Source organism: Quercus robur, chromosome 6 (assembly GCF_932294415.1).
Source record: "Quercus robur chromosome 6, dhQueRobu3.1, whole genome shotgun sequence".
In the NCBI taxonomy this organism is placed as follows: Eukaryota; Viridiplantae; Streptophyta; class Magnoliopsida; order Fagales; family Fagaceae; genus Quercus; species Quercus robur.
In genome coordinates this window covers 39,560,258-39,632,346 of record NC_065539.1, presented here as the reverse complement: position 1 = coordinate 39,632,346, position 72,089 = coordinate 39,560,258, and the positions used below count along the sequence as shown (strand labels likewise).

General features: G+C 36.1%; 1 protein-coding gene across 1 annotated transcript; it reads left to right on the top strand.

Moving 5' to 3' along the window:
• Nucleotides 1–20,321: 20,321 nt before the first annotated feature.
• On the top strand, nucleotides 20,322–48,011 carry LOC126688710 (cellulose synthase-like protein G2). Its single transcript, XM_050383494.1, has 8 exons — nucleotides 20,322–21,115; nucleotides 22,514–22,621; nucleotides 45,496–45,624; nucleotides 45,703–45,915; nucleotides 46,019–46,115; nucleotides 46,325–46,494; nucleotides 46,775–47,125; nucleotides 47,358–48,011. Exons 1-8 carry the CDS (start codon nucleotides 20,501–20,503, stop codon nucleotides 47,904–47,906), a joined length of 2,232 nt encoding a protein of 743 aa, XP_050239451.1. The 5' UTR covers nucleotides 20,322–20,500; the 3' UTR covers nucleotides 47,907–48,011.
• Nucleotides 48,012–72,089: the final 24,078 nt, after the last annotated feature.

The window sequence follows — 72,089 nt, the reverse complement described above, 5'->3', positions numbered from 1 at the left end:
AATATAGAAGGAAGTTGGAGTAGTGAACTATCAAAAAATGGTAAATGATATTTGTGCTTAGGTAGCGAATTAGATATTTTTGAAAACTTTTAGTAGTACTTGGAATTTGCCCAAACCTTATGGATAGTTTTAGTATTTTATCCCAAATATAAAATTAAAAAATTAAATTCACTTTTACTTTTAAAAAAGTATTTACTCATAACATTTTCACAACAAATTTTAGATAGTAAGTTATTATTAGTTCTAATTTAAACTTATCATTAAAATTGTTTTTTTACCTAATCAATAACAATCAATTATTTAGGATTTTTTTTTTTTTTTTTTGGATAACATTTAGGATTTGTTATAAAAGTAATGTGAAAATATATGACCATATCATTTCTCTTAAACATATTTGGGTTCTTTGCACATAATTACACTATGCACCCCAAGCTATCACAACATGAAATTAACATTCCAATTTTTAAATTGGACCCCAAAATTAATTTGTTGGATGGGACGGGATCCTACAAATTAAGTTGGCTGCTAAACCTAATAATTAGCCAATGGACCAGGATTTAGGCCCAACTTTTGGTGAACCCCACTTAACAGACCAGCCGTCATAATGAGCCGATGGGCCTTATTTATTTATATTTTAAGGCTGAGATGATCAGTGGACTTCAAAAAATTCTTTTGTTCACATATTTTCATGAAAATAACACATTTCTACCGTTCAATTGGCTCCTTGAACGAAATCTTGAAAGAATTTCTACCGGTCTCCGGCTACACAGTCTCGCTGGCAGTTATGGTGACTGAGAAAGTGATATTTAGAGGAAGAAATTTCGTGAGTTGAGGCAAATATCGGGTTGGTTTGGGATTTTCGGATAAGGGGTATTGCTGTAATTTTATCATGGGAAAAAGGGTAAATGTGAATTTTAATTTTTAAAGATCAAACGATTTGCACTTGTTCTTTTTTTGGGAAAAGACAGCTCTGCATATATTAAGAAAAACCGACTAAATTAATCTGAAATACGGAAATAAATTATGGTGAAACATTTTTCATCCACACAAGAAAATTTGGAACATTAATTGTCAATCTTACTAGACGATTTGCACATGACTGTTAAGTTTAATAATTTTCCATTTTTATTTATGAAAGGTTAAACAATCCATTTTCACTACATGGTGCAAGAGGTTCTCAAGGGTTTTATCTTTAATTCTTTACTTATAATTTTGTGGGAAATGTGGTGATTTATAGGAGGAAAAAGAGGTACTTATAATTTAAAAACTTTATTAAAATTTTGCTACATCATATTTTCTTAAAAATTGTGGTTGTATCTAGTGGCTATCTTCTTTTTATGACAAGTGGCTACACTTTTATTAATTACTAAATTAATTTTTATTTAACTATTTTATATTTATTTTATTTGCTTTTTTACACATTGATAGTTGGGGGCGGGGGATTTGAATCTTGGATCTCTTGAAAAGATTAAAAGATACAAACTAGTTTATCAATTACAAGGTTGTTGGCTATATTTAAGTGTTAGGATAGTTTAATTAAGCTAAAATTGCATTATCTAAGTTTCAAGAAAGAATTAAATAATAGATTTCAACTAAAATTTCATTTATTTTATTAATTGTTATAATAATAAAAGTTGGGTCATAAAAGTCATAATTGTGCCAAGTTGGCTATCAGGTTACACTCTCATTAATTATTAAATAAGTTTATCTTATTAACTATTGTGATAGTTTAATTTAACTAAAATACTCTTACCTACATTTTAAGAAATTAAATATTCTATTTCTATTGTCTTACAAATTGTTAGAATACTTTAATTTATGTAAAACTTTATTATACTAAGTTTTAAGAATTTAAAAATTCTACTCCAACTAATATTATCTTAAAAGATTTCAAAGAAAATTAAAATTTTTATATTTGTTTTAATAGTCTATATATATATTTTATATAAATATAATAAAACTTATATACTTCATAATGACTCAATAAACGTATGTACTATACTTTAGTTATTTTAGAGTTTCAATTGACTTATGAATTATTATGATAATTTTGATATTATTTATAAAAAAAAAAAAATTTCTTTTACACAAAATTCTATATCAATCCATGCATTGCATATACATAATACTAGGATACAATAGAATTTAAATTTGATCAAAAGAATTATATTACAATAATGACATGTAAATTTGTGAAATCTCAAAAATTTATGTAGTACAATATTATGAAATCAACAAAAAAATCAATTTTATTTTTTATTTTTTATACATATATCATGCATAGATAGGGTACAAGCTACAAATATTTTTATTTCATTAGTTTTGGGAAAATAAGTGTATGTAGTCAAAGATTTTTGATGATGCCGGAAATATGCCCACCAGTGAGTCACACGTTCCTCGTACGATCGCGAATGGCGCCTGCACAACAAAAAGGAATAACCTAGCGGGGGGTACCGGTGTGGTACCGGCCAAACACCCTCCGAAGGTCAAGTTAGAATTATTCTCACTGCTCTAGAGTGCTAGAGAGGGTAAATTATGCGTACCTTGGTTTGTGAGGGTGCTCGGGTTTTTATAGTAGAGAGGGTTGACCCTCTTTTCCTTGGAGTAGAAGTCTTTTCCTTATCGGAGTCTTCTTGGGCGTATTTTACGGGATTCTTTCCATATAGGAGTCCTTAGGTTTCATGAACCGTGGGGAGCAAGTTAATTGTACACGTAAACGTGCAGAATAGACATTTCATAGACTGACGCCGTCAATTTAGGATATCCCGTCAGTATACGCTCATCCCGTCAACTTCAGGATGTTCGGCCTCTTAGGTCACCGTCAGCCTCGAAGGAGTGCTGACGGCAAAACCATCTCGTCACCCTTGTTAAGCCTGCATCTTCGCCCTTGTCAGGTCTGTACCGTCGCCCTTGTCAGGTCTGTACCGTCACCCTTGCCATCATAATTTTATCCTCATCAATTTTCTATCATTTTTTTTATACAAGATAGAATTTCTACTCTAGCCTAATCTAAGTGTATATGTGCGTGAAGCTCCCTCTTGAAGATTTACCCTGACCTTTGCTCTCCCACATCCCACAAGCGTTTATACTTGTGGAGTGACCACTGCATCAAGGGTGCGTAATGATTGGATTTTCTATCATATTAAGATATATAGAATTAGTGTAAAAAAATGGATATTTTTGTTAACTTGTTTGTATGTGTAATTTCATTTGGCGCCTTCTCAAATTTTATTATCAGAAATTTTCTATAATCATATTCTATATAATAAAAATTGAGTCTTAAAAATTATTGTTATGCCAAGTGGATATCTATCTAATTACCACATGTGCTGCTTTTAATAATAGTTTTACTATTATTTTTTTTTGAACCATAATAAAATTTAAACGAGATAGTTAGAATGTTGTTGAACCAGCTGGAATCACTCTTGGTGAACCCAAAGCATCCATGATGCAAGAGACCTTCCAAAAAAGATAGGCTTCCAATGCATGTATACGAACCCATTCTTGGTGGAAATGTACGCACCTGATGGAAAAAAATTAATCTTTAAATCACTATTCTTTTGTAAAAGACTTCCTTTTGTAAAAGTGAGAAACTCACTACATTTTCTAACACTCTTTCTTTATGTTATAAAAATCTTTTTTGGTTGCAAAATTCTTATTTCTTTTACAAATTTCTCTCAGAAAGGCGACTTTCATTAATTTTTAGTTTTGTTCTCTATATATGCAATAACTATATGGATAGAGCATTCTAGTAACTAGTGCTACGAGTAGTCAAGCGCCATAGTGTACAGTGTTCATCATCCCCATAGGTTTACAGTACCTTGGTATCTGCGAAAGGAGTATCTCATGAGATTAATGTTCATAGTTTCCCTACTTTTTATTATTATTTTATTTTTAACTTCTTTTATCTTTATGTTTATTGCCTAAATGGTTTCCTTCTTTTGTTGCTGCCAGGCCCACATGAAGAAACCATGTTTGAATGAGACATCTATAACTTACGAGTTTTTCACTGCCAATCCTGTTTTGAATGTACCTATTATATCATCATTATCATATAAAATATGAGTGGGGTGGGGGGTTAAATTGTTCTGCTTCTTCTTTGCTCATTGCTTACTATAACTTTATAAGTTTATATATACGACATGCATGTTTAGAAAAATCCTCATCATTTGTTCTGTGTTTTAGGGCTAAGCATGATTTTTTTTTTTTTTTTTTTGTTTGTTTGAATTTTTATAAGTTACTCAGTGCAAGTTAATTTAATTTCTTTGTTTGACTCGATTTCATTTGTTAGAATTCAGATCCTCAGACCCACCTTATTAACCAATATTATTGACAAAGCTATATTATAATGAAAGTTGTTTGTTATGTTTTATAATGTTACAGCTCTAACAGATGAGTTCCTTTTGTTCCCCCTACTTGAAATTAAGACGCATTGGTTTTTTGATGTGGGAAGAATTTTGCAGGGACAAGTCATTCGAATTAAGCATATAATACAAAGTTAAATTTATTATCTACGTTTGAGTTTGTTTGTTTGTTTGTTTTTTTTATTTTTTTTAATGTTTGGTAGATTGTGCTGAAAAGCTTAAAATAGCCATATTAATGGTGTGGGAACCAAGAATGAGGCTGTTGGGTCTTAACTCTCTTGGGCTCACAATTTATTTGTAGTGGGCTTGAAGATTTCCTACTCTGGGTCGTTCTCGGCAGAGAGACTCAAAGCAATATTCAGTTTCTTCTTCTCACTTGACTGTTTTCTCTCTATTTTTCTGAACTCCCTCTTCCTTCCAAACTTCTGCTATTTATAGCCAAGGTTAGTGGTGAGATTACGATTTCAGCCTCTGTTAGTGCTATTGAAGGTCCAGTATTGTCTGATTTAAGTGGATTTTTAGGTGAGAGTGGGGTGCAACAATTATGGCCTTGGAACTTGGTTCCAGCTTAGTTAATAGTGCTCGGTAATGCAGTTTACCGAGCATATCATGATTTACCCGGACACGGTTAATACACTTGTTCGGGAAAGCTTATGCCGAGCACACATTAGAATTCAAGGCCCAAAATTGGTTTTTGCACTAAGGCAGATCCAAGAAGGGCTTAGGGCAATGGGGCTGTTCCCATTGGGCCTGGGCCCAAGGGCCTATATGGGTCTTAGGATCTCGGTGCCGTACATTAGCCACCCCTTGATTCATACCCGGTTGCCGGGAAGAATCAAGGAGTTGGCCGAGCCTTTTGACCTCGGAGGCTTTTATGGCCTGGGAATCGTGGTTATGGTTCCTAATTAATGCTCATCTCAAAAGACGCACCGTTTCGCGGCGCCAGATACAGTTGTCATTATTGCCTGACGCTTCGTGAACCGAAGCGGTGCGCGTACTGGTTACGTTTGGCATCTGCAGGGTCATTCGTAAATCGTGCTCATTTATTGCTTGATTAAACGCTTCTTTGCCCCCCCCCCCCTTTCTGACTCTATAAATAGTTCCCCATAGAACATTCTCTCATTTTTCCTCCACCTCTGATATTTCGCGCTTACTCTCTGCTGACCAACTCTCTGTGTGCTTACTCTCCTGCCCAGTGTTCTCTTCCTCCTTAGAACCCAAAGTAAGTTTTTCTTCCTTTTTATATTCCTTCAGCTTATTTCTTCAAGTTCCCTTTCATAGCATTAGGTGTTATAGATGGGTTACTCTTACCTTCTAGAGTCCCCGGATGCCTTGGCCACCTTTAGGAGCACATTTAGTATTCCCGATGACATGGATGTGGCTTACTACTACGAGAGTGATATTGCTCTCCACCGAGGATTTGGTACAGCCTTTTTTCCTCTGATGGAAATCTTAGAAGGCAGGGTTAGGTTTCCCGTGGATCCTCTTTTGACCGATACACTTAGGTACTATGGGCTGTGTCCCGACCAGCTGCCCCCCAACTTTTACCGGGTAGTTAGCTGCGTCAGTAGGTTGAACCATACCTTCAATTTACAGTTAAATTACCATGACATTAACCATATGTATAGACTCTGTGGGAACAAAGCTACCAACTATTACCTAAAGGCACGAGATAATCGGGTACGGCTAATATCATGCCTGTCTGATTCAAACAGGAACTCTGCCGGGGAGTTCGTTCGGGTACGCAACAATTGGTTTGCCGGGGACGTCCCTTGCCCCCTTTCACGGCGTGAAGTGGGTTTGTACCAATCCCTTGATCTAACTGTTTTCCTCAGCTTTTCCTTTTCTTTTAATGGAATAAATCTTTATAATCAGATACTGATATGACACATGTTCCTTTGCAGACGGCAAAGTGTTTGTTCCAGACATTAGAACCGTCCACGCCAAGGATTTGAACTTCATCCTTCGCTCCGAGATATACGTGCATTGGGATGGACAACTTCGAGCTTCGCACCTGATCCTCGGGATAGAGCCAGTTTACTCCACATGGCAAAATTTTAAGCAAGCACTTCTGGTTGACAATCCCTTGCTGTCATACATAGACATCCGGTACGCGAATTTCCTGCCACCGAATCTTACAACCGGGGAGGCGAGAGATTTTGGACGGTGCTTCACCTGCTCGGACGAGCTAGCCCCATTGCGAGACGAGTCCGCGGAACGGGTGTCTCGGCGCCTTAGGGAGTTAGCCCACGAAGCTGTCCAACAAGAGGGCCTTGTTCAAGAGTAGCCGCAGCCCGAGAATCCCCCGGCCGAGACTCAGCAACCAGTGGTTGAAGCAGCTGCCCTGTCGGTTGAAGCTATCCATCCCGGCGGAAGGGTGGTGTCAAGGAAGGTCATGACCATTGACCGTTTCGTGCCCGGTGCATGGCAACCCAACCAGCCCCCACCTTCTCAGGGCTAGGGCCAGGGGCCTTAGCCTCCACCCTCTTCTCAGGCTGGACGGGCCCGTAAGAAACATAAGGTAACTGATCAACCTTCCACGGGCCCCGGGGATACCGCTGTCCAGACTCCTCCCCAACCAACAGGGGGAGTCGTTATCCGTGAGTCGCCAACCCAGGCTGGTACGGGGGTTACGTCCTCCTCCCAAGTGGCTCTAGCGTGGAAGCCCAAGTTCTTATTGGACGACAAGCCGCTGCCTTCAACCACCTGTGTTCGGATGTGGGAGAAGGGCGAGGGTGGCCGTATTGCCCAAACATTGGCCGAAGGTCTTCTTCTTCCCGAGGACGTGCATGCCTTCGAGGAGGGATCTAAGGAGTCTGTGGGGCACCGGTTAGAGTGGCACGCCATTGCGATAATTACTTAGTTTATTCATTTTTTTCCCATACATTCACTTCTGCTTCTTTATTAACTTTTGTGTTTGCTAGGCAGCCCAACTGGCTCACATAGTAGCCAGCCGAACACGGGATCTCGTCGAGGAAGTCGAGCGCGAAAAGGGAGCGCGGGAGTCAGCGGCCAAAACGGCGAAGGAAAAGCTCAAGGTAGCTGAGTCCGTCGAGAAGAAGGCTGCTGCCGCGGAGAAGAACAGGGCATTGGCCGAAAAAAGGTGTGCGGAGCTCTTGGCCAAGCAGAATGAGACGAAGGTCAAGTTAGCTGAAGCCATCAGCCTTAATACTGCCAACGCCGAGGAGTTAGTTGACATTAGGGCAGCCCTGGCGGCCGCGGAGCAAAAATGGTATAACGAAGGCTTCGCTGATGCCGAGAAGTCTGCAGAGCCGGTAATGGCTCAGGCTCGGAACCTGGGTTTTGAGGCCGGGTGGTTCGCCGCTCTCCAAGCACTGGGTGTTCCCGAGGATTCGCACCTGAGAGACCGCGGCCAAATTCCCTTTCTGAGCCCTGTTGCTGCCGTCTAGGACACCCCGGCTGCTATTGACGAGGAGGAAACGGCAAGCATGAGGGAGCTGGTTGAACAAATTGACGCTCATGCCGAGCCAGAGGGGAGGGAAGCCACCAACATCCCGACTGTGCAGGAGCTTCTCGGTGAAGACTCGCGTTTCCCCCTGACCGACCAGTTAGAAGCGACGAACCCGGCCCGACCCTCCAACTGATTTTCTTTTTGCAGTCCCTTTAAGCTTTTCCTTATTTTTATCGCATTTTCAAACTATTGGTTTATTTGCCTATGTCACCGGGATGTGGTGAACGAACAATTCCCTTTATTTGTTTGATTAGTAAACTGTTTTAGCATGTTGAATGAATTTCTATCTATCTGTATGTTTTGCTTGGATCATGCCAGTGTTTTGGCCATTTAATGGAATGATACCCCCAAAACCTATTGCGCGGTGCTTTGGAGAATCCAAGAGCGCCAATGGTTTTAGCGTTTGTAAAGGGTTAGGGTTCCTGTATGTTCGATGATTGTGATTTTATCGAGGGTGATGTTCTGGTTTTTTTATCTTTTTATTCTTTGATGGTGATAAGGCTTTCACCCGCTCGGCGAATTGAGATTAACCGAGTGCCAGGTTTCTGTCCTTGGTGTTTTTAGTGATAAAGTTTCAACCTGCCCGGCGATTTTAGTCGAGTCGAGGGCCAGGTCCCTGTCCTTTGAGAGATTAGTTATAAGGTTTCCACCTGATCAGCGATTTTAATCGAGCCGAGGACCGAGTTTCTGTCCTTAGAGATATTAGTTATAAGGTTTCCACCTGATCGGCAATTTTGATCGAGCCGAGGACCGGGTTTCTGTCCTTAGAGATATTAGTTATAAGGTTTCCACCTGATCAGAGATTTTGATCGAGCCGAGGACCAGGTTTCTGTCCTTAGAGATATTAGTTATAAGGTTTCCACCTGATCGGCGATTTTGATCGAGCCGAGGACCAGGTTTCTGTCCTTAGAGATATTAGTTATAAGGTTTCCACCTGATCGGCGATTTTGATCGAGCCGAGGACCAGGTTTCTGTCCTTAGAGATATTAGTTATAAGGTTTCCACCTGATCGGCGATTTTGATCGAGCCGAGGACTAGGTTTCTGTCCTTTGAGATATTAGTTATAAGGTTTCCACCTGATCGGCGATTTTGATTGAGCCGAGAACCAGGTTTCTGCCCTTAAAGATATTAGTTATAAGGTTTCCACTTGATCGGCGATTTTGATCGAGCCGAGGACCAGGTTTCTGTCCTTTGAAATATTAGTTATAAGGTTTCCACCTACTCGGCGATTTTGATTGAGCCGAGGACCAGGTTTCTGTCCTTACAAATATTATTTGCAATTCTTTTGGTGTGCAGTCACGGAACCAAAAACAGCATATACAAATAAGTTCATCATAATCTTGATTTTGGCGAAATACAAGTTCTGGCTTACACGGATGATCATGCGTAGAATTTCTTTAAGTTGTTGGCGTTCCACGGCCGGGGAAGCGGCCTCTCATCGAGGTCTTCCAAGTAGTAGGCCCCTGCACCCGCGATGGCTGTAACTCTGTATGGTCCCTCCCAGGTTTGAGCAAGCTTCCCTACAACTATGTCTCGCATGTTTCCCATAACCTTTCTTAGCACTAGTTCTCCGGCACTGAATTCCCTCCCCTTTACATTTCGGTTGTATCTTTGGGCTAGTTTCTGCTGATATTCGGCGAGCTGTATGGTCGCGGCCTCCCTGCATTCTTCTAGCCAATCCAAACGCTCCATCATCAGGTCGGCGTTCTGGACGGGGTCAAACCCTGCGACCCGTACGCTGCATAAGCTCACCTTGGTTGGTATCACTGCCTCCACTCCGTACATCAAAGAAAATGGGGTCTCCCCCGTGGATCTTCTGGGGGTCGTGCGGTAAGCCCACAATACACTGGGTAGCTCTTCTGACCATCTTCCTTTCGCCCCATCCAACCTTCTCTTGAGCCCGTTCAAAATAGTCTTGTTCACTGCCTCAGCTTGGCCGTTGCTTTATGGGTAAGCCGGGGTTGAATACTTGTTCCTCATGCCGAGTTCGCTGCAGAAGGTCCGAAAAGCTTTGCTGTCGAACTGTAGCCCATTGTCTGTTACTAGCGAATTTGGCACCCCAAACCTTGTGACTATGTTTTTCCATACAAACTTTTTCACGTCAGTATCCCGGATATTGGCCAAGGCCTCAGCTTCCGCCCATTTTGTGAAGTAATCTACAGCCACCAACACAAAACGACAGTTCCCTGTTGCTCGGGGAATGGTCCGAGGATGTCAAGACCCCATTGTGCAAACGGCCATGGGCTGATCACGGGATTTAGACGACCTGCAGGCTAATGGATCAAAGGGGCGTGCTTTTGACACTGTTCACAGTTCCGAACATATTCAGCAGCATCCCTTTGCATCTACGGCCACCAAAGCCCCTGGGTTATTGCTCTGTGTGCTAAAGATCGTCCCCCGACATGGCCGCCACATACCCCCTCATGTAGCTCGGTCAGAAGCTCTCTGACTTTCTCGGGATGTAAGCATAAAAGGTAAGGGCCTGCAAAGGACCTTCGGTACAATTTGTGGTCTGAAGACAGCCAGTACCGGGGAGCTACCCGACGAATCTTATTGGCCTCGTCTTCATCCTCCGGCACTTTATCCTCGGCGAGGAAATCTATGATCGGGTTCATCCAACATGGATTAGCCACTACTACCTGCGCCACCTCTACTCTGGCCAGGTCGGGGATACTCTTCACACTGATACTTGGCTCCCTTATAAGTTCTATTGTGACTAGTCGTGGCGTGTCTTCGGTAGCCGATGAGGCTAATGTGGCAAGTAAGTCGGTGTGTTTGTTTTGTGATCGAGCTACCTGGGACACCTTTACCATTCCGAATTGACCAATAATCTGCTTGGCCGCACTCAGATAAGCTTTCATTCAAGAGTCCCGAGCCTCGAAGTCTCCCATGATTTGATAAACAACCAGCCGAGAGTCCGAGTAAATCTCAACATCTTTCGCACCCATATGCAATACGGCCCTCAAACCGGCCAGTAGGGCCTCATACTAGGCTTCATTGTTTGAGGCTTTGAATCCCAATCTGAAGGAATGTTCCAATCGTATGCCTTCAGGGGTGATTATGACAATACCAGCCCCGGCCCCCAGAGCATTTGAAGTGCCGTCCACAAATACCCTCCACGGGCGAATTTCTGCACTACAGATTACCTTGCCGTCGTTCTTAGGTGTGAATTCTGCGATGAAATCCGCAAGAACCTGTCCCTTCACCGAGCTTCTAGGTCGGTATCTTATGTCAAACGATCCCAACCGAGTCCCCCATTTGGCAATTCGGCCTGTGAAGTCTGATCTCTTTAACAGTGACTGTAATGGATACTCGGTGAGGACGAATACCGTATGTGCCTGGAAGTAATGTGGCAACTTTCTAGTGGCATGTACCAGGGCTAAAACTAACTTCTCCAAAGGCAGGTACCTTGTCTCGGCATCTACCAAGGTTTTGCTTATGTAATACACTGGCATTTGTACTCCTTGGTCCCTTAGTAGCACAGCACTTACGGCATGCTCGATGACTGAGAGGTACATAAACAAATCCTCCCCGGGCTCCGGGGCCGTTAACCTTGGCGCCTTTGCCAAGTATTCCTTCAGCTCTCGAAAAGCCTCATCACATCCCTCGTCCCAACGAAACCCTTTCCACTTCTTCAGAAGTTGATAAAACGGCCGGCAGCGATCGGCAAACTTGGAGATGAATCGGTTCAGGGCGGCTAACATTCCAGTGAGCACTTGCACCTCCTTAGGATTGCTTGGTGGTTTGAGGCGGTTCACGGCCTCTATTTGGTCGGGGTTAGCCTCTATTCCCCGAGTAGAGATCAGATAACCCAGGAACTTGCCAGCCCCCACTTCGAAAGTGCACTTCTCGGCATTCAGGCGCAATTTGTGCTGCCGTAGTATCTCGAATACTCCCCGGAGGTCTTCCGTATGCTGTGACTCTTTTCTACTTTTTACCACCATGTCGTCAATATAAACTTCAACCGTGCATCCAATTTTTTCTCGGAACATTCTCGTCATCATTCATTGGTACGTGGCTCCGGCGTTCTTCAATCCAAACAGCATGACCTCATAGTGATAATTTGCATTCGGGGATATAAATGCTATCTTTTCTCTGTCCTCGGGCACCAAGGCAATCTGGTGGTAGCCCTGGAAGGCATCTAGGAAGCTCATCCTCGGGTGCCCATACATGGCGTCTACTAGTTGATCAATCTTGGGCATTGGGAATGGGTCCATGGGACACGCCCTGTTCAAGTCTATGAAGTCCACACAAACTCTCCATTTGCCGTTCTTCTTCTTCACTACGACAGTGTTTGCTAGCCATCTCGGGAAGAATATTTCTTTTATGACTCCGGCCTCCTTCAGCCGCTGGACCTCCAGGTTTACTGCGTCAACGTGTTCTTTTGATGCTCTTCTCGGTTTCTGCTTCTTCGGGGGAAATGATGGGTCCACATTGAGTTTGTGGACAATGAACTCAGGATCTACGCCGGGCACTTCATATGGGTTCCATGCGAAAACATCTACGTTTTGCAAAAGGAACAATAACATCTCTACCCTTTCCCGGTTATTCATGCTTGTACCTATTTGGAAATACTTGCCAGTATCTGGAAGAATTCTAACCTTCAATACCTCCTCGGCCACGTCCGCCCCCGTTTCCCCTCGGGGCTTCTGTAATTGCTATGAAGTTTCTTTCTCGGCATGTTCAGCTTGCCCGAGCTGTTCATTTTTCCATCTGACCGCGGCAACAAGACACTGCTTTGCCACTTGTTGGTTCCCCCTCACCTCGACAACTCCATACTCAGTGGAAAATTTTACCTTCACATGGAGGGTGGACGGAACAGCCTTCATGGCGTGAATCCACGGCCTTCCTAGAATTGCGGTGTACGGTGAGAATGATCGGACTACTATGAAGGTAACTATAACTCCCTTGCCTTCCATGTCCACCGTGAGAGAGATTTGTCCCTCGGGAATTACGACTCTCCCGTCAAATGAGACTAGCAGCGTGTCATATTTCGCCAAATCCTGGGTCTTCAATCCAAGCCCTTCGAAGAAGTCCGGGTACATGACGTCAGCCCTGCTCCCTTGGTCAATCATTACCCTCTTCACCAGGAACCCGCCTATCTGGGCCGTTACCACCAAAGCATCGTCATGAGGTTGGACCGTTCCTTCCAAATCGTCCTCTCCGAACGAGATGGTCAGCCGTTCAACTTTCTGCTTCTTCTCGGCTGAATCTCCTCCCGTGCAAGCCATTGTTAATACCCTTTTTGCTGCTGTCGTTCCTCTTGGTGCAGCATGGATGACTTCGATTACCCCTAGTGGAGGCGGGAGGGGGTTCCTTTTCTGTTGGACGCCCTGTCCGGCTTCTCGGTCAGTGGAGTCTACTACAAACTCTTTTAGGTACCCTGCCTTTACTAGCTGCCCGAGATGATCTTTTAATACCCGACACTGCTTGGTGGTGTGTCCTTTGTCTCTGTGATACGTGCAGTATAGGTTTTGGTTCCTCCGAGACGGGTCGCCCCCCATTTTGTTTGGCCACCTGAAGAATGACTCGTTCTTAATCCGCTCCAAGATTTTGTGCACGGGTTCTTTAAACGCCACATTAACCCCTTCGACTTGCACCTCTGGTTCCTGCATTCTGAAGTCTTTTTTGGGTTTTGTCGGCACAATGACTTGCCGAGATCTCCCAATTAATGGAGCTTTCCCCCTGCTCTGTAGCCGGTCGTTCTCCAGGCGTTTGTACTCCTCTATGCATCTCATCAGTTGCCTCATATCCTCGGGAGGTCTCTTCGTCAACGACTCCCGTAATTCAGAGTCTTCGGGGAGCCCCATCCTGAAGGTGCTTGCCGCGATTTTTTCATTCCCTCTACCAATCTCGTTGTAGAGTTCCCAGTATCGGCTGGCATAACTCCGAAGGGTTTCTCCGACCCTCATCTTCATGGAAAGTAGCGCGTCAACCGGCTGTTGCACTCGGCTGTATGTCACGAATCTACTGCCGAACTCTTGAATCAGCTCGGCGAAGCTATGTATAGAGCCTTTCCGTAACCCATTGAACCATCTCAAGGCCGTTGAGCCGAGACTAGAGGGGAATACCTTACACATCAATGCATCATTGTGTGCATGCAAAGACATCATGTGGATGTAATGACTGACATGCTCCACGGGGTCTGTCTTCCCCTCGTAGGAATTGAATGGCGGTCGCATGAATCTGCTCGGCATAGAGGCCTGTTCAATTTCATCGGAGAACGGTGACCGGGCAGCCATCCGTAAGGCTCGGCTCATGGCGTCCATGGTGGCATTGTGGTGCTGCCGTTCCTCCGGCGATTCTGACCCTCGGTCACCGTATCCATGAAACCGTGAACGGTCCCACTGACGACGTGGCTCCCGGGGGTGCCGGTGTGACTCTTGAGAGCGTGATCGGTCTCGGAATCGTTGTGTACCAGATCGGCTGGAGCCCTCCTCGCCCCGATTTCTCCTTTGTTGGGGGTTGTGATTCCTTTCTTGGCGCCGACCCCTTGCTTCTAGCTCCAAATCCATTACCAATCTGCGCAGCCGCTCCAGCTCCCGGTCTCTATCATCATACTGCCGATGCGCCGAGACGCCTGAAACCGTTCGGTGTGTCTGGGCTGACCCTTCTCCCAATCCGAACCTTTCCTCTCCTCTGGGGTGCCCCCTATCTTCCTGCCGTTTCTGCCTTCTCTCCCTCCACATCGATCCCCGAGAAGATCCTATGGAACTGCTCGGTGCGCGCCCTCCTGAACGCTCCTTGGACATTTCCCTTGTTTGAGTCTCGGTCGAACCACAGCTTCGTAGGAGAGCCCCAAGAATGAGGCTGTTGGGTCTTAACTCTCTTGGGCTCACAATTTATTTGTAGTGGGCTTGAGGATTTCCTACTCTGGGTCGTTCTCGGCAGAGAGACTCAAAGCAACACTCAGTTTCTTCTTCTCACTTGACTGTTTTCTCTCTATTTTTCTGAACCCCCTCTTCCTTCCAAACTTCTGCTATTTATAGCCAAGGTTAGTGGTGAGATTACGATTTCAGCCTCTGTTAGTGCTATTGAAGGTCCAGTATTATCTGATTTAAGTGGATTTTTAGGTGAGAGTGGGATGCAACAATTATGGCCTTGGAACTTGGTTCCAGCTTAGTTGATAGTGCTCGGTAATACAGTTTATCGAGCATATCATGATTTACCCGGGCACGGTTAATACGCTTGTTCGGGAAAGCTTATGCTGAGCACACATCAGAATTCAAGGCCCAAAATTGGTTTTTGCGCTAAGGCAGATCCAAGAAGGGCTTAGGGCAATGGGGCTGTTCCCGTTGGGCCTGGGCCCAAGGGCCTATATGGGTCTTGGGATAGATCTAATATTTTAATATCTACATCAAATTAATAGTGTTGCTTCTTGAAATATTTTAATATGTATGAAGTTATTATATATGTATGGATTATTTGTGCTGATCTTTTCTATTTGTATGAAGTTGTTTCTCTTATAAAGTAGATATTGTGTCTAGATATTAAAGTTGATAATTTTGTGTATATGTACATAACTTACTTTAGAATAAGAAAATTAAAATTCATATTTTCATACACATATATATTATGTGGATTTTTTTAGGGGAGTGTCTATTTGTGATTTGAGTTTATCTTGACAAAATAGTTCGGCCCTCCCAATTCAAAATTCCTAGCTCCGTCCCTGAATGTAACACGGTGGCACTGCTGATTTGAATATTTTTTTAATATAAAAGTCCACGTGGAACTCTAGTATATAAAACTCGAGTTCTTTGTAATATAAAACTAGAGCTCTTTAAACACAAGTTCTTAAAAATTTTAACATAGAACCCGAAATTTTTATACATGAAATTCAATTTTATGAATATCGAGTACTGTAGAGAAGTCAAATAGTGTAGAAATCACATGGGAGTTACAAAGAAAACCAAATACGTAGCATCCACAAGTTAACTTAAAAAATACACAAAAATCACAAACCTAATAGACATGCCGCTACTAGTTCTTTCCAGTATCATTAATCCACTTCCAGATTACTGCTATGATCGTCTGGGATTCGTGACTGATATTTAGAAAGAAATAAAGAGCGGCAGAGATAGGAAGCGTGATAATCACCAGACAAAGATCTTTCAATAATAAATATGGGGACCAGGGATGGAACTACCTAGGGGCTGATGGGGGCTAACGACCCATAGTCACATAGACAACTCTTATCCTATTAATTAATCCACACATCAATTAGTATTGCCAGCAACTTAGATCAGTTGGTGTCTTTAACTTAACACATGAATTTTTTTTTTTTTTTTTTAAAGAGCTGTGGCTCTTTAACACAACCCGTGGAATTTTTTTTTTTTTTTAATGATAGAATTTTTATTAATTTTTAATATTTTATTAACTTTGGGACACTTTTGACATGAATGCAAAAATGTAATACACGTATGAAACAACAATATATCGTTTTGCATTTTACCTAAACTACCACCAAAGCATGTGTGTGATTAGTCTATTGGTAATAAACTTTGTGTCTTAGCTAAATTAATGTAGTGATGAGAAAAGTTTTATTATTTACATAGTTGAAAACCCAAAGTTATCGTTCTTTTTTTTTTTTTTTTTGGGTAAACGATGCTTAGAATTAACTAACGAACAATAAGTCTATTACAACAAACAAGGCCAGCTTTATCTCTAGCCAGCATTTTGGCCACCCCATCCGGTGGATCAAATAAAAAAAAGAAAATTAGTTACATCAAGTTTAACTCCCATCCTTGCTAGTCGGTTAGCACAACCATTTGCTTCCCTGAACACATACACCACCGAGGAGTTAGGGAATGTCTGAACTAGTTACTCAAAGTTACCGGTCATTATCATATGATTGTTTAAAAAATCTCTTTTTCTTTTCTTTTCTTACTACTTTTTCAAAATAGAAATTTTTTGAAGGAAAAGATCTCACATCTTTATGCTACCTCAACCTTAACCTAGTAATTATAAATAATAATAAAAAAAAATTCCTTAACCAAGACAGCAATAATTATCTCACCCATTTTTTTGCTAAATATTAGTGCATGATATTGATTAACCATTATTTTAGTTGTTTTATTAATGTAATACTAGACATGAATTTGAACTTTTAACTATAATTTTTGTATTTTTTTAGGATCTTTTATATATAGCATTATGAAGTTTTTTTTTGTATAGAATTATGTGAAAAGAATAACTAGATTTAAAAAAAAAAATTATAATGTGAATAGAATAAAGAATTGATCTAATCTCAATCAGATCTTGAAAATATCAAAATATCAAAATGTGTCAATTAATTTACAAAATTCTTGACTATAAATATTTATAAAAAAATAAAAATAAAATACTAATAATACATCATTGTTAATCTCTAATATTAATATTCTAACTTTCTAAAATTTTTGTACAAAAAACTTGGTCCACCTATGCCTGAATCATGATTCCATCCCTGCCTAATAGGGACAATACATGGGCAATTATTGTTCAATCTCACCATCATTGACCCGTGACACTGATGGGATGAATCAATCAAAGTTTTGACAAGCCCAAAAAAAAAATACTTTTAAACTTCTATATTACAAGGAATAAACTCAAATTTGGAAAATATTCAAACTTTCTAAAATTTTTGAACAAAAAACTTGGTCCACCTATATGTGAATCATGATTCCATCCCTGCCAAATAGGGACAATACATGGGCAATTGCTGTTCAATTTCATCGTCATTGACACCTGACATTGATGGGATGAATCAATTAAAGTTTTGAAAAGCCCAAAAAAAATACTTTTAAACTTCTATATTACAAGGAATAAACTCAAATTTGGCGTGGAGCTTTTAATTTAAAAATGCTAGATCAGTGGTATCATCATAGCACATTTTTAAGAAACTCGATTTGGTAGAACTCGTATTATGTGTGAAATTTGAGTTTCATGAAGTTGAGTTACAAGACAGTAATGGATGGTTAAATATTTCACAAACAGTAATAAATTACCACCAAATCATCCCTTTTGAAATAAAATTAATTTCTGTGAGTGAAATTCATCATGTGGTTGACAGTCAAGGCTGGTTCAACGACTTTTAGAGTTTTAGGAGAAAATTTAAGTGGGGTCTTTTTATAATTAAATATTAATCAAATAATATATATATATTGAATTATTTTTATTTAAAAAATATTTTTCTTACTTTTTGACATACAAAATTATTAATTAAGTTTTTGTATTTATAGATAAATAAAACACAATTCATAATTAAAAATGATAATTTAACTAAAAATAAAATTTAAAGTATAGAACAATTAAACCTGGTTATTGCAGTTTTTCTAAAGTCGTGACCACTTTAATGTCTAAACCTGCACATATAAAAATTAATTTAATACATAGTTTAATAAATTAATATCACTATAATACAAATAAGTTGATATGATACAAATCAAATTATTAATTAGTATAATTGTATGGACACGTTTTGTAGTCCAAGCCCAAGATCTATGGGATTTTGGACTAGTGAATCCGGTACAATAAATTTGTAAAGAGTGGGTCAAAGAGCTAGGTTTTAGTGCCTGAATAACAGTTAACATGGTGTTCATGACAATCAAGCAGAGATGAACTGAATTTATCAAAGAAGGTTGGTCCTCGGCACAATTCGAGGAGCTTTTTCTAGTACGTGTTGAGTGGTAGTGGCTCCCGGAGTTTTCCTCCAGATTGCCTCCCGCCCCCCATTTTATACTAGCTTCCCTCCTCTCCTCAACGTCCACGTGTCGATTTAGATTCATAGTGCTGATACTTGTCCTATCAACCCCTCCCCAAAGTCGTTGGGAGTGGTTGTAAATGCTAAAAAGAATGGCTCTGTTAGGTACAAGGCACTTAATGCAATAATGACAGTTTTCCCTTAGATATTTCTATTCCTTCCGTTGTCATTTTCTGTCTTAATACTTATCCTATTCCATGGAATAACTCGAAGTGTCACTCTCAGTGGTAGGCCGTTCCCTTTGTCCTCGGCCAGGTATGGTCGAGGAGGGGTTCTTTCTTGGATTGGGCACTTGGCCCAACGTATATATTGGTATGGGCTCCTTGATCTGTTACCCCCACAATAATAATTTATAATAATAGATAAAATGTCAGATAAAAAAGAAAAAAAAAAGTGAGAAACGGTGTAAGTTATAAGTAACTGTGGGCTGTACCCCTAAAAAAAAGTGAGAAACCGTCCAGCCTGTACTTCACAACTCCTATCATCCTAGCAAAAAACGTGTCCCATGATAGGACTCCCATCAAACAATTGTGTAGTGTAAGTGTGAAACAAACTAAAAATATATACAATTTAAGTTAAATAAATAGAAGACACTTTGAGTCTTCATTTTCGGAAAGACAAAGAAAAAAGGGAAGAACTGAAGAAGAATACCTTTGGTGACTAGTATGCTAGTACGTTGAAATCAACAAAGAAAAATTCCAAACCCAAAAATAAATAAAGGATTTTATTAGAGCATATAATAGTAAATCAATTTTTAAAAAAAGTTTATTGAAAATTGAAAAAATTTTGGTAATTTTTTCAAATCTTAATAAAATTTTTCTAAAAATAGATAAAGACACGTGTTAACCAAATCCATAAATATACAATTTTTTCAAATCTTAATAAATTTTTTTTTAAAAATAAATAAAAACATATGTTAACCAGATCCATAAATAAATAAGATAGATTAAAGACAATGACAGGACTCGAATAATGAACCTCTCTGTCTCAGTGTCTCTTTCTATAAAAGAAAATCGATCTCCGTCACTGGCCAGGCCGCCAGGGTTCTTTGTCATGTGGTGCAAGGTTGTTGTTGTTTACAAGCCTCATTAATGAAAAATCTGGGTACAAACAACCAATCAATCAACGCCAATCACACAGTACATACCGCTAGTTACACTTCAGAGAGAGTTAAAATATCTAATCCTTCCTTTTGGTCAGCGAACAATAGCCACTCGATGAGATCAGATTACTGACCTGTTAACAAAGCCAAATATATTGTAATTATTACGCTAGACTAACTGACTGACTTTATGAAAAAAAGATCAAGAATCAAGACGAGGACGAAGAAAAGAAATGTAAAGATCGTAAGAATATAAATGGAGAGGATAAGAATACAAATGGAGGGGCACTGAGGCAGAGATAGAGGGATGAGAGATTTTTTTTTTGTTTTTTAAATTTATAATTTGTATTTTAGTATATTTTAAGATAATTATGTTATATTATTAATAAATTTTTTGATATTAATTTTGATTTTAGTATATTTTTAAGAATGAGTTATTAAATTTGTCTTTTAAAATTTAATTTTGTTAGCTAAAATTTGACTTTTTTTTTACTTTTTTTTAATCTTTTACATTTTAGAAGGAATTTTTTAATATAATTTATTGACCAATAAAAATATTTAAATTTTTTTAATTAAAATATATAGATAAATATATTATGTATAATTTTTTTTACAAGTGTAACCTTTTTTTATTTGGAGCCTTAGGAAATTACGTTTCCTATTGAGCCAGCCCGTTAACAGTTCACACATGTCAGCTCAACGTTAACTCAGTGGGAACGATGTAGGTAGCATACTAAGTAGATATACATAGCTCCTCATAATTGATAATTGAGATCCATTTCAAGGAAATTGAGGTAGTACAGGCAGCGCTCGGGAAAGAAATGGAGGATTCCCTACCTCTCCATCTCTGCCATGTCCAGACTCTCTCCATATTCATAAACAGATCACATGCACTTCTCCACTCCATAGCTTTAGCTTTCTTGATTTACTACAGAACCTCTTTTCTCTTCCAAGACCAAGATCCCAACACCAAAGCCACACCGTTATTTCTACCATGGCTTCTTGTCTTCGCTTCTGAGCTCCTCCTCTCTTTCACATGGCTCCTCGACCAAGCTTTTCGGTGGCGTCCAGTTACTCGAACGGTCTTTCCAGAGAGATTGCCAGAGGATGATAAGCTCCCAGCGATTGATGTGTTCATATGCACAGCAGATCCCGACAAGGAACCAACTGTGGCGGTGATGAACACTGTGTTATCTGCTATGGCACTTGACTACCCGCCCGAGAAGCTTCATGTATATCTTTCAGATGATGGAGGGTCTCCTATAACTTTGCATGGTATGAAGGAGGCTTGGTCTTTTGCAAGGTGGTGGCTTCCTTTTTGTAGGAAGTACAGACTCAAGACGAGGTCTCCGGAGGCTTATTTCTCGCCGGTTTCTAAGGATGATGACGAAGGTTCTGGGAGTTCCGAGTTCATGACAGAGAGACAGAAGATTAAGGTTAGTTTCCTCCCTGTGTGGTGGGTCAATACGTCTACTGTTTATATACAGGGCCGGCTTAAGGTATTTTGGGGCTAAAACAACAATTTTGAGTGGGGCCTTTTTTTTAATTTAAATATTAAAATTTTTTATCGGTTGATTATTTTTTTCTCGCAAAAATAGTTTTATTTGTTAACAGAATAACAACTAGTAGTGTTAATGTGGACCCATACAAGAGTATACAAGTAAATTTTTTTTATAACGAATCAACGAAATTCTCAACAAAAAATGGAAGGTGAAATTTATTTAAAAAATTAAAACCCTAAGAGATAAGTATAGACGTAGTTCCATGATTACTAAAATAATAAAATAAAATAAATTTATGGTCTTATGCTACTCCACGTCCCAAAATATGTTAAATGAATGAATGAATGAAAATGAGTTTACCTATATGCTGTGTTAGAATTTAAAGTAATTACCAAGAATAAAATAGAGAGAAAGTAAAACAAGATAGCTTGAATTATGAGAAAGTTCGGGAAAAAAGCAAAGGTTCTAGAGAAGTAACAAACCTAAGGATCAAACTCAAATGAGGAGAAGAAGGTCTGAAGCACAGTAGCTACAACTTCAAAACAATTTCTTTTTTATGCTTTAAATAGAGAGTGGGGCAAAATTTCCAACAATTTGTACAAGAAAAATTGAGGTCTGAGATTGAATATGTATATAATTTTTGTCTTAAAATTTTAGTTGTTTGGTTGAGAGAGAGTGTGTGTGTTTTTTTAGCTTCTCTATGTGGGAGTTAATGAATTCTACATTGAAAAACACCCATGGAGAAGGTGAAAGGTAACGAAAATTTTATTTGTTCTAGTTTTTTCTTTGAGAAAAAAAATTATTTTTTATTTATTGGTTAGAATTTTGGGCTTAATTAATACTTTCAAGAATTAGATCCTATTAGGTAGAAGTAATGTTACGATATATATTACATTTTTCACAACAATTGAGTTAGCAAATTTTGGTTTTTATTGGTTTTTATTTGAGTCACCATTAACATTATTTTATCATCTAATATTTTGGGACTTAAAAATTTTTTATTGATTAAAATTTGGGGCCTTTTTTTGCTTGGGGCCTTAGGCAATCGCCTCACTTGCTTGGTATGTTGAGCCGGCACTGTTTATATACACAACTTTTTTCACAAATTCTTTCTCGCAGTTCTCTGGTAAGTTCTCAATTGTAAATAATAAAGTAGTGTTAGTGTTGAATTAATTATGTGAAAATTAGTATTACTTGATGAGTATGTGTCTATTAAGAGTTTTGATTTTGTATTCCCTAATTACTTGTGGACATTTTAGTTTTCTTTTGGCCATAAATTTCTACGTATAGGTATAGCAGCCTCAAATACCTAATATGGTGATATTGGTGCAGGAAAGATACGAGATGTTTAAGGAATCAATAAGAGAACTAAGAGGAAGATTACTGGATCCAGTGCATGGCAGTGGGATCACTGCTCGAGACCACCCTTCTCTCATTGAGGTACCACTTTTCTTGCGTGGCAAAAAATTATTTTATGCAGTGTGATTGAGTTATAATTGATAACGTGATTTAAATTCATATTTTTAAGTTATAAAAGCATATTGTGTGTAAAACATACGGTATATAACAAACATTTCCTTTCTTTTTCTTAGACCGTGACTTTAGGGATGTGCAAAAAACCAATGAACTGAAAAAACCGGCCGAAACCGATTGAACTGTTGCCAAAATTTCGGTTTGGTTTCGATGCGGTTTGGTTTCGGTTTCATTTTTTAAAAACTGAAATTTTCAGTTTCGGTTTCGGTTTCGGTGCTAGATTTTTTCACCCCGAAACCGACCATATATATATATATATATATTTATATTTATGTAGCTCTAGTACATAACTGATCAGTAGCTTAGTGGTATGCTCCTTGTGGTTTGGCTAGCTAATCTTAGGTTCGAGCCTTCGCGTGGGATGTGTGTTTTTTGCTATTTAATTTTTTAAAAACCTAGAGCATGAGATAAATACAGAAATACCCCTCCCTTATTTTATTCTTCCCTTTTTTTTTTTTTTTTTTTTTTTTTTTTTTTTTTGGTAAACTAAAAATGGGGGCCTTTATGGCTATATTTTACCCCCGGCCAGGGCGCCGATCTGACATAAGCTTTGGCCGTTCTAGCCAAATCGTGCAGGGGGTTAACCCCACTAAGGATGCCCACCAACAATTGGCTGTGGAGGTGACTCGAACCCAAGCCTGACAAGCAGGGCCACAAGCTCCTTACCACTGAACCAACCAACGTGTTGGCATTCTTCCCTTTTCTTTTCTTCAGTTTAGCCGCCCCCTTCCCCAACTTTTTCTCTCAATTTTTTTCTGTCTTTTTCTTTGGAATCATCGGTGCGACTGTTTGACACACACACACACAGAGCAAAATGGAAGAAGAAGCTTTCTCAAGCTTTCTTCACTCAAATTCTTCACTCTCTCTCTCTCTCTCTCTCTCTCTCTCTCCGAGTTTCTTCTCTTCGCTTCAGATCAATGAAGACCCACTGTAATAGATCTTTCGTATATCTCAGATTCTCATATAATCGGCGAGTTTTTTTTTACACTTTAGGCTATGTTTGTTTTGTTTTGTTTATATTGTGATTTTGCTTTAGAGTGATTTGTGTGAAAGTTTTGAGCTTGTGGTTTTTATCGATTCTGAGTGTGATTTTATACGATTTGGTTTTTGCTTTATCGTTTGAAAAAGTGTGGTTTTGAAAATCTCAATAACCCTCTCTTTGAAAAACTAAAAACCGACCGAACCCGACTAAAACCGAAATACACCGAAACTGATTGATTTCCAGCCATTTCAGTAGTTTCGGTTGAGAATTTCACAAACCAAAATATTCGGTTTCAATTGGCCATACCCATACAAACCAACCGAAACTGAATCGAGCACACCCCTAGACTGTGTCCTAGTATCAAGGTTGTTTTGTGCAAGACAAAATCTATGAACACAATATTTTGTGATACAACTTTGATGTAATATATCTTACCAAAAAATATTTTAAATGATCAAAAAAAATTGTCAGTCTATATGAAAAGTGACAAACAATCTACTGCATAAAATAAATTAAATAATTGTAAAAAAGATATGAGAAAAATGGTGGTCTTAGAATTACTCTTTGTGCAAGCCTACCGGCCTTTATTGCTGGAATACAAATGAATTTTCAATACCCAATCAATTATTTCTCTGCATTTGGTTGATTTACTTTAAAAAGTGAAAACCTTTCATCGATGTTTAGTATTTTGAAATTATTGCATGATATCTTCATTATCAATCCTATTAGCTACATTTGTTTCAATGTACATAGTCAAGCAATCATTTATCTGCTAATTTTCAATTTGATTGATTTAGTTAAAATTTGTTAAGATCTTGATTTTTCTAAGATTTAAGATTAGCAAATTTTAGTTTTGTTGTTGGGCTAATTTAAATTTTTTCTCTGATCAATTTAGTTTGTTATTGAGATTTTTCTTTATGTTTAAAAGGGTCAAAATATTGTTAAGAATTAAGATGATCATATTTAAGTTTATTTAAGTTGGGCTTAAAGTTAGGGTGTTCAAATTTTTATTTGAAATTTCAAAACAGAAAAAATAAAATAAAAAATATTATAATAATTTTTCTTTTTAACAATTGGAGGGTTCATTTGAACCCCTGGTCTCCAAGTGGAGCCGCCATTGAAGAAATGACGAGGACAATTGCAGTACAAATTAAAGTTGCAATGAAAACGTGTAGCCTAATAGGAAGATTGAGAAAATTCATTTAGGGTATGTTTGGATATCATTTATTTGCTGAAAACTGAAAACTTATTGCTGAAAAAACTGTGGTAAAATAATTTTTAAATGTGTGAATAGTGTTGTGGGACTAAAAAATGCATGGGTATGCACATTTTGCTGAGTTTGTTGGTCCCATAAACAGTGCTATAAGATCCAAAAAAACATCAAACGCACTAAAACGCGCATTCAGTGCTATCCAAACTTACACTTAAGCCTACATAAGTTATTTTTATTTCTTTCTCAAAAAAAAAAAAAAAGAAGATATTTTTATTAATAAGAAAAAGGAAAGAATAAAGTATTAAGCATGCCCAATATTTAGGGCCTGTTTGGTAGACTTGTTTAAACATATGTTTTCAGTTTTTAAACAACATTACATGCATTTTCATACACTTTTTCACCCACACATATTTTCAAAAAAACTAAAAACTGTTATTTAAACATATGTACCAAACAGATCTTATAATGTTTTAAATATATAATTCGTCAAAGTGTAAAACTTTAACGGGGTCTAGGGTGATTGTTTGATCTAGCTTATTTAATTTGGTAGTTGGTACACAACACTTGCTGTTAAGACAATTATGGTGTTGACTTGAGAAGGCTAAAGTCAAATGCGAGTTTGGCATTAATTGTGGGGTTAACTATCTCAGAACTCCATTTACTCTTAGTGAAAAAGACAAAATAATAATAATAATAATAATAAATATTCATTTATAGATTTGACAAAACTCAACCGAGCTTGATGCGGGCTTTCCACCGTTTATTTCTTTATAGGTCATCTTTAGGATTCATTTGGTTAGAAGGGTGAAAAAAATTAGATGATAGAAAATAGTGGGATAATGGAAAAGTAAAAGGATAGAAAATAGTTTAATTTTTTTCATTTTTGTTTGGTTGGAAGTGGAAAAGTGGAAGAATGGAAAATATAAGTTTGTATAAATTTACTCATATACTTTAATTAAAAAATGATGGCCAATTAAAACAAAAAAGTGACAAAAAAACCAACAAAAAAAAAAAGCAATCACCCAATTTATTAAAAAAAGAAAAAGAAATAATGTCCCAAAAAAAAAAATCATGTCTAGTTAAACCCAAAAAAAGAAAAAAAAAATTAAACAACTATCACACCCACAGCCCAAGAAATAAAAATAAATAAATAAAGGAAGAAGGTAACTTCCAGGAAAGGAAAAGAAAAAAAAAAAAAAAAAGAATTGGGAGAGGCAACGTGCCCAAGAAAGGAAAAGAAAATTGGTAGAGCCAACGTGCCTAGGAAAGGAAAAGAAAAAAAAAAAAAAATCAGCAGAGGCAACATGCCCAGGAAAGGAAAAGAAAAAAAAATTGCAGAGGCAATGTGCAAGCACACATGGGCATTTTCGTCCATTAAGCAGCCTAATTTTCTCCCTTCAGTTTTTTCTCCATTTTGGGGAGAAAACTTTTTGGTGGGTTTGGAAAGAAAACACCTAAGACCCACTGTTTATATTCCTTCCTCTCCACCCAATCAAACACACTTCAAAAAAGTTTTTCTTTTCATTTTCTCTCCAAAGTTTTCCATCCACCCTATTTTACCTTCAAACAAACACACATTTAGAGCAATTGTTAATAAATCATAATAGAAAAATTTTGACACCATTTTTATGAGAAATATAAAAAGCTGTCAACAACATTTATTATTTTATCATTCTCTCAATAAAATATTTTTAAAAATAGCTCCTAAACCAATGCCCTTAGGGCATTGATTAACATTTCCCTTTATTTATTTTTGAAATACCATTTATTTATCGTAATAGTTTTCAAAGACTACATTATGGCACCTTGTACTTTAGGAAGTAATTTTTTTTTTTTTTTAATAAATAAAATAGATTTTGCATTTAGGCTAGTGTTTGTTGAGGACATTTTTTTACTAAAATCGTGAGTTGAAGACATGATTTTAGTTCAAAAACTATGTGTAATAATGTGTATGCAATAGTTTTTATTCTTGCTATGGGGAGTAGATGAATCCTTGTCTAGGCCTTAGGCCTAATAATTGATTGGGCCACAAGAACGAACTAGGCCAAACCTATATGCTTGATGGAGTCCCAGAGGGCAACGAGTTGTGAGAAAGAAGAAGCTGAACCGTTCCCCATACCTAAGAGAGGAAAACATCACAGGAAAACGGATCCCGTAGTGAAGGTGAGGGACAAACCTTACTAGAAGCAAGGTGCATGGATGATTTGCTTGTCGCTCCTAGACGGTGCCCAGTACCACGAGAAACTTCCAGAACAAGCAAGAAAGTTGAAGATTTTTACCTCTGCATCAAATTGGGAGCCCTCGCCTAACTTCTGTAGCATTAATTATGTCTGAGACAGCCTGAACAGAGAAAATATCCCTCAGAAGACAGAGCTCAAGGATAAGGGAGGGGAGGAAATCGATAAAGTAAGGAAAAATATCCCTAAGTGTTTAGCTGGCAAGAGGACAGTTGTAGGGATAAGAATGAGAAGTGTGTCTATAAATAAGGGGGAAGAAGCATAGTAGAGGAGGTTCTTTTTTGGGGGGAGGGGGGGTCCAGAGAGAAAAAAGAAGTCAGACAACCTAGGAGAAAGAGAGAGAATGTATAACAACACGGGGACAAGTGAGGAACTAGGATGTAATACTTGTAATACCATGGTAACGTGTACTTTGTCAATGAAATCAACTGTTTAAGCTTTCCATTGTAAAGTGTTTATTCCCAATAGTTCTATTATGAATAAATTGTGTGAGACTTGTTAGCTGTAATCCGTGGAAGTCCACGGGGACCAGTTTTTGTCCCCCCACAGTTGGCGCTGTCTATGGGAATCTCTACTAAGAAGTAGGCTCAAGAGTCGGTTCACTTTCTATGGCAAATCGATCTTGGAGCGGTCCAGCCCATCTAGAACGACCAAGAGTTTCAAAAGAATCTGTTCATGTGGACCGACATGTGAATTCTGAAGTTCATAAGGAGGCTCCACCGCCACCTAGTCCATGTCCACAAGAAGAGTGGTCTGCTACCAGTACGGACAGTCCTTCACATTCTAGCAGGGAAATGGAAGTGGAAAGGCTAAGAGAGCAAGTGGCAGTGTTGTAGAGGGAAGCGAAGAGGGATAAGGAGTTACTTCGTCACATGAATGAAGAACTTCATTACCAGAGAGGCTCGAGTCTAGCGCACAGTCATTCCCAAGGAGAAGAGCTCATGGTTGGTGATAGGAATGGGAAGAGGGATAGAAGAACAACTCATCTCCACATAAAACATAAGCAGTCTCCCCATAAAGAGAGAATGGTCTCCTCACCCCACAAGAAAAGCAGAAGGGGAGAGCAATATAGGGAAAGACTTAAAAGCTCAATTCCTCAGTGCATAACGGTCCTTCACTCTTGAGTCCCAGTGGCACTGCCAATCTTGGGAGATGATGCTATAGGCAAGGCATTGCAGCAAATATCTCAATCTCTTTTTTCTGAAGAAGTCGAGAAAACTGACCTACCACGCAGGTTTACAAGGCCAACCTTCACAATATATGATAAGACAGACCTCGTGAAACATGTCAGTCATTATAACTAAAGCATGGCCATATACTCTAAAAACGAAGCTCTAATATGTAAGATTTTCTCTTCTAGCTTGGGGCTAATAACTATGAGGTGGTTTGATGGGCTAGGAAAATGGTCTATCCAAAGATATGATGAGTTGATCAGAGCATTTGGGGCGACATTTGTGACGTGCAGTAGAACTTCGAAGCTTTTTGCCTCACTCCTTACAATGGCAATGAAGGAGGGGAAACTCTTAGAGCTTATTCGGATCGTTACTGGGAGTTATACAATGAGATTGGGGGAGATAACGGAGGAATTGCAGCCAGTGCTTTTAAAGTGGAGCTCCCTATTGATTCTAATTTAATAGCTTCTTTAGCCTTGAAACCAATAATGGATATGAACTAGTTGATGTAGAAAGTAGAAGAGTATAAGAGGTTAGAGGATGACCAGTTGCAGGATAAGGCTAAGGCAAAAGCTCCTACCGTGGAGAAGAAAGAGGTTAAAACAGATCAAGCTTCATGACCATGGAGGGACTTCTTCCTTCAAGTTCAAAAGCCCAGATCAGAGATGGTTAGCTCATTGTATAAAGAGCTCGAATACTGAATTGTGGAGAAGATAAAGAACAAGCCATACTTTTGTTGGCCAAAAAAAAATGAGCGGGGATGTCACAAGGACAAATTAGAGCCTTTATTGCTCATATCATCGAGACCTAGGGCACATAACTAAAGATTGTAGAATCTTAAAGGACCATTTACGTTAGCTTGAGAAGGCAGGTTATATGGGGAAATTCTTGGTGCAGGAGGACTCTCACCCACAAAATCTGAAGGGGGCTAGTCCCTCAAAAGCTTCAGCCCCAGCTCAGGGGCTTATAAGGGTAATACACATAGCCAGTTAGTGAATGGAAACTACCTGTGCTCCATCTCGGGTATTGGCTGTGGGTTCGGCTTCTGAACTAGAATTGGATGGCCCCGTGCCCAAGAAGGGGTGTTGGGAAGATGAGTGCATTGGATTTATCGAGAAAGACCTCAAAGACATTCTTCAGCCCCATAAAGATGCACTGGTAGTAACATTGCGGATCGAGGGCTTTGATGTCAAAAGGGTAATGGTAGATCAAGGAAGTGGGGCAAAAATCATGTATCCTTACTTATATGAAGGGTTAGGGCTTACCCCTAAGGATTTAACAACATATGATAGTCCCTTGGTAGATTTTGATGGAATTGTTGTTATGCTAGCTAGACAGGTGACTCTCCCCGTGGAAGTGGGAGGAAGGAAGGAGATGGTCAACTTTATAGTACTACACTCTTACTCCCCTTATATAGCAATCCTTGGACGCCCTTGGATCCATGCCATGGGTGCAGTACCTTCATCTTTGCACCAGTAGGTCAAATTTCCAACCGAACAAGGTATTGCAAAGGTGCGTGGGGATCAAAGTGTTGCTCGACTAAGTAGCTGCTGTGGGACATAGGAAGGAGGAAAATCCTGAGCTAGCAAGTCCATTGTAGCAATTATAGCCTCCCCTCGAGGACATCTATGAGCGATTGGAGAAATACACATTGATCTCGGGGGTAAATACTTTCAAGTAAGAGCAATTCTCCCTACCTCAGAAAAAGTAGAGTTAATCTTGTTTTTAGTAAGCAATTTAGATGTGTTTGCGTGGAGTCCATATGAAGCACTCGGGGTAGATCCAAATTTTATCTGTCATCGACTTAATGTTGACCCTCGGTGTCCACTGAAGAAGCATGTTGACTTCACGGATCTGAACAAGGCGCGTTCGAAAGATCCTTTTCTCGTGCCTAAGATAATCCAGCTTGTGGATGCAACTTTTGGCCACCCTAAGATGAGTTTTCTTGATGCATTTCAAGGGTAACATCAAATAGCTTTGGCCCTCGAACACCAGGAGAAAACCTCTCTCATCACCCCTTCTAGAAATGTTTATTACAAAGTCATGCTATTCGGGTTGAAGAATGCGGGGTCCATTTATCAAAGAATGGTTACCAGGAAATTCAAAGAGCAATTGGGAAGGAATATGGAGGCTTATATAGATGACATGGTGGTAAAAAGTAGGGCCGTGGAAGATCACCTTAAGGATCTTGCAGAAACCTTCGAGACATTGCGAAAGTACCATTTGAAATTGAATGCTTCTAAGTGTACCTTTGGGGTTAGCTCAGGGAAGTTTTTGGGTTATTTGGTAACTCACTGAGGAATTGAAGTAAACCCAGATCATATTGTTGCCTTGCAGAATTTGAAATCTCCGAGGAACCCTAAGGAGGTCCAACGGCTTATTGGATGACTATGGCTCTCAATCGGTTCATCTCACAGTCTGTAGATAAGTGTCGGCCTTTTTTCCAGTTACTGAAGAAGTTGAAGGACTTTCAATGGATAGATGAGTGCCAACAAACCTTCGATGAGCTTAATTTGGTCTTATCTCAAGCCCCCGTCTTGTCAAGACTGGTTCTTGGAGAGACATTGTGTATATGTACCTACCCGTGACGGATCATGCGGTCAGTGCGGTCTTGTTAAGGCTAGACCAAGAAATTCAAAAGCCAATTTTTTATATTAGTAAAGCACTTGTGGAAGCTGAGACACATTACTTACCCTTGGAGAAGACTGCGCTCGCAATAATCCATGTTGTACGAAAGTTGCCCCATTACTTTCAATCTCATATAGTAGTTGTGTTGATTGAGCATCCTTTGCAGGCATTACTTAGAAAGTCTGACTTCACGAGAAGGATAGCCAAGTGGGGGGCTTTTCTAGGAGCTTTTGATATTCAATATAAACCCCACACCTCCATCAAGGGTCAACTTTTGGCAGATTTCGTGGTGGAGTTCACTCTTGGGCATCTTGAAATTATGCAATTAAAGGGAAACAAGATATCAAAACCACGGGAAAGGATATGGAAAGTGTACGTAGATGGGGCGTCGAATTGCAGAGGAGCATGAGCGAGTATCATATTGATCTCTCTAGAAGGAATCAAGGAGGAAAAGTCATTCAGGCTAGGCTTCCTGGCATCAAATAATGAAGCAGAATATGAAGCTCTCCTTACAGGTACACTGTGATTCATGGCTGGTTTTTAGTTAGATCTCTGGAGAGTTTGAAGCTAAGGATCAAAGGATGATGAGTTACTTAAAAGATGTTGGGATATTAAAATCTCAATTTAAGAAGGTGGATATCTTGCAAAGTTCTAGGGGCAACAACAGTCATGCCGATTCTCTGGCTACTTTAGCTTCCTTGGTGGCAAATCCTCTTCCGAGGATTGTATCAGTTGAGCTCTTAACCTTCTCAATCGTCATTCCTTTAGGTAAGGACTTAATCTTAAGCATACAACCATCCATAAGTTGGATAGATCCAATTGCCACCTACCTCCAAAACAGGACTCTTCCCGAGGATAGGAAAGAGGCTGAATGGATTAGACATAAGTCTCCACGGTATTGGGTGTCTAAAGAAGGGAAGTTATATAAAAGGTCATATTCGGGTTCCTATTTGTTATGTGTGCACCCCGAGGCAGTTGAAATGTTTCTGGAGGAATTACATGAAGGAATATGTGGAAGTCATACGGGAGGAAGGTAGCTGGCTTACCAAGCCCTTACTTAGGGGTATTGGTGGCCAAACATGCAAAAACAAGCATTGGAGTTCTCTAAGAAATGTGATCAGTGCCAAATGTTTGCTCCTGGCATTCATCGGCTAGGGGGTCTTCTTAATCTTATATCTAGCCCATGACCATTTGCCCAGTGGGGGCTAGACATAGTGAGACCTCTTCCAAAGGTGATAGGTAGTAGAAAATGGTTCTTGCTAGCGAAAGATTATTTTACTAAATAGGTGGAAGTAGAGCCCCTTGCCAATATCTGAGAAACGGATGTTAAAAGGTTCGTATCGAAGAATATTGTGACGCAGTTTGGTGTGCCAAGAGTTCTCATATCGGACAATGGATTGTAATTTGATAGCAAGACATTTCGGCAGTATTGTGCGGAATTAGGAATAACCAACAAGTATTTTACCCCAGCTTATCCTCAAAGCAATGGTTAAGCTAAAGCAACTAATAAGTCTATTGTGGATGGGTTGAAGAAAAGGCTTGATGATTCAAAGGGACAGTGGGTGGAAGAGCTACCGAGCGAGCTATGGGCATATCGGACTACTCTGTGGCACTCTACAAGAGAAACTCCCTTCTCAATGACATACGGGGAAGAAACTGTAATACCCGTGGAAACAGGGCTGCCAACTTCTCGAATAGACGTATTTAAAATGGAGAAAAATGATCAACCACTCTGCAAGCACTTGGACCTAGTAGAAGAGAATCACGATGTTGCTTCGGCAAAGTTGGCTAACTATCAACAAAGGATTAGCCAAGGGTATCAAGAATTGGGAGTTTATTCCTAGGGACTTGGTGCTCAAAAAAGTTTTGGGAAATACCCAAGATCCTACTATGGGAAAGCTAGGTCTGACTTAGGAGGGGCCTTATAGGGTCACATCCATCGTAGGGATTGGGGCCTATCAGCTAAAAGACTTAGATGAGAGACCTATAGAAAGGCCATAGAATGTTTTAAATTTGAAGAAATATTACTTTTGATTATTATGTAAGAAGATGTGAATTAATCATGCTACTATTTTGTCTGAGTTCAATGAATAGTAGTGAGCTTTGTGATGGCATGAATAGGAACACTAAGATTGCATGGAAAAAGTAAACTCCATGGTACTAGACCCTGTCTTTACCTCGGGTGAGTTTTAAGCTAAGTTCTCTACCTTAGCCTAACTTCAGGGTCATTAACAAAAAACGAACTTAAAACTTTATTGAAAGTAAATCTCGTGGTACTAGACCCTATCTTTGCCTTGGGTGGGTTTTAAACTGAGTTCTCTATCTTAGCCTAACTTTAGGGTCACTAACAGAAAACGAAATTAAAATTTTATTGAAATTAAACCCCGAGTTACTAGAACTTGTCTTTGCCCCAAATGAGTTGCGAACTGAGTTTTCTACCTTAGTATGACCCCATGGTCACTAACAGAAAACAAGCTAAAGACTTTACATAAGAAGAAAAACATGCTCCGTGATAATGGACTTCATCTTTACTATGGATGGGTCTCAAACTGTTACTTTATTTAGTTTGTCCATATGGACACTAGTAAAAGGCATGGATGAGACTTGATAGTGCGTAAGGGATGAGTTCCACAAAGCAAGTATCCCAAGTAAGTGATTAGCTAAGGTTATTGTTTTAAGTTTGATCTAGTAGTCAACTATCAGACATTATCAAAACTTAGAAAATTATTAATATGACAGAAAGCTAATGGCATTTCCTCCGCAGGAAAAACCATGAAAAATAATCACCATGTCTCTAAGCAACTCGGTCACAGAAGTATGAAGCATAATTAGGTGCAAAAACTTTGAAATACTTAAATGTATAAGAGTTTGAAACACTTAAATAAATTAAGTGCAAAGCAAGGGCCCCTAAAGTTGGGAAAAATATTAAGATGTTCTTATATTAACTAGAATGGAAAGAGAGTTAAACATGAGGAGGCTCCTCGGTGGAAGACACAGGAGCAGAGCTAGTCATCTCTCCCCCGAATGCTGCAGTAGGTCTTGCCCCTTCAACCTCTCAGATAGGAGATTCGTCATTCATGATAGCTTGGATCTCGGGGTTAGGAAGGATAATCAGCTCCACAGGAATAGGCATGCTACTCTCCAACCTTAAAGAGAATGAAGCCTCTACTTGTAGTTTGTCAAGGGCAGTAACCCATCCCTTGGAGAAGTAGACTTGGAGATTCTGCTGAATTTCTGGCTTCACAGTGGCAATGCAGTCATATTGGCCGTAGTAGTAGGCCTTTTGGATCTTTGCACCATCAGCTGCCACGTAGCCTTTCAGCTCGATGTCTTTGTCTACAAAGGCATTTCTTGAGTCTTGGAGTTCCTTCTCAAGGGCCTCTACTCTCTCTGTGATGGCCTTAGTATTCTCTTCAGCCTTGGACCTTAGCCTCTCTAACTCTAAAACCTTGTTCATGACAACTGAGATCTTCTTTAGAAGATCCTCATTGTCATTACTCAATTCCTCGGCCTTAACAGCTTGGTACCTTTCTTCAATTGCCATGGAAAATTGATATCCCTGCCATATGACAAAGGTAGTGTTAAAATTATTATTTTTTGAATGAAGTAATAAAAAAGAAGTTAAAAGAGAAATAAGGAGCCAGAGAAAAGTTTATTACCATGATGGCTTCCCTCCTCATATTGAACAAGAGGGACTCATCATCCCACTTAGCCTAGTGGTTCATGTTTATTGGAAGCAAGAGAGCTTCACCAACACTTTTAGCTACCTTGCCCCCGCGAGCTTCTCTTTAGGGCCTAACCCTATTTGTTGTAGGGAAGGGAACCTTGTTCACCATGAAGGTGTAGACATAAACAGGAGCCCATGTGGCATTAACCTGAGAGTCCCCTAGGTCGGGGGGGGGGGGGGGGGGGGGAGGTGAGGGGAGTTTTCGGAATCAGGAACTGTAGAAGACTGGTCTGCTCCCCTAGGATGCTTACGACTAGCCCTAGTTTCACAGGTAGAAATTGCAGCTACCATGGTGGTTAGAGTCGCTTAAGTGGCTGTGGGAGCATTACTAGTTGAGGCAGGAAGGGCTTGAGTCCTAGGCACAATTAGAGTGGCCAAGAGTTGGGCAAGGGTGACCCCACTCCTCTGAAGCGTCATCTCTGTAGGAAATTTGTCTAGTGGGATGGCTTCTTGAACGTTAAGTTATTCTCGGGAAGGCGAAGGACTGGGGGAAGGAGCGTGACCCATTTTCTTCTTCCTTTGGTGTCGTGGACGATCAACTAGAGTTGGCATTACAATACTGACTCTAAGATTCGCAGGAGTGAAGGTAGGAGGAGAGTTGCTCTGATATCTTCCTTCTTCTCGGCGGACACGTTTAGAAGGGGATAAGATGTATCCCTTGCAGTGAATGTCTATGAATGAAAGCAGTGGATACCTTAAGGTAATGGCCTTTCTCGCGGCTTGGAAGTTTTGATGCATGGGGGAGTAGCCGAGTATCAAGTAAGCTGCACGGAGCTAACCGTCGGTGTAGGGGTAAATTGGAGATCTCAGTAACCTGTTCAAATCCGTGGAGTTGATTAGTTGTCTTTTCTTCTTGAAGGCATGGTCCTCTGAAAAAGAAACAAGCAAAGGTTAGTCATGTAGAATGTGAAAGATAACTCAGGAAAAAAGACACAATAATAATAGTAAATTAGTTAAAAGTAAATCCTATTAAGTCTATCCACCTACTTTACTCGTACTTGTGGGGCAATGGATTCTGCTAGGGTACCCTTTTCTCGAGACGATTAGATAGTCTCCCTCTGTCGCTTTGTTGAAATCTAGAAGGCCTAAGATAAGCCTCACCTCCTCGTGCCGAATCTTAAAGTAAAACCCGAAGGTTTTACTATCTTGAAAACTATAAATATAGTTGATATCGTGCTTGTTAAGCTTCAATCGGAGCTTTTTGTTAAGGGTATCTACACTACTAACAATCTTAAATACATTGGGGGTACATTGGTCGGGACAAACCTTAAAGTGGCGCATAAAATTGGTGAGCAGGTCACTCATAGGAATCCTAACTCCTCCTTCTACAATAGCAACGAATGGGATTACCACTCTGCCCTCCCCCTTAGAGAGTATTGCCTCGGATTTCGAGCAATACCTCACTTCAACATCCTTGGGGAAGTTGTACTTCCTTCTAAACTCTCATAGACTCTCAGGAGTATCAACCATAGGCTTAAACTTCCCTATAGACTAGAAAAGCTCTACGATATGGGTTGAAATGAAAAGAGGAGGAAGAAACAGAAAAAGCTAGGAAAGAAGTTGATGACGCGAAGCTAAATTCATAAGAAAGAGGAGGAGGAGATGCACTTACAACAGAACAAGAAAGCAAAGATGCTCTGGAGATCACTTAAAGGTCACTGGAGAAAGAGGCTGTAGAGAGAGTTTTTAACTTTTTGGGTGTTTCTGGCAATAGATCAGTAAAGAAGAAACCAACTTTGGAGGTTTGAGCTCTTTATATAGAGGGAGATAGGGAAGAGGAAGGGACGAATAGAAACCCTTCCTTTCTCGCCCGTTATTCTGTTTTCTAAAATCCCCATCTAACTATCCATTAATGACGTGTGCCAATGATCGTGGGGTTGGGAACTCAGGCGTGTCTGCGGCATTAATTGCCTTACGTCGCCACTTTTCATAAATGTGAGTTAATGATTGTTTTGTTTTTTCTTGAACCACGATCCCCACTTCAATGATAATGACGTGGAGATTGTGGGGGGCTATTGTGGGGAGTAGAAGAATCCCTATCCAGGCGTTAGGCCTAATAATTCACTGGGCCACGGGAACAAACTGGGTCAAGCCTATATGCTTGACGGAGCCCCAGAGGGCAATGTGTTATGAGAAAGAAGAAGCTGAACCATTCCCCATATCCGAGAGAGGAAAACATCACGGGAAAACAACTCCCGTGGTGAAATTGAGGGATAAACCTTACTAGAAGCAAGGCGCACGGATGATCTGCATGTAGCTCCCAGTGCCTAGTATCGGGGGGAACTTCTAGAACACGCAAGAAGGTTGAAGATTTTTACCTTTACATCAATTTGGGAGCCCTCACCTAACCTCTGTAGCATTAATTACGTCTAAGACAGACTGAACAGAGAAAATATCCCCCAAAAGCTAGAGCTCAAGAATAAGGGAGGTGAGGAAACCGATAAAGTAAGGAAAAATATCCCTAAGTGTTTAGCTGGCAACAGGACAGCTATAGGGATAAGAATGAGAAGTGTGCCTGTAAATGAGGGGGAAGAAGCATAGTAGAGGAGGTTATTTTTTGGGGGAGGGGGGGAGGTCTGGAGAGAAAAAAGAAGTCAGACAACCTAGGAGAAAGAGAGAAAATGTATAACACCACGGGGAAAAGCATGGAACTAGGATGTAATACTTGTAATACCATGGTAACATGTACTTTGTCAATGGAATTAACTGTTTAAGCTTCCCATTGTAGAGTGTTTATTCCCAGTAGTTCTATTATAAATAAATTGTGTGAGACTTGTTAGCTGTAATCCGTGCAGGTTCACGGGGACCAGTTTTTGTCCCCCAACACTTGCATTTAAGGGGAGGAAAGTGAGAGAATGAGCAATCTGCTATGGAGACAATCATTTTTCACACAAAATTTCACAATTTGTTGACTTATGTGATTGTGATTTGTGAGTAATTAATAAAAAATGGTGGGTCCATATAAATAGGATTGGATAGAAAGTGTCCACCATCTACAATGATACATATTATATCGTAAAATTAGATATCCAATTGGACAAAATTTAGTTACAAAACTGGTTGTAACTTTAAGCTATAACCTTACTCAATAAAATAAACATACTACATATTTTGAAAATCTAACTGTTAAATTACATATTCTTTATGCTCTTAATACACATGTAAAAATTTTTATCAATCGGATATTATTTATTATGTGATCTATACGCTTATATTTTATGCATAATTTTAAATTACAAAAACTTGCAATTTAAATAGTTTATTGATGACATTGCTATTGATGTTTAATTTTTTAGAAATTTTACAAGCGTAAAGGATATAAGAAGAAGATATAATCCAATAGTGGATTTATCAAAATTCATTTCCAATAAAAAGATATTGAGTAATATTATATTTTTAATTTATAACCAATTTTGTAGCTAAAACTTTGTCCTATCTAATTGGGTGTGTTCTTGAAATTATTCGAGACAAAGTGTGGAAGGTAAAAAAAAGATGATTTTTTTTTTCTCCTAATTGTCTTTGACATGCATGCGGCTTGTTTCACCCAATGTTATTGATTTCGTTCCAATCCAGCCGGAACGACCGGAATATCTTGTACGGCATGCAAACTGATACGGTAATACCACATATTTCACCTTGGATTAAATTCTAGCCAATTTCATTGTCCTACTCCTTTAGTCTTCCACCAATGCATGTTCTGTCCTCCATTTGCTTTAAAATTTTTCTTTGTCTTGTTTTGGTGAGCCCCACATAATATAATACTATACCTTCAATGCTCTTTTGCTCACTTGTGTTTTAAAATTTTAAAATTTCGCTTGTTTTGTATTTTTGCAAAGTTATGAATAATGTTTTGGAACCTATTTTGATTTGTCCATTAGAATGAAATGTTTCGGTATCGGCTTATTTTGACGTATCGCTAAGTACCATTTCAGAGTTACCATTATTATTTGAAAGCTCGAAAATGTGTTTAAAACACAAGAGCTGTTTAGACCCCCAAATTAAAGTTACGGCTCGATAGATTTTACACTAACTTAATTCTAAGTGCGGAATAGTGTAAATGCGAGCGGATAAACAAACAAGTTACTCTAATCCATAATCAAGACAACACAGCAGTAAAATGGAATGTAAAAGAGTAGGGAAGAGATATTCAAACACAAAATAACATGCCAATGTGTTATCAAAGAGGAAACCGAAGAACTCAGCGAAAAACCTCTCCGCCGCCCTCCAAGCTGTAATCGTTCCACTAGAAAATCAATTAGGATACATGGGTTAGCAAAAGACCCTCCAAGCCTTCTACTCGATGTATCTAAGCCCTCCAAGTTCCTACTCCAACAAGACTTCTCGGAACCGTGTCTTGTCTAGCTCTCCGGATCCCGCAACAAGCTCTATGTTGCATCTGCCATCCTTGGCTTCTTCCAATGCTTTCCAGCAGCACCAAAACCTCACTTGACACTCTTAAAAGGTCTGGTAAGTATTTGGGCTATCAACTTCTCAATGGTATGGAAATGGAGATGTAGGAGTTGAGGAAAATCCACAAGCAATTGTGTTGAAGATTGTGGGTATAACAATCTATAACTCTCAAGGTGTTTGGCTAGGGTTTTCTCTTAGAAGCACTCCTCAACATTTGTGGGTAATGTGGGTATAAATAGTGTAGGCATAGAAAGTGTGTATCAGAATTGACAGTCTGGAAAAACAAAATGTCTCGCAGGTGTCTCGCAGGAAGGCCTTACCCGCGAGATACTCGCGAAACACAGCTGCCTCTATCCTGTCCTAACTCTTCGCATTCTAACATGTGCAAGTCACATGGGTCACTTCACGGGATGCTTAGTCACGAGATATCTGCGAAAACTCTTCAGTCTTCAATTGCTTGAGTCTTTACACACACTCTCTCTCTATCACACAACCCTTACAATCAAATCCCACAATAAATACAAGGTACAAAAGATTGAATAAAATTACAATCAAATTTGGCACGGAATTAAAGCCAACAAAACACATAGTTGTAAATTATAACTTTATATTATTGATAACAAAACCCATATAAATTATTAAAAATTTTAAAGTTATAATTTATAAGTACATATTTCAACTAATATGTAATCCTTAATCCCAAATATCAATTTAATATCATGTGGTGTGGGGATCAAAAAATAAAACAAAGGAAAATTTTAAATTTTAAAACACAAGTAAACAAAAGAGCATTAAAGGAAGAGTATTATATTCCATGGGGCTCACAAAAACAAGACAAAGAAATTTTTCTTAAACCAAGTGGAGGACAGAGCATGCATTCGTGGAAAAGTAAAGGAGTAGGACAATATATAGCACAAATAACAAAGTAAAAAGAAGAGGCAGGTTGGCATTTGATAGAGGAGTGAAAAACCCAAAACAAGGAGGTAGGATTTTTTTATTTTTTATTTTTATTTAAAAAGTCAAATTTGGTTCCGGCCGAAATTGACGGGCACGACAATAATACCCCGAAACTGGTTAGAATTTTATTTGAGATGGAACATGTGGTATTATTGTATCGGATTGCATTCTGATACGAGATATTCTCATGGTTTTAAAAATTGGACCAGACCGACCGATTTAATCAGGAAATAGATATTGATCTGGTCTAGTTCTCATTAAAAATCAAAAATTGAAGAAAAAGCAAGGAAAACAGGAAACTACAAGTTCAACCAAGAAAACTAAGAACTAGTGCAATTGAACCGGTTCTTGTATCTAAAGAATAATAAGAAGAAAAACTAGAATAAAATGGTACAAACTTCTTAGATTTGCACTGAAATGAGATTGGGGAAAATCTCTAATCTGTGGGTAAAAAAAAAAAAAAAATTCTATTAGATGATACGGCTAAGAAAGTTGTGCTTTGAGCTTTGATTGGAAAAAAATGTTGATGAAGATGATCAAGAACTTACCTTGAAAAAGGGAGAGACAAGGGCCCGTTTAGTTAGAGATTTTTAGTATTGTTATTTAAGTGTTATGAAAATATATGTGGATTAAAAAGTGTTGTGAAAATATGTATTTTAGTATTTAAATACTGAAAATTATTGTTTAAATAACGGTATCTTAAACACCCTCTTGAGATTTGAGAGAGAGCAGAGGAGAGGATGCCTATTGCATTAATTACCGAAAAAGTGTGGGGAAAGGAAACTGAGAAGTAAAAGCTAAAAGGAGTTTGAATCTGATTTGATGGTAGGCGGTAAAGTGTGGTGATAGATTTAAGCAGAAAAAAAAAAAAAAAAAAAAAAAATTGTAAACGTGTGACTAGGAAAGTGGGAAAAAAAAAAAATGAGTGACTTGTCTAGTCATTCTGAAGTTTTTTGGACTTTGGCTTAGTGTTTTTTTTTTTTTTTTTTTTTTTTTTTTTATTTTTTTTTTTTAACAGTTATAAGTTAAAGTTAAACTATTAAACAATTTTCCTCAAAAAAAAATTTTTATTTATAATGTACTTTGTAAATAACAAACCATACTTTCTCAACAATTGTAATTTAAAAAAAAAAAAAAAAAAAAGGAAGCATAAAGAAAATTTTTCAATTTTTAATATTTTCTTAATATAATTTATGAAAAGTAAAAACTAACATAAAAATTATTTGAATATTTTAAATTATATTAATTATGATATCATTAGTTCGACCATGGTCGAACTAGAAAATCAATAACCAGTTTCTTTTTTGGGTTTTAGTCCATTTTAGTTTTTAAAATCATGGATATTCTAGTTGTTCTAGTTGGAACAGAATGAAATCAATAAAATTGGTTTTTTAAACCTCACACCACATGTTATTAAACTGATATTTAAGCTTAAGGATTACATATTAGTTGAAATATGTACTTATAAGTTATAACTTAAAATTTTTAAATAATTTTTATATTTAAATAAGGTAACTCTAAAATAGTATGCTTAAATAAGTCAGTACCAAAACATTCCCTTTCAATGACCAAACCAAATTGGATTCCGAAACAGTATCCATAACTTTGGTTTCACCTAAACTTTTATTTAAACAAACCCATTGTCACTCTTTAAAGTTTAAACCCGGGCCTGGAAAGCATGAATCACCTAAATATTCAACTTGTATATGTCTCTATATCATACAGAAACCATGAATCAAATCAAATATTATATAATAAAAACTCTGTAAAATTTCCTCAATCAATAAGAGCTCCAATGAGACCATTCCACTCTATTTCTCAATACATAACTAAAACTTTTGCAAATAAAGTCTCCCATCCAACTAAGCTGCAACTGTCTTTATCTAAGGAATATCTGCTTCCCGATTACCCTTGCCATCTGAAAGAATGGGAATTAAGGGGGATTGAGATACTTTGGTAAGACCGTAAGAGGACTTGCTAACCTCGGATGTGGGAACGAACCTGTTCAGAAAATATTACAATTTTTTCTTTCTTTCACAAAATCACTACTTTGCAAGTGTAAAGATCACAAAAGCAATTCATAAAAATACAGGAAAACATTTCTTATAATGTCAATAGGGTCACAAAAAATATGATACATCATCAAACATAATCACATAAAACAATTCCCTAGGTCTTTCTACTCGTGGTCAATGTTTACACCCCATTGACAAGTTTTGCGGTCTTCTCTTTGGGACTGAAACCCTTTCTTTGGCATGGCTCTCTCTTTGGAACCGAAAGTTGGCTGGGATCCCTCTTTGGGGATTACCTACAGTTTCATGATTCTATTCACGACTTGCCTTATTAGGGTTTCAAAACTATTTCTTAAAGTGCCCACAACCAATATGTTTCAAAACAAATCTTAAGAAAAAGATTCGGTAAAAGTGAAAAACCTTTGCAAAATAGATAAGTTAATATCATGATATTTCCATATCTTTGCAAGAAAAAATGAAAATAAAAAATCATAAAACTTCATGAGTAAAAAAATAGGAAGTTCTCAAGACAATGTCTCACCACAATAATTTTGCAAAGTATTCATAATCCCTTTTCTCAAAACATCATGACTAAAATTGAGCAATGACTTTTTCAAAGCAAATGATAGGCAACTAAAACCATAATATTTAAAAAATATTCATTCCCTTGTAATGTCTCATCAATACATACATATATGTTCATATAAAACTCAGCACATCCCACGATATTTTAAAAAGTAATCAATTAAGGCTTTCTTGTAATATCAGGATCAAATATTTCGAGAGTAAGAAACAACATGTATACATAAATGTAACTATTTCTTCATTATAACCATAGTTTTGATAGTCAAAACATGCAAATACCACTTACCTGAGTTACCTCTTGAATTCACAAAATGCAATCAACCACTCCTACGTCACAGTAAGGCCATAGAATTAGAAACTAGCAATACCAAAACAAAGGCCTATCAATTTACACAAATTCTCTACTGCATATATTATTCCAACGTGTTTCCATGGTAATAACATAGACAACACTATTGTAAGGCTTTTAGACCCCAGCCTCAGATTTAATCAACTTTTAACTAAATAATTAATTAGATTAATTATGAACTTGATTAATAAGATTATCACATCAAACAAGCATAAATCACAAGAACACCAAGAATGATGATTCGCAAAAACTTTCAAAACTATGGTTTCATAGTAAAAAATTTGGAGATGATTTAACTTGAATAATCCTCAAGGCAACATTTCACTAATAGAATTGAAGTTTGTATAATAAACTTAACCCTAAACCTACTGCTACCTCATGTAGTACTTACTAGTATGACCACACGTAGCTCGAAATCTATGGACTCTTTTATTGTAAAATTGTTCCACACAAATACACCAGTATGTGACATTGAGATCATCTCCACTCAAAGATTTAAACCAGCAACTGTGGTTGACTTGATGCAACAACTTTGTATTATAATTGGATCTGTTATTTGCACAAGTTCTTCAGTTGTAGCTTCAAAATGGTATTGAAAATCTCTAGATTTGTATACAGAATACAACCCTCTTGAATGTGTAAAAACGTGCTCTAGTGTTTTTATTTAAATATCCTTAAGTTCCATCAAAACCCTAGATCAAACGGCTAAAAGAAAAAGCCCGATCTGAAATTTACACAAATCTTGATTGGTCGAGATAAGTTAAACTTTTTTAACGGTTTAATTTTTCTGATTTCTTAAGTCTTCAATTGCGTTGAACTTCATTTGTTTTTTTTAATTAAATGTTTCTACACTAAACAACTATACAAACTAAGCTCTAAAATGTTAAAATTGTTCATGGTTGCCAACCTAAAAATATATACTTTACAACTATTATTTCTATTGATTTTTTTCTTTTTTTTAACTGCTATCCACTTCATTTCTAGCATGTATTTTCGGTTGTTCTAGCCCCCGATATGTTCCGAGATCCATTATTCATTGAAAAGTTTAGAAGAATTCTATGGTAAGCCAAATAGTTCATCATACACCTAATCCACGTTGTCTAATATTCCCTTACACCGCCTGCTATACTATATAAGTTGATAAGCTAAAATCTTAGTATCTTTGCGTATAGAGAACCGCCTGTAGCAATACTCAATTGACAAATCTATTTGCTGCTAGTGACCATAAATTAAGCACTTGACTGGTTAATTTACTTGAGGACAAAATCGGATTACATACATCAACCTCTAACAATACCTATTCTAAATCAAGGATGTCCACAGGTCAAATTCGTTTAAACTAGGTGGATTTGATCCCCACTAGAAGTTCTCTTGGATATATATGAAATAGCTCGAAGGCGTCAAATGATCTAACAAGGGAGAAGATGTATGTTTGTTGAAGAATTATTAATGTGGCTTAAAGTAATCTCCTGGGAAATGGTATAAACAATTTGAGTTATTCATGGTGACACATGAATACAAGCACTTGACTGTTATTGTGTGTTGATTATAGAGTACTTGTTGATGATTTTTATATCTTTCTTACTTTAAATTGTAATTAAGAAAATTTTAAGCTGAAGTCTTTATTGAGTAATAATGAATTTGACACAAAGTAATTGGACTTATCAAGAAGATCCTTGATATAGAAATTCAACATGATAGAGGGGCCGGAAAATTCTGGTTATCCCAAAGGGTATATCTTGAGAAAGTGTTAGAAGGTTTAGCATGCTGAATACTTAAACCTAATAGTACACCGCTTGCTTCCAATTTTAAATTATCGCCACAGATACGTCTTAGTTTAGATAAGGAGTCAAAATGCAGTTGGGTGTTTTTATGTTGACTGCTATTTCTTATGTTGTTAGTGTTTTTATGTGAACCTTGACTGGTATTTCTTATGTTGTTAGTGTGGTAAGTAGGTATATGATAGATCCACGAAAAAAAGCATTGGAATGTATTAAAATGTATTTTCAAGAATCAAGTAGGCACTCATGACTACAAGGTGGCATTTGATCTGAGACCTTGTATAGAATCCATGTGTTATGTTGATTTCGATTAAGAAAAGGGATATTGATTTTATAAGATCAGTGACATGTTGTCTTTATGTTTGCTAGTGGCATAGTTTGCTGGAAGTTTACTCTATAGGATACAATTTCTGTATCCACTATAGAGTCAGAATTTATTGTAGCAACATAGGCAACAAAAGAAGTATTTTGGTTCAAAGTACTGCTTAATGTTCTTGTTTTTAACAAGACAATATGATGTTGCATTGTGATAGCTACAGTGTAATTGATTGGACAACGAATCAAGTATAACATACATGAACAAAGCATATTCAATAAACTAAATATAAGATGCTAAAGCAAAAAACTTTCAGCCTCTTAATTTCTTCCTCTCCTTTTATATGTTTTAATATTCCTTCCTTTTTCTATCATTCCTGCCATATAATATTTAATTTTGCGAGGTTTTTCAGGTGATACAGGATAATTCCAATGATAGAGTGCAAGTAGACCAAGTTAAGACGCCTCTGCTTATTTATGTTGCTCGTGAAAAAAGGCCTTCTCATTCCCACCATTTTAAGGCTGGAGCACTCAATGTCCTTGTATGAGTACTCTTTCCCTGCTATATATACTTATTCAGTATCATTTATGCATCAAGAACTTGACAAGTATTATTGCAGCAACGAGTCTCGTGCATGATAAGCAATTCCCCTTACATACTAGTGCTGGATTGTGATATGTATTGCAATGACCCGACTTCAGCTAGACGAGCAATGTGTTTTCATCTTGACTCTAAGTTCTTGCATTCGCTAGCTTTTGTTCAATTCCCTCAAAGATTCCATAATATCAGTAAGAATGACATCTATGACAGTCAGTTGAGATCGGCATTTTCGGTATGGAAACAAAAATTTAATACTTACATATGCATGTACGAGGCTTTAAGACTGGATGAAGACAAAAATTTTCAATATTGGCTTAAATTTATACCCTTTTTAGGTACTATGGCCAGGTGCAGATGGGCTCCAGGGACCGATCTTGTCTGGTACAGGTTTTTATATCAAGAGAGTGTTATTATGTGGAGGTTCTATACAAGGTTTGTTGGATTTTGTCTGTTTTCATTTAATTATAGATAGGGGTTACATGAATATTTCAACTGAGAAGTTGGTGTGGAAGTTACACTTTTTGCAGTTAAAATATTGTTTGCCTTGACAAAAAAATGTCATGATGATTGCTTGATTCTAATTTCGTCACTTATTACTAATATGAGAGACTGATGCTAGTTCCACTAATTTTACTTTCTAGATATCGATCTTGAGGAACTTAAACATTCATTTGGTTCGTCGAATGAATTAATCAAATCCCTTCACGGAAACTACAAGCCTTATGTGATTAATGACCAGCACGGATTGCTAGAAGAGACTCGTTTATTAGCCTCGTGTACCTATGAAAATGACACTAAATGGGGCAAAGAGGCAAGTAGACCTAATGAGATATTCTTTCACTACAGGAAAATGCTAATTATATTACAAATTTTACTATATAAGCTATACAAACTAATGTGACAATATGTGCAATTAGTAGATCAAAAGCTTAATAAATGAATATCTAAATTATATTTTGTAATTGGTAACACGATTGTATTGGTAATATAGTAAAATTTGTAGAATTCCTATCATCTCCCCTTCCTATATTAGTTTTTCAATTATAGACAAATGATATTACATATAAAATATTTTGACTTCTCATTTGCAGGTTGGTTTCTTATATAATTCTGTGCTGGAAGATTACGTTACAGGGTTCACCTTACATTGCAAAGGTTGGATTTCGGTTTATTGTGATCCATTGAGGCCACAATTCTTAGGAAGTGGCACCACCAATTTGAATGACTTCTTGATTCAAGGCATGAGATGGAGCTCTGGGTTGGTTGAAGTCAGTTTCTCAAAGTTCAGCCCTCTTATATATGGACCAACAAGAATGTCTATTTTTGAGAGCTTGTGCTATGGACAACTTGCATTTTACCCCATTTCATATTTCTTGTCATTATGGTGTTTTGCTACTATTCCTCAGTTATGTCTACTTAATGACATCCCATTGTACCCTAAGGTAAGAATATAGACACATTTCTATCATGCCCTCTTGTTACTTTACTTTTAATAGTACATAAAACATTTTCCACGTCTTGCATGTATCTTCATCGCTCAACTAGCACTTCCTAGGGTTTTCAATGAAGATTTCTAAGATTCAAATTCCCCCTAATTATGAAGTTCCCCCCCACCCCCCCCCCACCCCCAAAAAAAAATCCTATTTCCTAATAATCATCAATACTTGTTGACAGGTTTCAGACTCCTACTTTGTTATGTTTTTGTTCATCTTTTCATCAGCCATTTCCAAACATTTACAAGAGGTTCTTTCAACTGGAGGATCATTCCAAACATGGAGAAATGAACAAAGGATATGGATGATGAAGTCAATTACATCTCACTTATATGGAAGCTTAGATGCTATTATGAAGAGGATTGGAATGAGAGAAGCCAGTTTCTTGCCCACCAACAAAGTTGAGGACGCTGAACAAGTGGAACTATACAAAATGGGCAAATTTGATTTCCAAACATCTAATATGTTTCTTGTTCCTATGGTTTCTCTAATCATCTTGAACATGGTTTCCTTCATTGGTGGACTTGTCAGGGTGATCTTTGTGGGCAATTGGGACCAGATGCTTGTGCAGGTTTTCATCTCATTCTATATCTTAGTTATGAATTTCCCAATAATTGAAGCAATGATAATGAGGAAGGATAAGGGACGTGTTCGACCATCAGTAACTATATTATCAGCTATGTTTTCAACTATTTTCTTGTTACTGGGATGTATCATTCTCTGTTGCTAAGGGTAAGAATTTATTCAGTGCACATTTCAAATTTATTTTTTGCTACTAATTATAGCAATATTTACATGCTGAATTCAATAAATAAAAACTTCTTTATTTCTATTATTTTATATATGTATATTTTATATGTACTCTCTTCATTGTGTTATATTCTTTTTTACAATGTGCATGCATGAGTCATTTGTAATCACTTGCCCTACATGCAACTGATTTCACCTGTTAGAACCAATTATCAGGCAATCCAAGTGATTTTCACCTCTAACTGGCTAAGTATCAATTGCAATATTTCAATCCTAACTTGAGATTCACACTCAATACAATAATATTTTCAATCTAGAAAATAACATTACTCTCCTAAGATTCACTCATTTTGGATATTTCAACTCTTCTACGTGTTTGTAACACTCCAAAAATCTTCATTAAAAAAATCCTAATTATATCTTTTATTATGTATGTTTTGCAACTAAAGAATTGAGAAAAAATAAATAAATAAAAAAAACTCGTCTTTCCTATATCTGGCACATTCTCTGTACAGCTTTTTCCTCTTTGCACGATGCTCTCACTGCGCTAGGTGACACTATCTGATTTGAACTCTACTAATTCGTTTTGTTTCATTGGCGGCACATTGCAGGCAGCAACACACCCTCTTAGAATGGCCTAAACTTTCACAAAATTTTGTTTTTCATACTTAAACTATTAAAAGTTTCTTTTTTGTCTTTAAACTTTACAAATCATTTTACTTTTCATCTTTTGTCTGTGTCTGTTAATTTGTGTCATATGTGGCCTAATAGGCTAATAGAATGCTGACAGGTATCTGACTTGAATTAAATTATTTTATATATAAAAAAAATGGACACGTAGCCCTAATAACAATTATTTAAAAGGAAAGAATTACTCCTCACACCTTTAATGGTCCTTTAGGCCTCCACTTTACCCCTCCCAGCCACACTTTCTCTCCTCCACCACCCAATTTCTCTCTCTAAACCCCCATCACATTCTTCCTTCAATGTCTTCTTTAGTTCTTTACCTTTACTTACTCTTCGAGTCCAAAACGCTATCCAACCCGACAGCAAGTTCTACCCGAACCAGTCAGACGACGACCCACCTGAAGCCCCAAAGGTTCAGCTCACAGAGTCTCCAAATTACAGAAAATAATCTACTGCCAAGCCTCTAGAACCCACAAGCTTCAAGAGCAAGACTTCCTTAACAACTGATGGGTTTGAGAGCTGTGATAAAGATGAGATTAGTGGGATAGTGGAACCCAAGTGTAGGATGAGCTGAGCTGAGCTAAGCTTTTGGAGGAATGTGATGGGGTTTAGAAAGAGAAAGTGGGGTGGTAGAGGAGAGAGAAAGCGTGGCTGAAGGGGAGAAGTGAGGTCTGAAGGATCATTAAAGGTGTGGGGGCAATTTTGTCTTTATTAATAATTGTTATTAGGGAAACCAATAACTCTTAGCTACGTATTTTTTTTTAATATAAATAATTTAGTCCAAATAAGATAAGTAGAACGTTTTGTAAAGTTTAAGTGCGGAAAACAAAATTTTAATCATCTAAGAATAAAATACGAATTTTTATAAAAGTTTAAAGGTGAAAATGATATTTTACCCTGTAAAGAATCTTTGCTGCCTCCTATATATCTTTTTCCTATTGCCTCACGTATTCCAACTCATAAGAGAATATAGTCGGTCACTCACTGCCGCTGGGCCACTATCAAATCATTTTGGGCTTTAATCCGTCGTGGGCTAGATTTAGTGCCTATGTAACTCAATAACTCAACACTGGATTTGAATCTCATTTATAGTACCATAATAACAAATTATTAATTAATTTTTTCGCTTTATGATAAAAGATGACTAGCAGCTGGGGCTTTTTTTTTTTTTTTTCCTAAAGGTCAACCTATTCAATTCGTCATAATTTGAAATAACTACATTTTTTTTAATTTCAAAAATACGTTGGGATGTGATGAAATTTATAGAAACTATTTTTTCATTATCGTTGAAGGTACAAGTTGAGTGAGCAATGTGAAACGCTTTGCCTGGAATGGTCTTTCAACAAAATCATTCGTTAAAACAGTTGTCTCATTCTACTTAAACTATACCATCAAATTTGGTGATCACAAATTCAGCATGAAACTAATATTAAAAAAAAATTAAAGTGAAAAATAAAGAAAAAGTAAACAAATATATATATATATATATATATATATATATATATATATATATATATTGACCTACCAAAACTTTTAAGGATTTAGGAATCAACCACAGAATACACATCTTCATTTTAGTGAGAGCACAAATATTTATATTTTTTTTGTTTGGTTGCGTGCTTTAATTCATTTGATAAAAATAAATAGTATTAAAGGAAAAAAAAATTTAAAAATCGTTGGTGTAATTCTTATATGTTTTGACATGATGATAAAAGGTAATTATAATGTAAATGATCTCATTGATTCAAATTCATTGTCTCTAAATATCTATATCGAAAATAGTAATAATAATAATTGACCAAAGTTATTGGGTTTTGTTTGAATTGCGACCTTAGTTTTGAGTGGAATAGCCGCCCCCTTCAAGTGAATAATGCAGTATAAAAGTCTTTGCCTTGTCCCATCACCCATGTTTGTCGATCTCCTTTTGTTTGTTTGTTTTATTTTTTTGCTGTTTTCCTTTTTGTATTATTTGGTTTGGTCAACTTGGGTGGTTGGGTGGTACCGTACGTCACGCGTGCGTAGGATATTTGCGTTGTGAAATAAGATAAGTCGCAAGACAAGAGATATATGAATATGATCAGATAATATATTATATTTTCTCAAGTAGTCATTCACACTTACCACATGTACATGAGAAAAGTGTTGTAGTCTTTTTCAAGGCTACATAACACTAATTACTTGTGCATGTCAACACGACGTTCTATACAAGACTTCTTTTACAACAATTTGGTTTTTTATTTTTTCAAAGAATGTTAAGGATTATGTGTGTGGGTGTTTTTTCTTATTGTTTGTGTAAAAAAAAAAAATGTTTTTTATGCTAATATAAACAGAGAATTTTAGATAAACTAATACAAATGCTCTTAGCATGCTATTTTCAATAACTTATATACTTAAAACAAGTTCAAATGTATTAGATAAGATAAAACATTACTTTGGTATTATGTGGTTCAATCCTAAATGCCTACAAGTATGATTAGGATTACTTTACTTACACTACAAATAAGATTAGGATCACTTTACTTGTAGGATTACTTGCACTCTAAGGAGGACTAGATACAATGAACAAGGACAACAAACTTGGGCCTTGACTATTATTGGGCTTTTATATCTTTAACATGAGAAAATAAGTAATTATTATAATCTCACATTGTGTGGCTCGGTTCCTCCTAACCTAGGTAGACAATGAATTCCTTATTTATAGGCAAAGGCTTAAGGAGTGTGAAAAATTAAAGTTATTCAATGTGATAGGTATCACAATATTCAAAAGACACGTCACTTGGCAAAACATGTTAAGCATCAATATCAATATACCTAATGGAAAAACATGTTAAGCATCAATATCAATATACTTAATTACATTATTAAGATGCAAATCAAAAGAATGAGCTTTGACATGTTGCCTTCACATTGTCTCTTTTGCTTCAATCCCTCTAAATCACATTTATCATGATTTTTTATGAAGTGTCAAGCTTAATATTGATAGCGATCAAGGAATCAGTTAGTTGAACAGCACGGATCACGATGATGTTGAGGGCCTGAAAGATAAGAAATAGAAGGTCAGAGGAGACCGGGGTTGGCCGGTCAAAACTCCTCCGATGATGAAGTTAGTAATTCTCCTCTTAATGGAAAAATATTGTTTGCAAAGAAGAAATACTCTGCCTTTCTTTGTCGGAGACTCATCTCTTTTTATAGGTTTAGGGAGCGGTTATACGTTGGATAACCTCCCCCAATTTTACGGAGTCCGGAGCGTACAATTTGATAACCGTTATAGCGGTTATCTTTGTCAAAACTGCCTTGCCCTCGTCCTAAGTGCTTCCTGGACGAGAGATAGTACACCAGTTAGTACATGTCGTCCAGAGGTCTCTCTGGACGACAGTAATGTGGCTTGTGTAACCTTCTCATGGATGACATTCATGGACGAGTAAGGAGTTGGCTTTTCTTAGACACCATCAAATATGTTGTGCTATATAGAGTCTAATTTGTGTTCGATCTAGTTTGTTAGCCGATCAACCCAACTTGGAAGTGTTACGGTTTTAAATGAGAGATTTTTTTGAGGCATAGTCCATAGAGTAAAGGCTTTTGGCCCCATTGTTTGGAGAATTTATTTATCACTTCATGTTGGAGCATTTTAATATTAATTAATTAAAATATATTTATATTACAACATAAATATAATATTATCGGAGTTAATATGGAAGATAAGGAGTTAGTGGAATGTTTAAATCCCACATTGAAAAGGAGAGAGACAATTTTATTCTTTTTAATTGTGGTGATTAATTGGCTGATATTTATTGTAGCAATTTGTGGGCTAGATACATTCAGAATAATTTCTATATTCATTGGTGAGTAAATGGCCTTTTTATTATGAAAAAATAAAGAGTCATTCACTCACTTAATGGATTAGCTATTGGGCCTATTTATTCTTTAGAAACTCCTTAGCTCATCCTTTAATTGTGTAACTCCAGCCCATCAGATTTATGTCCAGCAATTAAACTTGTAACACCCACTACATCAGAATAATAGACCTAATTAATCAGATTAATTTGGGTAATAATTTCATGAGGCCCATTGAGCCTATAAATAGACTCTTTCAGACCCATCCAAGTAACTGTAATATAATAACGCTTAAACACCAAAAAATCCAGCAATTGCAAGCATTCTTATACACTAAAAAATAGAGAGGTTCTTGGCAAAGGAGGGTGTTCTTTCTGGTGGAGTTTTAGGCTTGAATAACTTTGTGCAGAGGTTGTTCTAGTCATACAACATTTGTTGGGTTGTTGTATCCTGGGGGAGACAAGTCGAAAAAGGTCTGCATCGGTTACAAAGCTTAGCCAACCAAAGGCTTGAATCTCCTTAAAAAGAGCGAATGCCGCACCTCAATCTAAATAGTGTTGTGTAGTTTTTTTCTTTCTCTTCAAATTAATAATATTTAGAAGTATTATTCAGTTTCTCTTTGTGTTATTTCCATTATTATTGTGTTTGCACCAACAATTTTAAGGAGATTCAACACATGGAGCCTATACTAGAGAAATCAAATGAGACTATTGGAGATCTCAACAAAGCATTCCGCTTCAAGGGAGCCCACTTCAAGAGGTGGAAAGGAAATGTCCTTTTCTATTTGAGTCTTCTCAAAGTTGCCTACATCCTCACTAACAAGAATCCTTTAAAGGTTTTTATCGATGAGATGAGTGAGGAAGAATTTCATCTCCATCAAGAAAAAATTGATAAGTATACAAAAGATGAATACAATTGTCGCTCTTATCTTTTGAATTGTCTTGCCGATCATTTCTATGATTATTATGATACAACTTATAATTCTACCAAGAAAATTTGGAAAGCTTTACCAATCAAGTACGATATTGAGGAGGTTGGTGCAAAGAAGTATGCTGCTAGTAGATTTTTCGTTACCAAATGGTAGATGGAAAATCGGTGGTGGATCAAGCACAAGACTTCTTGATGATTGTGGCAGAATTGAGATCTGAAGGCATAAAGATTGGTGATAATCTGGTGGTAGTTGGCATAGTTAATAATAAACTACCACAATCTTGGAGGGACTTCCAAAAGACTTTGTAGCACAAAAAAATGAGACATCCTTGGAGACTTTGATCACACATATCCGTGTGGAGGAGGAGGCTAGAGGACAAGATGCACTAATGACACAAGAGAGCAATGGTAATCCCACCACAAAGGTAAACCTTATTTTAGCCAATAATAATATGCTCAAAAATCATTTTCCTAGAAATGGTCAATTAAAGCCTAAAAAGAGAGTTTTCAAAAATAATAATAGACCTCAAGGAAGGGGAAACCCGAATAAAAATTACAATAAGAACCAAGAACCCCTTTCACAAGATCTATTTAATATACCTTGTTTTGTCTGTGGCAAGAGTAGGCATATTGCTCGAATTTGCAAATTTCAGAAACGTAAATCTGTTCCGCAGGCTAACATAACCGAATAGCCTTTAGTGGATATGATTACAGATATCAATATGGTGCAATATGTTGAAGGGTGGTGGGAAGATTTTGGTGCTAATAGGCATGTCTGCTATGACAAAGATTTGTGCAAGTTGTACACTCCCTTTGAAGAAGAAAAAACAATTATGCTTGGTGACTCTATCAAAACCAAGGTTCTTGGGAGTGGTGAGGTTGATTTGAAATTCACTTTTGAACGTGTGCTAACATTGAAAGATGTACTTTACACTCCGTCTATGAGGGATAATTTGATGTCAAGTTTTTTGCTTAACAAGGCTAGCTTCAAGTAGACTATGGAATCTGATAATTATGTAATCACTAAAAAGGGTTTATTTGTAGGCAAGAGTTATGCTTGTGATGGAATGTTTAAGTTAAATGTTGAGAATAATAAAGCATCTACTAGTTCAGTTTATATGCTTTTTTCTTTTAATTTTTGGCATGCTCGTTTATGTCATATAAATAGTAGATATGTGAGAATCATGATTAGTTTAAGATTAATTCCAAGACTATTAAAATATTTTGAAAAATGTGAAACTTGTAGTCAAGCTAAGATTACAAAAAGGTCTCATAAAAGTGTAGTAAGGAATACCGAATTGCTTGAGTTGATTCACTCTAAGTTATGTGAATTTGAGGGAATTTTAACTCGTGGAGGAAATATATATATTATCAATTTTATTGATGATTTCTCAAAATATACAACTATTTATTTGTTGAAAAATAAAAGTGATGCTTGAGTTGATTTGAGGGAATACCGAATTGCTTGAGTTGATTCACTCTAAGTTATGTGAATTTGAGGGAATTTTAACTCATGGAGGAAATATATATTATCACTTTTATTGATGATTTCTCAAAATATACAACTGTTTATATGTTGAAAAATAAAAGTGATGCTTGAGTTGATTTGAGGGAATACCGAATTGCTTGAGTTGATTCACTCTAAGTTATGTGAATTTGAGGGAATTTTAACTCGTGGAGGAAAAATATATATATTATCACTTTTATTGATGATTTCTCAAAATATACAACTGTTTATTTGTTGAAAAATAAAAGTGATGTTTTTGAATAATTTCAAGATTTTTTTAAAAGAAGTTGAAAATCAATTCGGTAGAAAAATAAAAAGAATAAGAAGTGATAGAGGTCATGAGCATGAATCAAGTGCATTCAACTCATTTGTTTAGTCTTTGGGAATTATCCATGAAATTACTGCACCGTATCCACTTGCTTCTAATGGTGTGGCTAAAAGAAAAAAATATAACTCTAATTAAGTTAACTAATCCCATGTTAATTGAATCTGGTGCACCTTTACATTTTTTGGGTGAAGCTATTTTAACTGTATGTTATATTTTGAATAGTGTGCCACATAAAAAGTCACACACCAGACATTTTGAGATATAGAAAGGACATAAGCCAAATTTGGGATATTTGAGAGTATAGGGTTATCTTGCTTATGTAGTAAGGCTTATTGACCCTAAAATACCTAAATTAGGTATAAGAGCTACTACTTGTGCTTTTCTTGGTTATGCAATTAATAGTGCAACCTATAGATTTTTTGATCTTGAAAACTAAATAATTTTTGAATCTGATGATGCAATTTTTCAAGAAGAAAATTTTCCTTTTAAATTGAAAAATAGCAGGGTGAAGAAAATATTTTGTCACAACCTAGTTCTTTTACTTCTTCTTTACAAGATCAAGAAAATTTTGAAATGGAACCTAGAAGGAGTAAAAGAGCTAGAGTTGAAAAGGACTTTGGTCCTAATTATTATGTTTTTAGCATTGAGGAAAATTCCCAAAATTTAAAGGAGGCTTTGATATCACCTAATGCTATATTTTGGAAAGAGACTGTAAATAATGAGATGGAATCTCTAATTTCTAATAGAACTTGGAAATTAGTAGATCTTCCATCAGGTTGCAAGACCATAGGTTGTCAATGGGTCCTTAGAAAAAAGTGAAAACCGAATGGATCAATATATAAGTTTAAAGCTAGGCTTGTTGCAAAAAGCTGATCTTGATTTCTTTGATACACTTTCTCTAATAACAAGAATTTCATCTATTAGATTGTTAATTGCTATTGCTACAATTTTTGGTTTGAAAATTCATCAAATGGATGTAAAAACTGTTTTTCTAAATGGGGATCTAAAGGAAGAGATTTATAGGGATCAACCCGAAGGCTTTATAGAGTCTGGACAAGAAAGCAATGTATGTAAGCTAAATAAATCCCAATATGGCTTAAACAAACACCTAAATAGTGGCATGAAAAGTTTGATTCCTACATGATTGAGAATGGTAATAAATCAAATGAATGTGATAAATGTATTTATTCTAAATCGTGGAATAATTTACATGTTATTATTATTAGCCTCTATATAGATGATATGTTGATTTTTAGCTCAAATATGCATGTTATAAATGAGACAAAAAATATGCTTAAAAGTCTTTTTGATATGAAAGATGTTAGTGAGGCTAATTTTATTTTGGGTATGAAAATTACAAAAACACGTGATGAAATATTTCTTGATCAATCACATTATGTTGAGAAAATTTTGAAAAAAAATATATAATTTTCAAGATCACAAAAGTTTAGCTACTCCTTTTGATTCTAGTTTTCATTTATTTCCTATGAATAATGATGATAAGATTTTTAATCAAAAGGATTATGTTAGCATCATTGGTAGTTTGCATTATGCTACTAATTGTACTAGACCTGACATTGCATATGCTGTAGAAGTGCTTAGCAGATTTACTAGCAAGCCTAGTAAAGATCATTGACTAGCTATTGAGCTAGTCATAAGATATTTAATTGGTACCAAAACCTATGGTTTATTTTATAAATAGTACCCTTCTGTGATTGAAGCTTTTAGTAATGCCAATTGGAATACTTTGTCAGGTGATTCTTTCTCTACCACTGGTTATATTTTTACCTTAGGTAGTGGTGCTATATGTTGGAAATTTAAAAAGCAAACAATAATTGCTAATTCAACAATGGAAGCTAAATTAATAGCATTAGTTTCAGCTAGCGAAAAGGCAAATTGGCTTAGAGATTTGTTATATGAAAATCCACTTTGGGAAAAGCCAATTCCACCTATATTAATTCATTATGATAGCACTACCACAATTGGTAGAGTTAAAAACCATTATTACAACGGTAAATCCAGACTTATAAGAAGAAAGCACAGTACCGTGCGATCCTTTTTTGAGTAGTGGCATCATAACTGTGGATTATGTTAAATCTAATGATAATCTTGGAGATCCATTTACAAAGGCCTTGGCAAAAGATAGTGTTTGGAATACATCGAGGGGGATGTGACTAAAGTCCATAAAATCATGAGCCATGTACACGAATACCCAACCCAAGGACCAAAGATCCTAAGAATTGGGTTCAATGGGAAAAACAAACCATACGATGGTCGTAAGAAATGCACTATTTATTTATTCAATTTTTAAATAATTTTTTGATTGTTCATCCCTATGATGTAAGTGCATTTATCCTATAATGTGGAGAGGTTGAGTACAAAACTCTTAATGAAATTTGTACGTAGCTCGTATGAGTGGGGTGTCAAAATTACAAGAGCACCCTTAACAAAATTTCACCTATGTGAGTGTGGGGGTGGGGCCACTCCCTATGAGATTTGGACTTAATCTCAAATACACTCATGAAACTGGGATCAGCACACGGTCGTAAAGTGCTAGTTATAAAAGCTCATGTCAACACCTTGGTTGTTATGTGTAAGCAATGACGCTTAATTTCCCCAAAGCAATCCTAGTTCACGTTGAAAACCACTACGACTTTGGAGTTGAGATCAATGTTTTACTAAGTGAAGGTTCAATGTAGAGCACACCTTCATGATGCATGGTGACTTATCTTTCCTTGGTAATCTCTCTTTAACTAAAAAATTTTAATATTAAAATGAGTGGGGGATTGTTGGAGCATTTTAATATTAATTAATTAAAATGGATTTATATTACAACATAAATATAATGTTATGGGAGTTAATATGGAAGATAAGGAGTTAGTGGAACATTTAAATCCCACATTGAAAAGGAGAGAGACTATTTTATTCTTTTTAATTGTAGTGCTTAATAAGCTGATATGTATTGTAGTAATTTGTGAGCTAGATACATTCAGAATAATTTCTATATTCATTGGTGAGTAAATGACCTTTTTTATTATGGAAAAATGAAGAGTCATTCACCCACTTAATGGATTAGCTGTTGGGCCTATTTAGTATTCAGAAACTCCTTATCTCATCCTTTAATTGTGTAACTCCAGCCCATCAGATTTATGTCCAGCAATTAAACTTGTAACACCCACTGCATCAAAATAATGGACCTAATTAATTAGATTAATTTGAGTAATAATTTCGTGAGGCCCATTGAGCTTATAAATAGACTCTTTCAGACCCATCCAAGTAACTACAATATAATAACGTTAAAACACCAAAAAATCCAGCAATTACAAGCATTCTTATACACTAAAAAATAGAGAGGTTCTTGGCAAAGAAGAGCACTTTTTCTGGTGGAGTTTTGGGTTTGAAAACTTTGTGCAGAGGTTATTCTAGCCATACAACATTTGTTAGGCTATTGTATTATGATAGAGACAAGTCAGAGAAGGTCTGCACCGGTTACAAAGCTTAACCAACCAAGGGCTTGACTTGAATCTCCTTAAAGAGAGCGACTGCCGCACCTTCGTCTTTCACAGGTTCAAGAATTAGGTTAAACTCTCAACACAAGAAACATTACTCATTGCCCAAAATCAATGATGGAGCTAGGATTTGAGCAGGGGGAAGGGAGGCTTTCTCTCTCTCTCTCTCTCTCTCTCTTGATAGGGGACAAAGTTTATAACAAAATTTGTGTGTCAATATATATTTTTGTGTAAGTCCACACATGTGCACACGTACACATAGATATAAATAAACATGAGATAAAACACTAATATCAATAATTATAGATCTATAATTAATAAAAAGAATTATATTATAAACATATAAAATACTATAAAATGTAATTGTATATACATAAATCTTCATGAAGAAAACAAAATTTATCATTTTTCAAAACTAATGGTAATGTTCTTTTATATGTTTTTATATATACACACATCACACACTAAAGAAGAATAAAAAGAAATTAAAGTAATAAGAGGGTTTTTTGGAGACTTGTGTTAGGTTCTAAATATTTAGGTATAAATGTTTAGGTTTTAAATGACTTGTTTGTTGGCAAACCATGTACATAAACTTGTTTAAGAATAGATCTTAGTATTTATGAAGTGTATTAGACATTAGTTGTAGGTTCAGGAAGTGAAAAACTAAAGAGCTCGACCGATCGAGAGAAAGGCTCGACCAATCGAGATGCGATCTGTATAATTTTAAATAAAGCCCGTTAGCCCATCAAATGTTTAGGGTTTCAGTCTAGACTTACTTGGTATATAAGGAAAACCTTAAATCACGGTTTTCAAGTCTTGGAGAGCTACTCTTTTGAGATTTGTGAGGTTTTGTGTCTTCTACTCTTTCAAGCATCTATCGGAGATCATTCCTTTACTACTAGTATCGAGGGAACAAAGTTGCAGCCTAAGCTTTATATATCAAGCGTACTGAAGATCAAAGACATGAACATAAGGTTCATGTTGGAGCAAATTCACATCAAAGAAGTCTAAGGGTTTCATAGCTAAATTTGGTAATCATAGTTAAATTTACTACAAATTAAATATTCTTGACTGTAAACTTCTACTTGATATAGTGGATTAATTGTTCTTCTTTGGATTGGTCCCCTTAGGTTTTTTACCTTGAAACTAGTTTGTTTCATTGATTTTTCTAGGTCATCATATCTGTGTAATTTTCTGATGGAAGATATGTGTGATAAATGTTTAACCTAGATCTACATAATTGACTTAAGTATGAACTTGGCAATAAAATTAGGTTAAACACTGTGTGTTCAAGGGTCTAAAAACTAACAACTTGGCTTGGTTCCAGTGCCTCCAGTGCATTGGCCCTGTTGCAATGGTGATACGTGGTCAAAAATAGATATGTGCATCATTACAACAGGTATAGTAGACTAAAGCATTGGACTCAATCTTCACTCTTTTATTTCCCTTTTATTTGTTGAGATAATTGTTAAAATATTCATTTTAAAGATGTTGAATATTTAATTATTGTAATTTTTTGACATATGTATTTATAGATTGTATTTTATTTAAATGAAAATTTTGTTTATTTTTAGACTTTCTTAAATATATATATATATATATATATATGTGTGTGTGTGTGTGTGTGTATTATCAAGTATGGGAGCCAAATGATAAGGTTTTTAAAAAATTTTCAAATTATTTAGGATATTTCCACCCATAGTTGTCAGTATCGTACGATATGCGATACGTATTGTAACGTGTACAAAAAGCTTCGTACCATAAAGGTGTATTGTAAGTGTTCATAAATCGTCCAATACATAAGTGCGTATCATATGAATTATATCGTATTAATGAATCGTACGTATCGTACGATACGTAGACATGTCAATTTAATAAGGGTTTTTTTTTTTTTTTGTTAAAATTTGTGGTTTTATTTGATTTAAACAAGTTGTTAGACATTTTTAACACAAAATTATTAGGGAACTTAATTGAGTCTAATAAAATAGCAAGTCCATGAGTTTTGTTCCTCCCTTCTCTTACTCCTACAAAATTTAGACTATACTCATAACACTCACTTTCATATGTGCAAATTTATTTCCTATGCTATTAATAATGTATTAAACAAAAATATAATTATTTTTTTATTTTGTTATTATTATTGTGAGTCTAAAAAGCTAGAATACGAAGAAAAAATATATGAAAAAAATATTAGAATAAAAAAAACCAAAAAAGAAGAAGTAAATGCTGATAATAATGAAGAAAGTGTTTATGAAAAAATAATTTTGCAAGATGCTGAATATAATGATAACATTGACTTAGATAGAGTTGATTAACTAAGATGATGAAAATATATTATTATTTTGCGAATTGGTTCATATATCATGTATTACTTTTGAGGTTAATCAATTTGAATGATCATGTTGTAAATATAAGTTAATTTGATTTATTTAGTTAGTTTTGTTAAATTTTATTACATAAGTAATGATTAAATTGGTCATTAATTGAATATATTTTGAATTCATAATGAATATAGTTTTAATATATGTATATCTATAATTATTTTATAATTTTATTACGTGTTTGTGTATCTTACGATACACAATTCGATATGATACACGATATAGAAAAATCAAAAATCGATTCACGATACGATTCTCGATTTGACAACTATGGCTCCACCACTGTCATTGATGCTCTGTTTGTTTCGATGTTCAATATTTTCAAATGTAAAATATATTACATTGAAAATATTTTTGATAAAATATTTTCATTTTACAGTGTTTGGTAGTATATGTGACAATGTTAAGGATATCATTTTGTAAAAATTTTCCAATCTCACTATCCACCAGATCACTACAAAGTCCAACTACATCAGAGTAAATCCAACCAAATCAAAGCAAAATTTTGTATTGTTGGAGCTATTGAATCATCACCAGTAAATCCAAAGTCACAACCTAGGAAAAAAACTATTGCAACAATCATTAGATCCAACCCACCAAGCTGCACACAAAACCCATCAAACAACCCAAGTCATCCATGAAGCCACCATCAATCCACCACCATGACAAACGAAACCCATATACTACAACAAAAGTGGACTATGGTGACGAAACCTTTCGTCACAATATGTCCTTATTTCGTCACCGAATACATATGGTGACGAAATGGTGACGAAACAGCATTCGTCACCTAAGCTCCGTCACAGAATGTATTGGTGACGAAAATGTTTCATCACCAATAAAAAAATGATAGGTGACGAAATTTTTTCATCACCAATAAAAAATGATAGGTGACAAGTTTTTCGTCACCTAATATTTTCGTCACTAAACCTTATTTTCAGTGACAGAATATTTCATCACCAAATGTTTTTCTTTTTCCAATTTCAATAGATTAGGGGACAAAGTTTTGCGTCACCAATTTTTTTTTTTTTTTTTTTTAATTTCAATAGATCAGGTGACAAATTATTTCGTCACCAATTTCTGCTTATAGTCAGATATGGCGATGAAAATTATTGTCACCAATTTAATTTTTTTATTAATATTTTTTACATTTACTTGCCATTACATTAACCTGTTCATTTCTAACCAAATCCATAAAAACAAACATCCAATCATTTCTAACCAAATCCATAAAAAAAAACATCCATACAATCTAAAAATGCAATAAAGATGTTTTCAAAAAAAAAAAAATGCAATAAAGATGTTCACAAAGTAATTACAACCATTTATATACAAATGATGTCTTAGCTTCCAAACTTTACAGAAAATTATTTGAGTTCAAGTAGTCCCACAAAAGCTATCTTTTTGCCACCAATCCCATATCTGCACAAGTATAAAGGAAAATACATCAATAACAAACTAGACTGCAAACCTATATCCCTGATAAGATGTACTACAATGAAAAAAGATTATTATTAGTAAGACAATGCAGAAAAAGTCCACAAAATACCCAATAAGAAACTAGACAAAATAATCATATTGCAACATCATATGAAGTCAAACTATCAAAGAAAGAAGACCCACAACATTCTCATCAAATAAAAACCAAACCCACATTACAAACCATGGAGAAATCATAAAGAATGTAGAAAAATCTCAATTTAAAACAAAGCAAAATAAAGTTAAAATCCAAAACAAAAACCCAGCCACCATCATAAACACAAACCCAAGCGCCACAATGAATAAAAAATCTAGCCAATACTATTAAAAAAAAAAAAAAAATAGCCACCACCATTAAACAAAAACCACAGCCACCACCATAAACAAAAAACCCACCACCACCATTAAACAAAAAACATAGCCACCACCATTAACACAAAAACCCAGCCATTATCATAAACAAAAACTCAGCCACCACTGTAAACAAAAAACCCACCACCACTATTAAACAAAAAAGCACAGCCACCATCATTAACACAAAAACCCAGCCATTACCATAAACAAAAAAGCCCTACCATAAACAAAAAACCCAACCACCACCATTAAACAAAAAGCACACCCACCACCATTAACCCAAAAACCCAACCACTATCATAAACGAAAAACCCAACCACCACCATTTAAAAAAAAAAAAAAAAAAAAAAGCACAGCCACCACCATTAACACAAAAACCCAGCCACTACCATAAATAAAAAACTCAGACACCACCATAAACAAAAAGCCCACCACCATTATTAAACAAAAAAACACAGCCACCACCATTAACAAAAAAAACCCAACCACTACCATAAACAAAAAATCCAACCACTACCATTAAACAAAAAGCATAGTCACCACCATTAACACAAAAACCCAACCACTACCATAAACAAAAAACCCAACCACCACTATTAAACAAAAAGCACAGCCACCACTATTAACACAAAAACCCAGCCACTCCCATAAACCAAAAACCACCACCACCATTAAATAAAAAACATAGCCACCACCATTAACACAAAAACTCAGCCACTGCCATAAACAAAAAACCCAACCATCACAATAAATAAAAAGCACAGCCATCACCATTAACACAAAAACCCAAGCACTACCATAAACAAAAAACCCACAACTACCATTAACAGAAAAACTCAGCCACTACCATTAACAGAAAAACTCAGCCACTACCATAAACAAAAAACCCAACCATTACAATAAACAAATAAACCCCCCACTAACATTAAACAAAAAACTCAGCCACCACCATTAAACAAAAAATACAGTTACCACCATTAACACAAAAACATAGTCACTACCATAAACAAAAAACCCAATCATCACAATAAACAAATAACCCACCACCAACATTAAACAAAAAACTCAACCACCACCATAAACACAAAAACCCAGCCACACAATAAACAAAAAATCCAGCCACCATCATTAACACAAAATCCACCACCATTAAACAAAAAATCCAACCACCACCACAAACAAAAAACCCACCACCACCATTAAACAATATAGCAACATATACCATATACAAGCCCCAATACTAATGCTTTTAGGTAGGAAAATAAAACACTAACGAAGGTGTGTTCTAGTTAGTAGATGAGCTCCCCCCACCGCCACAAATGTCACTGTCACCCTTGCTCCTCAAATATTGTATGATACAATTCATCTTCTCCTCCAGCTTGAAGTTTGCATCCTAGAGCTTTTCTACTTGACCCTCTAGCCTGTAGTTTGCATCCTGGAGCTCTTGTACTCGACCCTCGAGTTGTTGAGTATGCTGAGTTGAGGAAGATGAGGCAAGAGTCTTAAGAGATGAGGAAGGCCTTATGCCAAGTCCCTTTACATAGCCAGATCTCGACTCAAGAACCATCATAGATATCTCCTCTTCGGTCAAAGGTTGTGCTTCAAGAGTGCTGCAATGCTCATCTTGTACTCTCAACATCTTTTGCTATCATTTCAAATAATAGAAACCATCAGAAATACATATGTTCTAGTTTTGCAAACATAAATAGAATAACAATACATATATTCTAGTTTTGCAAACTCAAGGCATGTATTGATATACATACATATGTATGTTCGCAATCAGGGTGTACCCACTGTTTTGTCTTTGAATTGAAGTGAGTATCATAGTAGAGTTGTGCCAGCTTAGGAATATAACCTCCATTTTTCCGTCTCTGATCAGTTTGCTTTCCAATATTAGAAGACAAGTTAATTAATTACAACAAGTAATATACTAAGCTTTTGAAAAATTGAAATAACACACTTCCTTATCCATCCTAACTGCAAGCGACTTGCTTCCACATGTATGAATGTGTTTGTCAATCATTTCCTCTTTATTTTTGTTTTTAGCATTTCTTTCTAAGACTTTCTATAAAGAATAAATACCAAGAAAATAATAGAGTTTTGAATTAAGATATATATAGATTACAATATAAATCTACTCCACCTTCCAAATAAGTATTAATCCAACAAATTTGATAGAACGAATAATCTAGTAGACATGACACCATAATAAGATCTACATAAAACATTAGTCCAATGCATATATAGGTAGGTATTATCTAGGTGAAAGGTGAGAACATACTTCACTTATGATTAAAATTTTCAAAGTATTAATTACTAGCCAATCTTCATCCCTCCACTTTCCATCAATTAGTTTAATCTATTTTTCTTGTGTGACAATTTTTTGGTGGGTGGTTTCTTGTATACATGCTTCCTTCATCCTTTACAAGTTTTTTATATTTTGCAAACAACTTGTTGTAATGGCTACTCAATAATCTACCATACTTTGTATTTAGAGATTTGTTCACAAGTACAGATTCTCCTTGTATATCAAATTGATCCTGCAAAGTGAGGTTTGTATAAAAAAAATATTATGCCTTGAATTTAATATGCTTAGTGACAACATAAACAATACATTATAAAATATAGCATAAAGTATAAAGCAATGTAATGAAAACAACAAAATCAAGCTCATGTACAACTATAAACATTTAAAGTACCGCCACATTTTGAATGATTGCCTCTTTTTCACCGCTACCAACATTCTTCCAACTATGCATTCATAGTAGACAGGTTTGTATGCACTTATACACCAATTTGACTAGCAAACTTCCCTGCATGTTCACCAACAGGAGCACAAAACTCTATGGCAATGCGGACCAGTAGCTTCCCATGTTTCTCAACAAGTCCTCATACCCCTAATCCACGCATCATGCCATGGGCATGTCTACTAGTCGATGCTATCAAGGCATAATATAAATTAAATCAACAAGTGAACCAAATATAGTGTGATTACAAAATCAAGTAATGGAACTTAAATATCTCACCATCCATGGTAGACAGTGTGCCCACAAGTTGTGCCTCTACATTAGTAGAAATTTAGGCAAGAGAATCTCCACCAAGATGCGTGCTCGATGATGGGCCGGTATGCTGGACTGTTGGGGTAGATTCTTCACGCTTATAACGAGCCATCTATATCATGCAAAAGTATATAAAGATATCTAAATTCATTACAAGTTAAAATATAAATAAGTTATTTCATCATTTAAAATATCTTCAATCAATGATTTTCATTGATCATTCCAAGCACAATATTACAAAGTATCTCAAGCACCAGATCATGTATATAGTATCTCAAAATCTCCACCAAGAAGTAGGCTCGATAATGGGCCCTTATGCTAGACTGTTGGGGTATATTTCTCACGACGTGAACGAGTGCTACGTCTTGGTGCCATTTGTATCATACTAAAATATGTATAGATTTTTAAATTCATTAAAAAAAAATGTTATTTCATCACAATATTACAAAGTATGAAGTATCGCATACACCAAATCACATATATAGTACATCATTATTTAAATAATTAGATAACTTATCATCACCAATAGCTGGTATATAGTCGTCGTTGTCATCTACCTGAACAATTACTCTCTTTCTTCCCACATTTGCACATTTAGGCAGAAAAGTTGACAGACGCTTCAATCTCAAAGCATTTATTTTCTCTTGGTTTTGCTTGATTCTTTGTGCTCTTTCCATCTCATATTCTGTTATTTTATTATGAGTGTCTTTGCCCTTTTTGATCATTTCTGCAACTATAGATTTACATAGAAAATAAAATATAATGTCTATTCATTGCAAATTCTTCCCAAGTACAAAACATAAATTGGAACATCAAATAGAAATATACATGAACAAATAATAGGGAATCAAAAATTATTAAACACGCGTTTCTATATACAAAGGAAAAAAATGAAATCTACATAACATAATCCATATCAGGATCCATATCAGAATCAGGTATATTATGCACTTCATCTTCGTTGTTATCCCCTTGCTCTCCCAAATCTTCTAGAATATTCTCAACTTCAATACCACCCTTACAATATTGAACATTATCTTCAACATCGATAGGGACAACATCGCTAATGGCTTCTTGTTGAAATGTTTCATTAGCTTCTGTTCGATCATTGGATTCTTCATCATCACCCACCTCTAGCACATCAAACACTCCCCTATATCGTATGCATTGCACAACATGCCAAGGTTCACCCCATTTGGTATCACGAAGATAGAAAACTTGTTTCGCCTGACTAAGTAATATGAAAGGGTCATTTGGATACCACCGACTTTGCACATTGATACTTGTGCAATGTGTCTCAGTTCGTATCGTTCTCCTTTGACCAATCCTATTACCAGTATTGTACCATTTACACTAAAACAAAACAACTTTATATTGATACATATACTCCAATTCCCAAATTTTGCACACATATAGAAGTCGTGTATTTGTCCATCATGGTTCCCTTCTATAGATACACTGCTATTCTGGGTTACACGACGATTGTCCAAGTCTTTTATATGGAACCTTACACCATTGACCATGCAGACCGAGTATTCTTTCATTAGCATCTTAGGACCATTTGCTAATGACCACATTTGTTTGTAACTTCTGATGAGTCGTTCTCTTTCAATCTATAGATCTCTAATGACATGTAACATGTGATGTTAGTAGTGAGAAAACTATATAACTGCTTAATATTGTTTAATGTGTCACAAGATTCAAAATTTCTTACACGTTCTTTGAACCACTTAGGAAACTCTTGTCATTGTATTTGAGTTATATCTTCTCCAGTTGGATTATATAATGTGTTTTTGTGTTCACTATTCAAAACAAGTGGTTTATATTCAACTAAGAAATGCAAATAATATTAAGGACAATTCAAGTATAATCAAAATGTGACTTCACATACTCTAAATATGACTCCAACTCAGGACAATTGTACAACAAATACCATTGAGCAATATCATGCAATTCACGTGACATCCCCACATCATTCTGCCTAGACCCGATACATTGAGTTGTTTGTGAGAAAATCGTCAACCCTTAGCCATATTCACCACAATCTGCATTTCTTTCCCTTCAATTATGCACTGTTTCAGCTCCATCAAGATATAATGACGAGAAAGTAATACACACTTTAAGAATGTAAGCCTCTACAATTAAACCTGCTGGTTGAGCTCGATTGGAAATGTATCTTTTTAATTTTCTAAGAAACCTTCAAGGAAAAATGAATATGCAATATAATTTGCTTAAAAAAACATTCGGAAAACTATAATTAATGGACGGAGAGAGTTACCTTTCAATGGGATACATCCATCTATATTGCATTGGTCCTCCAAGAATGGCTTCACAAGGTAGGTGAACAGCAAGATGAACCATTACATCAAAGAAGGCTGGAGGAAAGTACTTCTCAAGTTTGCATAGTATGAGAAGTATATGACCTTCTAATTTCTCCAAGTCGCTCTTCCTTAAGGTCCTAGAGCATAAGTCTTAAAAGAAACTACCCAACTCAAACAATACTGTACAAATGTCCTTATCAACAAAACCCTACATCCTAATTGGAAGAATTCGCTGTAATAGCACATGATAGTCATGGCTTTTCAGATTCAATAGTCTACCATTTCTTGTGTTCACCGATCTTGATATGTTTGCTACATAGCCATCTGAATACTTGACTGATTTCAAAAATTCATAAAAACCATCCCTTTCTTCAGGATACAATGAAAAAAAGGCACGAGGTTTGTCAAATGATCCATCAGGACTTTCTTGGAGGTGCAAAACACTACTTATGCCCATATTTTTCAAGTCCTTGTGTGCCTTGTCTGTGTCCTTGTTTTTCCCCTCAATTCCCAACAAAGTTCCGAATATACTCTCACTAATATTTTTCTCAACATGCATGACATCAATGTTGTGTTTAAGCTTCTTATTCCTCCAGTATGGTAGCTTGTATAAGATACTTTCCTTTGACCAATTCGGTCCCCCAATAATTGGATGCTTTTTCCTATTGTTTGGATCATTTCCTTAAATTATATTTGGCATTCGGTCAAATTGCTCATTTATCTTTTCCACCGGTAACTCCAATGATCTCATCCGTTTCTCAATTTTACCATTGAATGAGCAACTCCTTCGCCAAGGGTGGTCCATAAGCAAGTAGGCTCGATGGTTAGTGTATCCAATTTTACTTACCAATGTCTCCAAATATGGTTCATCATTCCAATTATACTTTGTATTATTGAATTCATATTTTGAAAATCCAACCGTTGGATTACATTTTCTATATGTTCTTATCATGCATGCCAATTTTGATGCTAATCGGGTGTAATTTGCCATTTGATCTATACACTCATATTTTATGCATTATTTTAGACTACTAAAACTTGAATCTAGACAATTGATTGATGACATGACTATTAATCTTTGATCACCTTGAAATTTTGTAAGAATGAAAAATATATGAAGATAATATAATTTCACGGTAGATTTGCCAAAATTCACATCAAATTAAGAAATATAGGGTTGGATTCAAGTTATACCTAATGTAACTCAAAAAAATGTTATATCACATAATAACTTATTATTGAATTCATATTTTGAAAATCCAACTGTTGGATTACATTTTCTATATGTTCTTAACATGCATCCCAATTTTCATGTCAATCGAATGTAATTTACAATTTGATCAATAAACTCATCTTTTATGCATTATTTTAAACTACAAAAACTTGAATTTAAACAATTGGTTGATAACATGGCTATTAATCTTTGATCACCTTAAAATTTTGTAATCATGAAAAATATATGAAGATAATGAAATCTAAAGGTAGATTTTTCAAAATTCACATCGAATTAAGAAATATAGGGTTGGGTTTAGGTTGCATTTGATGTAACTCAAAAAAATGTTACACCACCCAATAACTTATTATTGAATTCATATTTTGAAAATTCAACCGTTGAATTACATTTTCTATATGTACTCAACATGCATGCCAATTTCCATTACAATCGGGTGTAATTTACCAATTGCTCTATAAACTCATCTTTTATGCAATATTTTAAAGTACAAAAATTTGAATTTAAACAATTGATTGATGACATGACTATTAATCTTTGATCTCCTTGAAATTTTGTAATCATTAAAAATATATGAAGATAATGTAATCTAACGGTATATTTGTCAAAATTCACATCGAATTAAGAAATATAGGGTTAGGTTCAAGTTACACCTGATGTAACTCTAAAAAATGTTACACCACCCAATAACTTATTATTGAATACATATTTCGAAAATCCAACCATTAGATTATATGTTCTATATGTTTTTAACATGCATGGCAATTTTCATGCCAATCGGATATAATTTACCATTTGATTTTTAAACTCATATTTTATACACTATTTTAAACAACTAAAACTTAAATCTAGACAATTGGTTGATGACATGACTATTAATCTTTGATCACCTTGAAATTTTGTAAGCATGAAAAATATATGAAGATAATGTAATCTAACGGTAGATTTGTCAAAGTTCACATCGAATTAAGAAATATAGGGTTGGGTTTAGGTTGCATTTGATGTAACTCAAAAAAATGTTACACCACCCAATAACTTATTATTGAATTCATATTTTGAAAATCCAACCGTTGAATTACATTTTCTATATGTACTCAACATGCATGCCAATTTCCATTACAATCGGGTGTAATTTACCAATTGCTCTATAAACTCATCTTTTATGCAATATTTTAAAGTACAAAAATTTGAATTTAAACAATTGATTGATGACATGACTATTAATCTTTGATCTCCTTGAAATTTTGTAATCATTAAAAATATATGAAGATAATGTAATCTAACGGTATATTTGTCAAAATTCACATCGAATTAAGAAATATAGGGTTAGGTTCAAGTTACACCTGATGTAACTCTAAAAAATGTTACACCACCCAATAACTTATTATTGAATACATATTTCGAAAATCCAACCATTAGATTATATGTTCTATATGTTTTTAACATGCATGGCAATTTTCATGCCAATCGGATATAATTTACCATTTGATTTTTAAACTCATATTTTATACATTATTTTAAACAACTAAAACTTAAATCTAGACAATTGATTGATGACATGACTATTAATCTTTGATCACCTTGAAATTTTGTAAGCATGAAAAATATATGAAGATAATGTAATCTAACGGTAGATTTGTCAAAGTTCACATCGAATTAAGAAATATAGGGTTGGGTTTAAGTTACACCTGATGTAACTCAAAAAAATGTTACTCCACCCAATAACTTATTATTAAATTCATATTTTGAAAATCCAACCGTTGGATTACATGTTCTATATGTTCTTAACAAGCATGACAATTTTCATTCCAATCGGATGTAATTTACCATTTGATCTTTAAACTCATATTTTATGCATTATTCTAAACTACTAAAACTAGAATCTAAACAATTGATTGATGACATGACTATTATTCTTTGCTCGCCTTGAAATTTTGTAAACATGAAAAATATATGAAGATAATATAATCTAACGGTATATTTGTCAAAATTTACATCGAATTAAGAAATATAGGGTTGGGTTCAAGTTACACCTAAAGTAACTCAAAAAAATGTTACACCACCTAATAACTTATTATTGAATTCATATTTTTAAAATCCAACTATTGGATTGATGACATGACTATTATTCTTTGCTCACCATGAAATTTTGTAAACATTAAAAATATATGAAGATAATATAATCTAACGATATATTTGTCAAAATTCACATCGAATTAAGAAATATAGGGTTGGGTTCAAGTTACACCTAATGTAACTCAAAAAAATGTTACACCACCCAATAAAAATCCAACTGTTGGATTACATTTTCTATATGTTCTTAAAACGCATGCCAATTGGATGTAATTTACCATTTGATCTATAAACTCATCTTTTATACATTATTTTAAAGTACAAAAACTTGAATTAAACAATTGATTGATAACATGACTATGAATATTTGATCTCCTTGAAATTTTGTAATCATGAAAAATATATAAAGATAATGTAATCTAATGGTATATTTGTCAAAATTCACATTGAATTAAGAAATATAGGGT

Bases quoted from the DNA above. Each gene is read 5' to 3' on its own strand.
- LOC126688710 (XM_050383494.1), top strand. From the start codon at position 20,501: ATGGAGGATTCCCTACCTCTCCATCTCTGCCATGTCCAGACTCTCTCC. The intron at 45,916-46,018 runs GTATGGAAACAA...TACCCTTTTTAG, and splicing joins AGTTGAGATCGGCATTTTCG to GTACTATGGCCAGGTGCAGA. The intron at 46,116-46,324 runs GTTTGTTGGATT...TTTACTTTCTAG, and splicing joins ATGTGGAGGTTCTATACAAG to ATATCGATCTTGAGGAACTT.